The sequence below is a fragment of the Leopardus geoffroyi genome, chromosome C3 (genome assembly GCF_018350155.1).
Source record: "Leopardus geoffroyi isolate Oge1 chromosome C3, O.geoffroyi_Oge1_pat1.0, whole genome shotgun sequence".
NCBI classification, from domain to species: Eukaryota; Metazoa; Chordata; class Mammalia; order Carnivora; family Felidae; genus Leopardus; species Leopardus geoffroyi.
In genome coordinates, this window is record NC_059338.1 from 104,904,603 (window position 1) to 104,976,691 (window position 72,089).

General features: G+C 40.5%; 1 protein-coding gene and 1 pseudogene across 2 annotated transcripts; both read right to left on the minus strand.

Annotated features, from left to right (window-relative positions):
* Positions 1-3,604: 3,604 nt before the first annotated feature.
* FZD6 (frizzled class receptor 6) lies at positions 3,605-47,054 on the minus strand. 2 transcript variants are annotated; one of them, XM_045453994.1, is made up of 7 exons: positions 46,885-47,054; positions 45,546-45,851; positions 12,500-12,696; positions 8,728-9,745; positions 7,642-7,790; positions 6,074-6,502; positions 3,605-5,080 (listed from the first exon to the last, which is right to left on the minus strand). In XM_045453994.1, exons 2-7 carry the CDS (start codon positions 45,720-45,722, stop codon positions 4,912-4,914), a joined length of 2,139 nt encoding a protein of 712 aa, XP_045309950.1. In that variant the 5' UTR covers positions 45,723-45,851; positions 46,885-47,054; the 3' UTR covers positions 3,605-4,911. The 2 variants fall into 2 exon arrangements, with proteins under 2 accessions (XP_045309950.1, XP_045309951.1); XM_045453995.1 differs by having other exon boundaries at positions 46,896-47,011.
* Positions 47,055-53,973: 6,919 nt separating this feature from the next.
* On the minus strand, positions 53,974-54,780 carry LOC123586963 (annotated as a pseudogene).
* Between the last annotated feature and the right edge of the window lie 17,309 nt (positions 54,781-72,089).

Consider the following 72,089-nt stretch of genomic DNA (forward strand, 5'->3'; position numbering starts at 1 on the left):
CGTATAAAACGAATATCACTGCTTCTGAAGCCACAGGCTCTTTTTGCATCACAGACGGGTCTCATGAAAAAGAGAAACTGCTGTTTTCTTTTGAATTAGATGATGGTCTTGCAGTTGGCTGTTAGAAAAGAATGATTAAAACGTTTAAGCTTACCGATTACAAATAGGTTCATGGTTGGGAAGTCATTTAGAATGTAGGTAGGTACAGCTGTACATTTTTATCTTCAATCACTAGCGAATCAAATCTAGCCGTATATTAAATGCTGCACCATGATCCCTTTGGGTTATCCAAAGAATGAAATTATATTAGGAAATTTGTTTTACTACATTAGTTTTGTACCTGGAAACATTGCTGGCCAGGTACTGACTAAAGGTGTTTCTGCCGCCTCCCGGGCACACGCTTTTTAGACTGTCTTTCTCAGCCTCCCTTGCAGGTCGGTGTGCATCCGTGCCTGAGTTCTGGCAAATGGAATGCAGCTGGAAATGATACGTGCCGCTTTCCGCTCTGATCCATAACAATTTTCTTGTGCAACCAGTTACTCTCTCTTCCTCCACCTACTGGCTGGGTGCAGACAGTCCTGCAAAGCATCTGCAGCCCTAACCGATGGCTGTGTCACAAGATGGAAGTGGTCGGTCCTTGAACAATCAGTTGGAAGGCTACCTCAAGAGCATTTGCGCCTGTCACATGAATAACGGTTTAAAAAAGTTTTTTTAGCATTTATTTTTTGAAAGCGAGCGAGAGAGACAGAGCACAAGCAGGGGAGGGGCAGAGAGAGAGGGAGACGCAGGATCCGAAGCAGGCTCCAGGCTCTGAGCTGTCGGCACGGAGCCCGACATGGGGTTCGAGCCCACAAACTGTGAGATCATGACCTGAGCCGAAGTCGGACACTTAAGTGACTGAGCCACCCAGGCGCCCCTGAATAACAGTTTCTTAAGCTACTAAGATTTTGAAGATTGTTTGTTACAGCAGTTAGCCTACCTTGGCTAACACCAACAGCAAAAAGCATTCAATAAAATGCAGCACCTACTGCTGATTTGAAAAAATTGTCAGAATAGGATTCATTATTAACTCATTAAAAAAGATCTAACTTCTCTCAAATGCCAACATTGGTTTTTTAATTTTATTTATTTGGAGAGAGAGACAGCGGGGGAGGGGCAGAGAGAGAATGCCAAGCAGGCTCCATGCTGTCAAAGCAGAGTCTGACACGGGGCGCAGATTCCCAGATAGTGAGATTGTGACCTGAACCGAAACGAAGAGTCGGACACTTAACCGACTGAGCCACCCAGGTGCCCCAACCAACACTGTTCTTAATGATGAAATACTGCAGATATTTTCATTAAAATAAGACAAGGATGCCTGCTGCTACCACTATTAACAATAACAGGATTCCAGTTCAAGCTAATAGATGAGAAATAAAATTACCGTTGAGATGAAAAGATCATCTACATTGAAAACCCAGGAAAAATCAACTACAAAATTATTAGAGTGACTAAGATACTAATGGTCACCCATTACACAATCAATATTAAAAATTCATGTTTTTATATGATATTTAAAAATTAAATTCTCTATCTGCAAATATACACAAAAGAATCATAAAACAGGAAGATCCTATTTTAAAATAGTAGATAGGGGCACCTAGATGGCTCAGTAGGCTAAGCATCCAACTCTTGATTTCAGCCCAAGTCGTGATCTCATGGTTTGTGAGATCAAGCCCTGCATTGGGCTCTGTGCTGACAGCATGGAGCCTGCTTGGGATTCTCTCTCCCTCACTCTGCCTCTCTTTCCCTCTCTCTCTGCCCCTGTCTCTCTCTCTCTCTCACACACTTTCTCACACTCTCTCACTCTCTCACACACGCCCCCATACACGCCCCCACACACACTTAAAGAACATTTCACTGAATTGAATGTGTTAACTAAAGCCTGTGCTTTATTCAGATCCTCTTAGTTTTTATCTAAGATCCTTTTTCTTGGATATCACATTACATTCAGTCACCATATCTCCTTAGGCATCTCTTGACAGTGACAGTTTCTGACTTTGTTTTTGATGATAGCTTTGAGTGCTGGTCAGGTATTTTGTAAAATGTCCATCTGCTGGGACTTGTCTGCTCTTCTCACGAGACTGAAGTTACGGATTTAGGGGAGGAAGATCACAGAGGTCAGGAGCCATTTCCATCACGTTGTATGAAGGGTACCTACTCTCAACGTGCCCGACTACGGATGTTGACTTCTCTTACGTGGCTGAGGTGTTTTGTCAAGTTTCTCTGTGAAAGTTAGTCTTCCCCAGCCCCATTTCCTGCTGTGTTCTTTGGAAGGAAGTCACTACGTGCTGCCCAGGCTTAAGGAGGGGAGATTTATACTGCACCCCATGGATGGAGTATCTACATAAATCAGTTTGATAAGTACTTAGGAACATGATTCCCAGATCATGTGATAAGACCAGTTTGGCTGTGTGGAGAAACTGTTTTCCAACGTGGCTGTACCATTTTGCATTCCCAGTAGCAATGAATGAGAGTTCCTTGTCGCTTGTATCCTTACCAAAAGTTGATATTGTCAATTTTTTTCCAGCCATTCTAGTAGGTGTGTAATGGGGTCTTGTTCTTCCTTGCTGATACAATTTAGAGAGAAAGGGGGGAGGGGCAGAGAGAGAGAGAATCACAAGCAGGCCCTGTGCTGTCAGTGGGAACCATGAGATCATGACCTGAGCTGAAATCAAGAGTCAGACGCTCAGCTGACTGAGCCACCCAGGCTCCCCTCCTTACTGATATTTTTAAATTCTATGAGATTAACAAATCCATGCCTGGTAATTCTGGGGTACCTCTGGGTTTTCTTCTCTTGTCTGATGCCCATGCCAATTCTTATTCATGTGTTGTTGTTGTACGCCTACTTATGTTTGATGACACGATGAATATTGTATTTGAAAAAGTATTTGTAGAGCACATAGAATGACGTTTCTTCCTCCAGGCAAGATTTCTATTTGCTTCTGCCTGGTGCCTGAGGGGACTGCTAATCCGGAACTACTTATTCTAAACCCAGGGCAATCTAGTCCACCCAGGTAACTTGAAGCAGGGCTGTTTTCCTTCACACTTACTTCTAGGAAATAGCCCGCTGAAGTCACAATTCTAAATGCAGTGTGGTGTGCAGACACCCTTTCCCTTGGACCCCAGCGCGCTGGGGCTGGTAATAACCATCCAATCACTAAATGTTCCCTGGGTGAAAGAGGCTCCAATGGTTGGGGTTGGCAGTGTGAATCTCTTTCTTCTGCCACATCTTAGCCTGGCGACTCCTCACTTATTTTTTAAAATGTTTTAAGCATGATACTGTTTTATTCCCCACTGCCAGGAGTGAAAGCAGGGTCCTGGGTTCCCTTTGCTTTACCCCATCCTTCAGATCTCACACTGGCTTTAAAAGGTTATGGTAAATATGGCTGTATAATGTATATTCTGGAAAGAAACTGTAACAGATGAAAAATAGTCCTGTCTTCTCTTCCAGTTTAAAAAAAAAAAAGCTTCCAAGTTATTAATCATGGGGCCACTCATCTGAAAAATTCTACCACTTTCAGGGTCAGGATCACTAAAACTAATCACACAATACTCCATAATCTCTCACACAAAGAAAATTTTATTGCTGGAAAGACATACAATGTTTTTGTATACAAAGTTCAAAAATGTGGAAAAGTTAATATTTACATTTTCCATACAGTACATGATAATCTTTTTATGCTTCAATAGAATGCTAAATAGAAAAAACCCAGAAGCATCAGAAAACCTTAAGGTATAACATTTAATTGAAAACAAAAATTAGGAAAAATATTTAATATTTTAAAGTATGTAATATAAAATACATTTTGTTTATCAGGACTACATTTTTCCCCCGTTTGATTGGCACTAATATTGCTAAACACACTTTTAAATGTTCGGCAAAATCCTATGTAAGTGCAGAAATGACATCTACGTAATGTCTGAGAAAGATACTATATAAACTTTAGTATTCTAAAAGTTAAAAAAAAAGTTAAAAAAAAAAGTATAAGCAACTGTAAATGGTCATAAATATACAATCTTGAGTGGGCATAAAACTTTTTTTTTTTTAAAGAAAATCAATTGCACGTGGCTTAAATTCTAAAAGAGTAACATTTCATCTAATCCTTTAGAACATGTTGTTTAAAACTGTAGAAGGATCAGTGAGCAGCATAACATAATCAACGGTGGATGTCAAGCACCTTATTTTAGAGGCACAGCAGATCTATGAAATTCCTAGAGCAAGACTCTATAAAATTCACACAGGGAAGATAAGGTGGAATAAGCGGACTTTTAAAGGTGAATTCCCATGACAACACCTTCTGGTGTGTCAAATATTTTTTATACTGTAAAAGAATACTATTTTTCAATTTTCTTAGAAACTCAGTGTAAAGGCTACCAAAGCAATGTTAAAATATCGAATAACATAAAAATATTTGAATAGCTGTTCCAGGATTTCTAAGAAAAGTTCAAATACATATAAACTTATTTTCAAATATATAAAAAAGATACAAAGATAAGTTTTAAATACTTCAGCAAAGAAATATCTTGATTTCATACCATAAAAGTAAAATAGCATATAGCACATCTTAAAAAACTTTTAGCAAGAGGAGAATCTTCATAAATAGAAAAAGAAGATTCCTCTAACTCCCTCCTCCCACACAACTTAAAAAAATATTATTAACCTGCCCATTTCCGCTTTCTGGGTATATTGCCATCGTTAACCTCTGTGCGAAACAAATCCCCTAATTCTCGGAATCTGTCGTTTCCAGTGTAACAGTAGGCAAGGTAGCTGTCAGTGCAAGAGAACAGAAGAGTGGTGTTGATAAGACAGCGTGCTGTCCGCTCCAGTGTCACATGAATCCACTTCTCAGCGATGGGATCGCCTGTTTTTCAAGTATCAGAGTGACCGCCAGCGGCCTGCTCTTTTCCACCTCCCGAAGCTGAATGAACGAGCAGGGATATGGAGCCTTTCAGGCTGCCTGGCTCCGAAGAACCTGGGACCTGCAAGCCGCTGCTCTGCACCGGGCCGGTCTCAGGGACATCACTTTTTGGAGTCACCCTAGGTAAAAAGACGAAAGCTGACACACACACAGACCAGAGCACAACTGTGATGCCAGATGTCCTTACAGCTGCTACCCACTTTCCACGAGTTTTATTCGCAACCAGTATCCACCTTGATCAGAGGACAGTTAACTACAACTCTGTGTGTGTCCTCTAACACCTCAAAACACGTCTACTTCATTTTCAAATACAATTTTCGCCAACTTCAGAAACTGCATTAAGGACCACCCGGGCACGGGCCGGACATGGCGTATCGTGGGGAATACAACTCATAAGATAGGATCCTGCTCTCCGTTTAGCAATATTTTCCTCATTTCCCACCATGGGTGAGATGTTGTGTAATTCCAACACAAAGATGAACTGGACCTCAGCTCTGCCTTCAAGGAATTTACAAATCGAGTGGAGTTTTAAAGGCACATGTCTATTTCCAGCATGCAAAAGCTGTCACAGGAACACAAAGAAGGCACATTTGGTCTAGTTTCGGAGGGTGAGGTAAGAAACCTGGAGACCTAAAAGTACTTAGCTGTCAGCATTCTGGCTAATTCGATATTTACCTGTGTTTGGATCACCAGTGACCGTTTGGAAAAATTCATTAAAGATAATGTCAACGTGCTTTCATGTCCAGAAAATATAAACCTTTTATAATCATCTTCACATAAAATGACAAATGCCTTTTAGTACTATCATACAGTACTAATTAAAACTTAGCCTGTATTTCAGAAGGATGGTAAACATTTACCTACATATACATGCAATCCTTAACAATTTACCACAGAAATGAACATTCCTACTTGAACAACATTCACGAAGGCTCTTTTCAAAGCTGAGAATGAAAGTATCAAACAGCACGTTTATAGGCCGAACCCAAACTTCCTTGGATGAAGTGTATGGACGCACCATCTTCTTTCCAGATGTGCTATGCTTTAATAAAAACATATATAATGCAGTATTCAAAATAGTCCTGATTGAAGATCGCAAAATCAAAGCTCACCTTCCTTCACTCCGCGTACTTTCGGATACACTGATCTTATCATTCCCGTTGCCTGCCCGGCCTTTCCCGCCAACCTGTTCTCCACAGAGTTTGGAGCTGGATGCTGCTGGGGAGGCAGGATCCCCACAGTCCTGTTCTCTTGATCTGGGGGTGCTCGCTCCATCTGCTCTCACCTCCCTCACTGACGTTTCCGGGGAGGTTTGTATTTCTGTCAAAGTTTCTTGTCCTAAGTAATCGTGGTCCGTGATCGCTACTGCGGAAGTGCCGTGATTGGCCGTGGCACCTGTGCTCGTTCCCATGGATTTGGAAATGACCTTCAGCTTGTGTGAACTTGGTTTGTAGTGCTTCTTTTTGTGTTTAACTTTAGAATTGTGCTTTAAGAAGAACTCACACGACTCCTGTAGTACTCTTCGACTTTCACTGATTGGACTGAGAGAAACCAAGGAGAGGGTTGAGTTGGTAAGTGTTAAGTGTTACATAGTAGAAACCAAAAAGTGTATCCTATCTTGTGCCAAAAAACCTTAATCGGTCAAGTTAAGAATTCTAAATGATTTATACTCGTAAAATCTGGGATTATAAATACTAGGAGATAGAAGTAGATTGTCATGAAGTGAACTCTTTTGTGCATACATTGTTAGTTGCCTTTGTCAGCATAAATAGACTGGCAAGGAATTAGGCAAAATCAAAGGATGAGGGCCAGGAAACTTACAGCGGCATAAAGCAGGAGACTATCTGTGTATCACATATAAATACATCAAATATAAAAGTAAACCAGAGGAGAAAGGACGTAGAATATAATTAATGGTCATTGTTAAATTCAATGATTTGCTTTCTAACAATAAAGCTAGCAAGTTATAATGAAGTGAGTGTGAGTATATAAATACAGGATAGATGTGTCATAACAGTGCAAAAAAATTAAGTCCAGTTAAATGCAATTTTCAGACTTCAAAACTTAGAAAAGATCGATAGTTCTGAAAATTTTACCACAAAAAAAGTTTATTAAACCAATGGGGAACAGTTTAAAAAACTCTCTAGTACATTGTTGACAGGAGAGAGTGTACATTGTATATAACTAAAACGAACTCATAAATGTAAGTCTACTATCCTGTTATACTATGTAAGTTTCAAATTTTACCATCTTGAGGCAAATAAGTGACATTTTAAGGCAATACTGTGTATAATAAAATTTAAAAGTAGTAAATAATGATCATATATTTGAGTCATACTTTATAGATTTCCTTACATATATTTGATCCCACTTAGCCTTTTATCACTGATTTTAAAAAATTAAAATGCTGCACCCAAAATAATCCAGTGATAACAGTTATAATATTAAATATAAGCCAGGGAAAGAAAATGCACAGTTTACACATCTTTCATACTTCAACAGAATACTACAGGCCAAAGACTATTATAACGAGTGCCAAAATAAAGTAGAGCTCTCCACGAAAAAGATTTCCAAACTTGAAACAACAGTTGATATAATGAAACGCCAGTACGATGAGGACTTGAATAGTCCCTTGGTATTTGTTCTACTGAAAACATCAGATAATTCAATAGGTTCTTACTCTCTCTTGCGATTTCGTCTAAAAAACCCTGCCCACTCCGTGCATGTCTTTTTGCTTCCAACCCAGAAGACCGCAGAGATGCCAACAATTAATGTCATCAGATATTTTATCATAAATAAAGCCAATTCTGGTCGAGTTTCTGTTTTGGCCTACAAAAAAGTGAATAATAAAAATGTCAGTGATACATTCAGAGTGGAGAGCAGTCTATATAGACAATGTAAAACTTAGACAAAATATAAATCTTCAGTCTGTTTTAGTATAGGACATTTGACATAGCATAATATAATGAATAGTGCTACTTTAAGTATAATACATTCTTCACTGAAGTTCTGAATAGAGAACTTTCATCTGGGTATCAAAATATATAGCTAGAAAGGAAAAAAACACCTAAATATATTTAGGAAGAATATCCGAAATCTTGGTTTGATTTCCCAGCATTTTCCACCTCTAACTATAGCAGCCTCTTATAATTGCCAGAATATTTAGCTCTAAGTATTTATCTACTTTCTTTTATTATAGTCTACCAAAAAACTATACTTAAACCATTGGAACAACATACTATTATAGAGTATGCATTGTTGATGTTTGTTATAAAAATTTGGTTGGTTGGAGTGAAATAAGTATCCGTATAATACAGTAAAATAAGTTCTGTTTTTGTAAGCGTAAACTAAACAAAAAATGATACGATAATATGATCAAATTAAATATACCCAAATAAGGTTCCCACCACTGAAGAATGAAAAGCAACTCCCAAATCAGAAGTTATTTCTCCTTTTTTCCCTGTGGCAGACTCGTTCTTCTGTTTCTGTTCCTCATTATTATTAATCTGCCTTTGCAACCAAATTTACTTTTTAGAAGAGTAGCTAGAGGAGGCACTTTACTACTGTAAACAAAGCCTACACTTGAGGAAAGAACTCTTGAGACACTGACCCCAGTTTCAACTGATGCACAGGGAATCATCCCCTCTGTCTACTGGATTTTCTTATCTGAAATCTAATGTCATGTTCATGATTAGTTCGAGTGTATTTCCAGGGAACACTCTCTATGTTAAAATTAAACAGTGAACTAATACAAATGCTCTCTTACCTGATAAGGACACGGGATGTGGTACTGACGACAGTGGTCAGAGACCCAAGTTATCTCCCAGGTCATCCTGTTCACTTGCTCATAGACATAACATCCGAGAAGTGTCACTAATGGTACAAGATACAGGCCACTAAAGACTCCAATTCGAATCATAAATTTCTTTAGTTTCTCTTGGTTCCGGCCATCATGTTGTATAACTTGTCGAACATGATTTAAGGAAATAATGCCAGCTAAAAGAAGAGACAGCCCAACAAACACACAAAAGCACAATGGCAAGAGCACAAAGTAGCGAGAAGCATCCAGGTCATATAGGCCGACAAAGCAAACGCCACTAATGTTGTCTCCTTCAACTTTGTTCATAGCAAGAAGCATAACAGTCAGAAAACCTGGTATTCCCCACGCAACAGCATGAAACCACACCGCTTTTTGTTCAATGGCTTCACAACTCCATTTTCTTCCTGCAGCTAAGAACCAAGTAATGGTAAGTATCACCCACCACACGGTGCCAGCCATTGTGAAAAAATACAAAAACATAAAGAGAACAGTGCAAGCCTTATTCTGAGATCCTAGAACTACTGTGTCACCGAGTTCTAGCTTCTCATCTGCCTTATTGCAAGCTGTGCGATTGCCTAGCAAGAATCCTATAAAGTACATCAGAGAGACAATGCTGTAACAGACAGAGTAATATATAATTGGTCTCTCTGGGTATCTGAATCTTTTAACATCAATTAAGAAAGTAAGGAATGTGAACAGGGTTGCACAAAGACAAAATATTGAAACTATTCCAATAAAACTTTTTGCGAACTCTAGCTCATCACTTTTAAAATACATGTTAGGGCACGGAGGTGCACACTGGTCAATTCCCAGAAACTTATAGCCTTGTCCCCCAGAAGTCTTAAGATGCCTGGGACACCAAAATCCAATGTCTCTTTGGACTTGCTCTGTTTTCTTCTGAGGACCAAGAAACTGTGTGTGTGGATCAAAAGTTACAGGAACAGTCTCATCACAGTATTGCAATCTGTAAAAATTATAAAAATTAAATATATAGAGTCAACATTTTGACCGATTCACTATTTTAATGTATGCTTTCCAACTATAAAATATTTCCTCATGCATTCATAATTGATGGGAAGACACACAACCTGAACAGATCATAGGTTAGGGCTTTGAAGTTAACTAAAAACTTGTGGTTGTTAGTGAGGCCCCCAGTGCACTCACATATACTTAATACAAGGCATGTGAACATTAAAATTCCCTTACTCAAAAAACAGTTTTTATTTTTTAAACTTTATTTTAAAGGAAGCTCTACACCCAAGGTTGGGCGTGAACTCACAACCTGAGATCAAGAGCTGCATACTCCACCAACTGAGCCAGGCAGGTGCCTCTAACTAGTAATTTTTAAGTAATTTCTGCTTCTAAGACTAAATATTTAAGAAAGCATTTATCCTAAAAACAAGGAATTTATCTTAATTAGCAGCCTCAAGACAGAAAAGTGCTGGGGCAGCTGGGTAGCTCAGTCGGTTAAGTGTCCAACTCCGGATGTTGGCTCAGGACATGATCTGACGATTTGTGAGTTTGAGCCCATGTTAGGTTCTGCAATGACAGCATGGAGCCTGCTTGGGGTTCTCTCTCCCCCTCTCTTTCCGCCCCTTTCCTGCTTGTGCGTACTCTCTTCTCAAATAACCTTAAAAAAAAAAAAAGTGCTGGCTTGTCTGTGTATGGCATTTGGAGTATAAGTCTTGGGGAAAGTCACTTTTTTTTAGTGCCTACAGGTAAAGTAGATCAGCCATAGAACTAAGGGGATAGCAGCTAAAACTGGCTGAAACGAGCTCCTTCTGTTTCCAGGACTGACAGGGTAGAGTTCTCTCACATCACCGTTTTGTTTCAGTTTGGCTGTTTTTGTTTTTGTTTTTTTAATGTTTGTTTATTTTTGAGGGAGAGAGTGCAAGTGGGGTACGGGCAGAGACACAGAGGGAGACACAGAATCTGAAGCAGGCTCTAGGCTCTGAGCTGTCAGCACATAGCCTGATGTGGGGCTTGCTTAACCAGCTGAGCCACCCAGGCACCCGGCTGTTTTTTGTTTTTTTTTTTTTTAATTGAAGTATAGCTGACATACAATATTATGAGTTGCAGATGTATATCCCAGTGATTCGACATTTGTATACATTGAGAAATGGTCACCACAATAAGTCTAGTTACCATCTGTCACCTTATAAAGTTAACACAATGTTACTATATTCCCCATGCTGTACATTCTATCCCCATGACATGTTTATTTTCTAACTGGATGTTTGTACTCCTTGCCTCCCTTGTTTATGGGCAGACCAGAGTGATACACAGGTATATTTCTATTTTGTGTAACACTTTATCACTCAGTAGAGTATCTACACACCAGTATTAATTGGGAGGATCTATATGGTTTAAAAATGAGTGGGAGTTTTTAACAAGGAAACAATTTATGTATTTTATTTTACTTTACTTTTTAAAAGATTTTAAGTAATCTCTATACCCAACGTGGGGCTTGAATTCACAACCCCAAGATCAAGAGTTGCGCACTCCACTGGCTGAGCCAGTGTTAAACAAGAAAACACTTAAAATACTCTTTAGATAAAAGTAGAAAATAATAATATGTATGCCCACAAAAAGAACACATATATCTACCAGCATTTCAAAACTTATTATGTCAATTTTGCTTTATATCTTTTAAAATAAAACAATATAACATTAGAGATCGGGTGGGACCCCTTTCTGGTCCTATTCTTTCTTCCCAGAAATACTCATCACCACAAGTTCAGTTTTCATTCTCTTTTTATGAATTAAAAAAATTTTTTTACTATGTTATTTTCTAACCATAATGTTACATGGTATTATTTGGCAGGTTTGAATTTTATATAAATGATATCATGCTGTATATATCCTACCTTAGCATCCTTTTTTTTACTGAACACTGTAATTTTTGGATTTATCTGTGTTTACAGATATGGATCAACCATTAATTTTGTCAACTGTATCATAGTTTAATGTGTACGTATGCCACAGTTTACATTTATTACACATTCTTCTACAATGGACTTTCATTTTTTCCATTTTTTAAAAAATTAGGAATAATGTGGTAATCAATATTCTTGTGTATGATTCCTTGTTTCTGTAAACGTTTCTATAGAAGGGGACCACCTACAGTGTAAGGTATGAACATCCTCAACTTTGTATTATCAAGTGTTCTTAAAAACAATTATGCATCTACTGGAAGTATATGACTTCCACAAAGGTTCTATACTTTATTCTACAGATAAAGAAACAAAAATGTAGACACAGCTTCCTCCCCAGCTTTATAATGCCAAGTCTCATTGTATCCATAGAATATTTCAAATTAATGATCCCCCAGATCAGAATTAGAGAAAAAGAGACCAAAGTAATTAATGAAGGTCAATGAGTAAAAAGGTCACTGAATTGATAATAAGTTCATTCCCTCCCAGTTTGGGTCAAAGGCACCATTACATGTTCTCATACAACTGTGTACTTCTCTATTGTATCTAGCATGGTTATAATTTTATACTTATTACTGTAATTATTTGATTATCTGTTCCTTCCACCCCAAAGTTCCCACTGTAAGTCTGTTTTTGCTCACCATTGTGTCCAAAACACTTATCACCCATTAAGTGTGCAATATACATTTTTGAAATAAATAATGAAAGCCTGTCACAAACATTCTGGAAAACTAACACCAACATTAAAATATCATTGGAAGCTTTCAGTTGAAAACATGACTTACCTGTCACATTCAAGTTCTTCAGGCCATCGGATACCAAAAGTGTCAATTAACTTTTTGCAATCAGAATATACTTTCTCACAAGATTTACGACAAGGTGGAACCACACGAATTTGTTCTGTACAGGTTGGTACAAAAGCTTTGCAAAGGAAAGTTTCAACATTTGGTGAACATTCCAAATTTGCAAGAGGAAGAAAAAGCTATTAAGGAAAACAACAAGATAAGGTTAGAAAACATTTTAAGAGCCAGTGAATGGAATTCATTTACTAAAGTATATACCTTTTCACTTATACTCCAAAAGAATCTTTGCCTCACTCTCAATACAGTACAACTTTTTTCACTTTTATTTATTTATTTAATCTTTGTGCCCAATATGGGGTTCAAATTCACGACCCGAGATAAAGAGTGAACCAACTGAACTAGCCAGGCACCCCTCAATATAATCAAATTTTAAGGAGATAATTTCAAGTTAGTCTGTTAGACTTATGAATCCCTCATATACAATGGAATATTACTTTATTCAATTATACATTTTTCAGGAAGACATGCTAAGTCAAAACAAATCAAAAGCATGAGTTGATTGCTACGTGAAATAAACTACAATATTCAATTTATAAGCATATGCTGAATACCCGAACACTGTACTGAGCACTCTAGAAAATGAAGGAATGTTTGGGGCGGAGCATGAAAAAGGCATGAGGATCACTAGAGTGTGTACATGCAGTGTGTACAAGAAGCTCAGTGTGGCTAGAACATAAGGTCAAAACAGTGGCATTAAGTGTAGAGAGTGAGGTTGGAGAGGTACACTGGGCCTGATCCTGGAAAGCACAAATAGCCTGCTAAATTGCCTGGATTTTCAAATCCAGGAATGAAATCCTATCAGAGAGTTTTAAGCAGGGAGTATCTCTAGAGTCTGATAGCTGAGTTGGAATGCTAGTTCCTCACTTACTGGCTGTGTAACTTTGTCAAATTATGTAACTTTTCTGTGTCTTAGTTTCTTCACCTGTAAAATGGCAATAATAATAGTACCTGTCACGTAAGATTGTTATGAGTACTGAGTTAATAAATATAAAGCACTTCAAACAGTGTCTGGCATATAGTGAGCACTCAATAAACATTAGTTACTGTGAAGATTACACTTTATAAGAATGCAGATGGGTTCTGGATAAACCTGCACATTAACCACATTATGTTTGCCTCCTTTCTCTCCTCATGGTTCCTCACCAAAATTATAATGAAGAATAAAAGGTTCTAACCCATTAGTACATGAACAGGAGAGACTACACTAGCAGATCTGACTTTTCCAAAGAATAAAAGCAAAACAAAAAAGAAAGCCCCAACCTTCCAAGACAGAAAGCTATTACAGGAGTGAAAAGTGATTTAATGGGATTCGGGGTGGACTACAAAATAGGAGTGGAGGGATTCAGATGACAATGAGTGGATGTGCCCTAAAGATTCTGAGAGTCTCAGTTCTTTGAAGTAGCAAGTAGCACAAAAGGCCAATATTGTAGGACTGTTTACTAATCAATTTCTCTCCATGCCATCCCAACTCCAACCCCTAACCCAGAAGCCAGATGACTACTGCATTCCACCAGGAGAAATGGAGCTAGAGATGTTCTAACTTGGGGTTTCAGTCACAAAGCGGGGCAGGGATATGGCACAAGGTGAAAAGAGGGGGACTGAATAACTATCTACAGAAACACGGAGGCCTCATCTTGTTCCTGTTCTGTTCAGGCACATACCCATCATCCCCATTCTTTGAAAAAACTCAACAATTTTGAAGAGCTCTACATAATGACAAAAAGCCAGTCAACTTTGAGCTCACCCTACTATGAAGCCCACCATTCATGCACACGGACCTTTTTAGTGTCCCACACACGTACAACTGGGCAGCCAAGGGTCATCAGGCATTTGAAGAAAGCCTCCCATATCAAAAACAGACCAAAACAAGCAAGCAGATCACTGAATATTTGGAGGAAAGGGAGATTATGCAGGGAACAAGGGAAAATAAATTACAAAACAAAAACCTAAGTATCTTAAGTGAGAAGTTATTGCATCCATTTAAAAAGAATAGCATGCTATGGAAAATTAAAATAAGACAGCTCAAATAAAAAAACTCCACAGAAGGACTAGAAGTTAAGCTGAGGGAAGAGATGGACAATCGGAGAGAAAATCCTCCCAATCAGAGGATCGGTCCAAGTGTCCAACACATTACCACAGGAGTTCTAGAAAGAACAACAGGGAAAGGGGGAGTGTAGATGATAATCAAATGAAGAATATAAGACCATTTCTCAGAACAGAAGGGTACTAGCTCCCAAACTGAAAAAGCTGGCATCACACTGCAATCTCACTACTAAAACATTTCTGGACCAAAACTTCAGTCAATTAACTTTCTTTTACAGAGATCTCTCTCACATTCTCCTCTCTTTCAACATCCCAATTCCAAACCTATGCTTCAGTGATTATCCCATCACACAAACTTGTTCTATTATCTCCCACCATAAACACAACACAACAAAACAATATCTTTCCTTGACTCCACATCCCAATCCCCATCCACTCATTATTCCATTTTTCTGTTCTCCTTTATAGAAAAACTCCTCAAAATAGTTGTCTTTACTTTCTCCAATTCTGCTCTTCCCATTCCCTCTTGAGCCCTCTCTCCAACCATCCTCATGCTTCAGCGAAACTGCTTGTCATGGCCACCAATAAACTCCATGTTGTCAAATCCAATAGTCAATTCTGAGTCCTCATCCTACTCAGCAATCAAGAGAGTTTTACATAGTGGATCCTGCCCTCCTCCTGAGATACTTTTCTCAGGTGGCTTCTAGAATACGAATTCTCCTGGATTCCTACCTATTTATTGCTGTTCTTTTTCTGATCTTCCATTTCCCAATTCTAAATACTGAAGTGCTCCAGAGCTCAATCCTCAGACCTCTATCTTATCTATACTCACTCCTCAGGGGAAACTCATCCTGAACCATGGTGTTCATTACCAACTATGCATGAAGGACTGCCACGGTTATCTCCAGAGCCATCTCTCCTGTGAACCCTTGAGTTGATGGCCATCTGCCTCCTGGAGAATTTCACTCAGCTGTCAATCCGCATCTCAAACCCACCATGTCCAAAACATAACTCAACCCTAAACAATCCCTCACCTCAGTCTTCCCTGCCTCAGTAAGGTGGTGCCACCATTCACCAAGTTGCTCTGGCCAAGGATCTAAAGATTCATCCTTTACTCCTCTCTTTCTCTCACTCCATATGCAATCCAGCAGCAAATCCTATTGGTTCTCCCTACAAGATCTATTTCAAATCTGACCATTTCTCACTATTACTAAGTTACTATGTCTAAACCACTATATCTTGCACCTAAGCTACTGAAATATTTTCCTAATAGTCTCACTACTTAACATTCTTACAAATCTCACAGTTAATTTCCATTCAGATCCACACTCCAACCAATGTGATTTTTTAAAATGTAAGTTTGTCCTTGTTCAAAAGACTCTATCAGAATAAATTCGAGAGTCTTTATCAAGTCCTGTGAGGCCTTAAATTTCACGGGACACTGGAGGAAGAGTCTTCTAGGTGAAGAGAAGAGCAAATATAAATTTGTAGCCTGACTCCTGGCTACAAATCCACCTTCCTACCATTCTTTACCTCATTTCCTACCACTCTTTCTCTTATTCACTCCATTGTCACCAAATTGGCCTTTTGCTTCTCATCATTCCATGTATACTTATGCTTAAGAATCTTTATATTTGCTGTTCCCCTCACATAGAGCACTCTTCCTCCACAAAGTCCCATGACTCGTGTCCTCATTTGATTTTCTGCATAACTGTCACCTCAGAGCACCATTCTCTGCCCACCCTTTGTAAAAAATGATCCTGCCATTCTCTGTTCCATTATTGTTTTGTATTTCTTTATAGTCCTTATCACTACCTGACATTTCATTAAATATTAGTTTATTTCTTAATTTCTGCCTTCACCACTAGAATGTAAATTTCATGAAGGGAAGGGATTTTGTCTTTTTTTTCACGGCTATATCCCTCATGCTTAGAACAATGTGTGTGTGTGTGTGTGTGTGTGTGTGTGTGTGTGTGTGTAATTATTTCTCTATCAATATTTGTTAAATAAGCCAATCAGAGCAATGAATGAACAAGGCATGTCAATAAAAAATTTCAGAGCATCAAGATAAAGCAATCATAAAAGCTTCCAGATAGAAAAGAACAGGCCACATAAAAAAGAATTTAATTCTGAGTATCTAATAATTCAGATACTAGGAGACAGTTCAAAAATAATTTTAATATTCTGAAACAATATTATTTAACCTAGAATTCTATACCCAATGGAACATTTAGGTGAGAGTAAAATAATGACCTTTTTGGCCCTGTAAGAAATAAAAAAATGTTAACTTTCAAGTGTCCCCTTTTAGGAAACAACTAGAGGATGTACTATTCCTAAAACCAACGGATGGAATATAAACCAGAAAGGAAAATGACATAGGACTCAAGAATTAGTTGATCCAACATTGGAGAATGGCAAGAGGAAGCCTTAGCATGATAGCTATGATTCTAGTTCAGAAAGCAGTCGGGGCATATTGATGGACAGCCAGCTGAAGGAGGAATGTCTCCAAAGGAATAGGAATGGGGTACTGGAAATGACGGGTTATGTGATATACTGAGCATCTGAAAAAAATTGCTGTTAGATGTCTAAAAGTCTGTTGGGACATCTGAAAAAAATTAGCTATAGGTACATAGAAAACAAAGCAAATGGGGAAAAATGCATTTGCTGCATTAACCAAGAGGGAAGATATTAAAGAAATAGATGCAATCAAAGCATCTGACTCAGTAATGTACAATATTTAATGTTCCTAGTAATGCTAGAACTGATGATTGATTTAACCAAAAATTGTATTATAGAAGGTAGGGAGGATAAGTAAAAATGGGAGAGTAAGAGAAATATATTACCAACTACCATATAGGAAAGAATAAACAGATACTGCCTGAAGTTCTAAATGGATGAATCAATAAGTAACAGACGAAGAGGGGCACATGCGCGGCTCAGTCAGTTGAACATCCGACTCTTGATTTCAGCTCAGGTCATGATCTCCCTATTTGTGAGATCAAGCCCCACATCTGTCAGCACAGAGCCTGCATGGGATTCTCCCTCTCTCTCTGCCCCTCCCCCACACATTCTCGCACATTCTCTCTCAAAATAAATAAACTTTAAAAAATAACAGACTAAGCATATTAGAACATGGCTTGTGTATAAGAAAAGTTTCTGAAAGACCTCAAATTAGCTGTCTTTGGGGAGGAGGATTGTGATGAGGATAGAAAAGAGTGGGCAGGAACCGCAGTTTTTCTGTTAAAAAGCCTTCAACACTGAGGGTTTTCTTCTAGCTTTATTTAGGTATATTGATATATGATAAATTGAACATGTATAAAGTGTGTGCTTTGACAGGTTTTGAAAGCATTATCACAATCAAGGAAATATCCATCACCACAAAAAGTTTCCTCTTGCCTCTTTGTAACCCCTCTCCCCTCTCCTATCTCCCCTCTCACCCCCTACCCCCACACTAAGCCAATAACATCCCCTAGCAACCACTGATAATGCTTTCTGTCATTATAAAGTGGCATTTTCTAGAATTTTTTACAAATAGAATCATACAGCATATATTTTTTTTTTGTCTGGCTTCTTTCACTTGGCATCATTATTTTGAGATTCATCCATGTTGTTCCGTGTACCAATAGTTCATTCTTTTTAATTGCTAAGTAGTATTCCATTGTGTAGGTACATCATGATTTGTTTATCCATTCATTTGCATGGACAGTTTGAAGTGCCCATGGGACATGTGAGTGTGGATATCTACTAGTAGGCAGTTAAATAAATAGAGCTTGCAGGTAAGAGACTTTAGGTAAAGGATGTAGATTTGAAGTCATCATTATAAAAATGGTAATTGAAATATGTGAATGAAATTACCCAAAGAGAACATGTAGAGTAAGAGAAGATGAAAATTTGGATTTAAGAGAAATGCACTGAACTTATATAATAATATTCTTCTCCAAATGCCATTTAAATGGGAAAAAAGGGTTAAGGACAAAACAGAAAATCTATAACTTAACTGTACAAAAAAAGCAGGGAAAGGTCTATCAATGAACTATAGACATTTGGAGACATTCCTGAAAGATAGAAAGGAATGGAGGTGGAGTATCTGGGAAGATGGTGGAGCAGGAGCACCCTAAGCTCACCTCGGCCCACAGATAATGCTCATATCAGTGTAAATGACCCAGAAAACAACCCAAAGACTGGCACAACAGAACTCCACAATGAAAGGAAGAGAAGAGGCCACACTGAAGAGGGTAGGACAGGCAGAGACATGGTCAGAGCTAACCAAACCCTGGTGGTCCCTGGGAAGGAGGGAGCCATGGGCATGGAGAGGGGAGAGAGACTAGCACACAGGGGAACCTGCATGGGGAATATGAATCCCCGTAACATTTAGCTTTGAAAACTAGAGGTGCTGAATTTCACGAGTTCTCACAACCCGTGGGACTTAAAGTCTGGAATTTAAAAAATCAGCAGGCTGGGTTCTGGAAGAGCCAGCTGAGTCCCCACCCTTAAAAAGACAGCACTACAAATAGTCTGTGGAGATACAACATAGATGCAGCAGCCTGCAGCACACAGGAGGGCTATTTACTGATTTCAAAGTGTGTCCCCAAGGGGTAGAGATCACTGGGAGACTCCCCCAAGAACAAAGGAGCTGGAAAACACCATTTCCCTTTCCTGCCCCCCAGCATAAACACGTGGCCACCTTCAGGAACCAGCCCGATGCCTGATACACACTACCTAACTTGCTTGCACCGCCACCTGCCTGCTTAGGGGATCTGCCTCTTCCAGCCGCACCTGCCTCAGTCCCAGCACTGGAGGCCCCCTCCCCCAGAAGACTGGTGGCACTTTGCCAACACCTATCTCCCAACCCCACACTTTGTAAAGCTTTGATCTGCCGGTGGTGGTGGGCCCCACCAAAGAGCAGAACAAAACCGTGGGCCCTACCCCAGTGGTCACACCAGCTGCACCCTGCGTTGGCAGGAGGTACCCTCTGCCGGCATAAACCCTGTAAACAACGTGGGCCCTGCCCCCTCCAATAGCTCTTTTTTGCAGCCTATTCAAACTGGAGCCACAAGCCTGGCAGTGTGTAAGCACCACTCCAAAGTGACTCCTGCCCTTGGGTGAGGGCAAGATAACCAAACACACCAGGCAGAAAGTCCCAAGAGTGGGCTGGAGGCAGACAGTTGGTCTGACTGCAGTCCCCACCAACCAATAAAAGCTTCTCTGGGGACAACACAGGGAAAGCATCCTTCAGTTTGGTGCTACTGCATCTTGGACAAACACCTGGTCTGACTAAACTCAAGCTCACGGTGGCCCCAGACTGGCCCACTAACAACACAGGGACCAAACACTGCCCACAACAGGCAAAGAGAGCCACCGCAGAAGACTGGACTAAAGGCAAAAGTGCCCAACATACAACAGTAGGGTGCACACAACACACCTAGAAGATACCCCTGAAGCACCAGATTCCGGTGAACGGGGGACACTGCACTGCAGGGCACCATAGGACCTCTTCTTCATAAGGCCGTTACTTTCAAGACCAGAAGAGGTAGCTGACTTTCCTAACACACAGAAACAGACACAGAAAGTTAGACAGAATGAAGAGAGAGGAATACGTACCAAATAAAAGAAGAGAACAAAACCACAGCAAGAGACCTAGATGTGACAGAGATGAGTAATATGTCTGCTAGAGAATTTAAAGTAATGATCATAAAGACACTCACTGGATTTGAGTAAAGAGTGGAGGACATCAGTGAGACTCTTAACAAAGAGATAAAAAAAAAAAAAAAAACCAAAGATGAAGAGCACAGTAAATAAAATTAAAAATACACTAGATGGAATAAATAGCAGGCTAGAAGAAGCAGAAAAATGAATTAGCAACATGTTGGACAGATTAATGAAAGGTAACCAAGCTGAGCAGGTGAGAGGGAAAAAAATCATACAAAATGATAACACATTTAGGGAACTCAGCAACTTCATCAAGCATATTAACATTCTCATTATAGGGATCCCAGAAAAGAAGAGAAAAAAAGGGGGCAGAAAATTTATTTGAAGAAATAACAGCTGAAAACTTCCCTAATCTGGGCGAAAAAAACAGATATCCAGATCCAGGAAGCACAGAGATTTCACAATGAAGCTACTCTAGGAGCTCCACACCAAAACACATAGTAATTAAAATGGCAAAAAGTAGTGGTAAAGAGAAAAGAACACAGTTACATACAAGGGGAAACCCCATAAGGTTATCAGCAGACTTTTCAGTGGAAACTTTGCAGGGCAGAAGACAGTGACATGATATATTCAAAGTACTAAAAGAAAAAAAAAAATCTGTAACCAAGAATAATCTATCCAGCAAGTCTATCATTCAGAATAGAAGGAGAGATAGTTTCCCAGACAACAAAAGTGAAGGGAGTTCATGACCACTACACAATAAGAAATAGTAAAGGGGACTCTTTGAGTGGAAAAGAAAGGCCATATGTAAGAGTAAGAAAAGTAAGGAGCACCTGGGTGGCTCAGTCGGGTGAGTGTCCAACTTTGGCTCAGGTCATGATCTCACAGTCTGTGAGTTCAAGCCCTGCGTTGGGCTCTGCGCTGACAGCTCAGAGCGTGGAGTCTGCTTCATATTCTCTGTCTCCCCCCCCCCCACCCTTCCCCTGCTCGCTCACTCGCTCTCTCAAAAATAAATAAAAACATTAAAAAAAATTTCTTAAGAAAAGTAGGAAGCACGAAAGCAGTAAAATTATATATATCTGTAAAAATCAGTCAAATCACAAACTGAAAGAATGTAAAGTATGATACCATATACCTAAAACACAGTTGGGAAGAGTTGTAAAGAATGGGTTCAAACTTAAGTGACCAGCAATTTAATATAAACTGATATCTCCAGGTGTTATATACATACCTAATGGTAACCATAAGTCAAAAACCAGTTACAGATATACAAAAAATAAAGGAAAGGAATCCAAGTATATTTCTAAAGAAAGCCAGCAAACATGACAGAAGAGAGCAAGAAAAGGAACTGAGAAGAACTATAAAAACAACCACAAGTAACAAAATAGCAATAAAAACGTATCTATCAATAATTACTTTGAATATAAATGGACTAAACGCTCCAATTAAAAGACACAGAGTACGGGCACCTGGGTGGCTCAGTCGGTTAAGCATCTGACTTCGGCTCAGGTCATGATCTCACAGTCCATGAGTTTCAGCCCTGCATCGGGCTCCATGCTGACAGCTCAAAGCCTGGAGCCTGCTTCAGATTCTGTGTCTCCTTCTCTCTCTGCCCCTCCCCTGCTCATGCTGTCTCTGTCTCTCTCTCTCTCTCTCTCTCTCTCTCTCTCAAAAATAAATAGACATTAAAAAAAAATTGAAAAGAAACAGAGTAATGGTATGGATAAAAAAAACCAAGACCCATCTATATGCTGCCTATAAGAGACTCGTTTCTGACCTAAAGACACAGGCAGATTGAAAGTAAAGGAATGGAAAAGCATTGACCATGCAAATGGATGTGAAAAGAAAGCTGGGGTATAACAACACTTATATTGGACAAAATAGACTTTAAAACAAAGACTGTTACAAGAGACAAAGAAGGACACTTTATCATCATAAGGGGGACAATCCAACAAGAAGATGTAATAACTGTTAAGTATTTATGCACCCAACATGGAAGCATTCAAATACATAAAACAGTTAATAACAAACACAAAGGAACTAATTGATAGCAATACAATAATGGTAGGGAACTTTAACATCCCACTTGTATCAATGGACAGATCACCCAAACAGAAAAATCAATAAGGACAGTGGTTTTGAATGACACACTGTTTCAGATGGACTTACCAGATATATTCAGAACATTCCTTCCTAAAATAGCAGAATACACATTCTTTTCAAGTGCACATGGAACATTCTCCAGAATAGATCATATGTTAGGCATCAAAACAAATTTCAACAAATTCAAAAAGATCAAAGTCATAAGATGTGTCTTTTCTGACCACAATGCTATGAACTAGAAATCAACCACAAGAAAAACTCTGGAGAGAACACACACACATTGATGTTAAATAATATGCTACTAAACAATGAATGGGTCAACCGAGAAATCAAAGAAGAAATAAAAAATTACATGGACAGAAGTGAAAATGAAAACACAATGGCCCAAAATCTTTGAGATGCTGCAAAAGAGGTTCTGGTGGTGGTGGTGGTAGGGGGTGGGGGTGGGGGTTAGTTTATAGTAATACAGGCCTACATCAAAAGCAAGAAAAATCTCAAATAAACAATTTAACCTTACATCTAAAGGAGCTAGAAAAAGAAGAACAAAACCCAAAAGCAGAAGGAAGATAATAATAAAGATTAAAGCAGAAACAGATAACTTAAAAAAAACCAACAGAATAGATTGATGGAATCAGGAGCTAGTTCTTTGAAAAGATCAACAAAACTCTAGCCAGACTCATAAAAAGACAGAGAGGGAGGACTCAAATAACCAAATCAGAAATGGGAGGAGAAATAACAACCAACACCACAGAAATACAAAGGACTGTAAGAAAATATTATGAAAAATTATATGCCAACAACCTGGACAACCTAGAAGAAATGGACCAATTCCTAGAAACATATAACCTCCCAAAACTGAATCGGGAAGAAATAGAAAATTTGAAAAAAAAAAAAAAGAAAATTTGAACAGACTAAGTACCAGCAATAAAACTGAATCAGTAATCAAAAAACTCCTAACAAACCAAAGTCCAGGACCAGACAGCTTCACAGGTAAATTCTACCAAACATTTAAAGAAGAGTTAATACCTATTTTTTCCCGAACTTTTCTAAAAAACAGAAAAGGAAGGAAAACCTTCAAATTCATTCTATGAGGCCAGAATTACCCTGATGCCAAAACCAGATAAAGACACCACAAAAAAAAAAAAAAAAAAAAAAGAGTTCATTTCTGATGAACATAAATGAAAAGTCCTCAACAAAATATTAGAAAACCAAATTCAACAATGCATTAAAAAGATCATTTATCATGATGCTGGGATTTATTCCTGGGATGCAAAGGTGGTTCAACATTTGCAGATCAATCAACATGATATATCACATCAATAAGATAAAGGATAAAAACTACATGATCATTTTAATAGATGCAGAAAAAGCACTTGACAAAGTACAACATCCATTCATGATAAAAACCCTCAACAAAGTAGGGTTAGAGGGAACATACCTCAACACAATAAAGGCCTTATATCAAAAACTCAAAGCTAACATCATATTCAAGGAGGAAAAACTGAGCACTTTTCCTCTAAGGTCAGGAATAAGACAAGGATGTCCACTCTCACCACTTCCATTCAACATAGAACTGCAAGTCCTAGCCACAGTAATCAGACAACACAAGGAAATAAAAGGCATTCAAATTGGTAAGGAAGAAGTAAAATTTTCACTATTTGCAGATGACATGATATTATATATAGAAAATCCTAAAGACTCCACTAAGAAACTACTAGAACTGATAAATGAATTCAGTAAAGTTGCAGGATACAAAATCAATGTACAGAAACCTGTTGTATTTCTATACACTATTAATGAAACAGCAGAAAGACAAATCAAGAAAACAATTCCATTTACAATTTCACCAAAAATAATAAATACATAGGAATAAACTTCACCAAAGAGGTCAAAGACCTGTACTCTGAAAACTGTAAAACACTGATGAAAGACACTGAAGATGACACAACAAAAAGACATTCCATGTTCATGGATTGGAAGAATAAATATTGTTAAAATATCTATACTACCTAAAGCAATCTATACATTTAATGCAATCTCTATCAAAATACCAACAGCATGTTTCACAGAACTAAAATAAACAATCCTAAAATTTGTATGGAACCACAGAAGACCCTGGAGAGCTAAAGCAATCTTGAAAAAAAACAAACAAAAACTAGAGGTATCACAATTCCAGACTTCAAGTTATATCACAAAAGTATAGTAATCAAAATACTATGGTACTGTCACAAAAACCGACACATAAGTCAATGGAACAAAACAGAAAGCCCAGAAAAAAAACCCCATAATTATAGTCAATTGATCTTTGAAAAAGGAGGCAAGAATATAAAATGGGGAAAAAGTCTCTTCAACAAACGGGTGTTGGGAAAACTGGACGGCTACATGCAAAAGAATAAAACTTGACCATTTTCTTACACCAAACATAAAAATAAACTCAAGTGGAGAGACACAGAAGCAGAAGCAGTGGGAAGATGGAGGCATTGGAGGATGCTGAGCTCACCGCATCCTGCGGATCACTTAGATTCCACCCACACCTGCCTAAATAACCCAGAAAATCGCAAGACTAGCAGAATGGATTCTCTGGAGCCAAGCGTAGACAAGAGGTCCACAGAAGAGGGTAGGAAGGGTGGAGAGGAGGTGCGCGCTACACGGACTGGCAGGAGGGAGCCGGGGCAGAGGGGCAGCCCGCTGGCAAAGCAGAGCCCCCGAGTCTGGCTTGCAAAAGCAGAGGGGCTGGAAGGAGTGTGTTCGGACAGCAAGCGGGACTTAAAATCTGGAAGGTTATAAGTTAACAGCTCTACTCAGAGAGCCAGGAGGGAGAGTTGTTGAGCCCCGGACAACAGAGCACAGCTTGGCAGGGAACAAGGTGCTCACCAGCGCCATCTCCCTGGCCCAACCCCCAGCCAAAATCCCAAAGGGAACCAGTTCCTGCCAGGGAACTTGCTTGCACCTCGAAAACACCCAAAAACCAACGCTATGCTTCTGCAGATCCATCCCTCCCCTCCTGGTGCCACAGGGACCCCCCTGAAGCGGACCTCCGAAGGAAAAGTGAGCTGAGCCTGCCCCTCAAGCCCCTGTGCACCATGCCGATCCACCCCAGCTAATACACCAGATCCCCAGCACCACAAGCCTGGCAGTGTACAAGTAGCCCAGATGGGCCACACCACCCCACAGTGAATCCCGCCCCTAGCAGAGGAGAAGAGAAGGCACACACCAGTCTGACTGTGGCCCCAGCAGTGGGCTGGGGGCAGACATCAGGTCTGACTGCGGCCCCGCCCACCAACACAAGTTATTCAAGACAGCACAGGGGAAGTGCCCTGCAGTTCCGCACCAATCCAGGGACTATCCAAAATGACTAAACGGAAGAATTCTCCTCAAAAAAAAACCTCCAAGAAATAACGACAGCTAACGAACTGATCAAAAATGATTTAAATATAACAGAAAGTGAATTTACAATAATAGTCATAAAATTAATCACTGGGCTTGAAAACAGTATAGAGGACAGCAGAGAATCTATTGCTGCAGAGATCAAGGGACTAAGGAACAGCCAGGAGGAGCTAAAAAATGCTATTAATGAGCTGCAAAATAAAATGGAGACAACCACAGCTCAGACTGAAGAGGCAGAGGAGAGAATAGGTGAACTAGAAGATAAAATTATGGAAAAAGAAGAAGCTGAGAAAAAGACAAAAAAATCCAGGAGTATGAGGGGAAAATTAGAGAACTAAGTGATGCACTAAAGAGAAATAATCTACGCATAATTGGTATTCCAGAGGAGGAAGAGAGAGGGAAAGGTGCTGAAGGTGTACTTGAAGAAATAATAGCTGAGAACTTCCCTGATCTGGGGAGGAAAAAGGCACTGAAATCCAAGAGGCACAGAGAACTCCCTTCAGACGTAACTTGAATCGATCTTCTGCATGACATATCATAGTCAAACTGGCAAAATACAAGGATAAAGAGAAAATTCTGAAAGCAGCTAGGGATAAACGTGCTCTAACATATAAAGAGAGACCTATAAGACTCGTGACCGATCTCTCTACTGAAACTTGGCAGGCCAGAAAGGAATGGCAGGAGATCTTCAATGTGATGAACAGAAAAATATGCAGCCGAGAATCCTTTATCCAGAAAGTCTGTCATTTAGAATAGGAGAGATAAAGGTCTTCCCAAACAAACAAAAACTGAAGCAATTTGTCACCACTAAACCAGCCCTACAAGAGATCCTAAGGGGGATCCTGTGAGACAAAGTACCAGAGACATCGCTACAAGCATGAAACCTATGGACATCACAATGACTCTAAACCCATATCTTTCTATAATAACACTGAATGTAAATGGACTAAATGCGCCAACCAAAAGACATAGGGTATCGGAATGGATAAAAAAACAAGACCCATCTATCTGCTGTCTACAAGAGACTCATTTTAGACCTGAGGACACCTTCAGATTGAAAGTGAGGGGATGAAGAACTATTTATCGTGCCACTGGAAGTCAAAAGAAAGCTGGAGTAGCCATGCTTATATCAGACAAACTAGACTTTAAATTAAAGGCTGTAACAAGAGATGAAGAAGGGCATTATATAATAATCACAGGGTCTATCCATCAGGAAGAGCTAACAATTATAAATGTCTATGCGCCGAATACAGGAGCCCCCAAATATATAAAACAATTACTCACAAACATAAGCAACCTTATTGACAAGAATGTGGTAATTGCAGGGGACTTTAACACCCCATTCACAGCAATGGATAGATCATCTAGACACACGGTCAATAAAGACACAAGGGCCCTGAATGATACATTGGATCAGATGGACTTGACAGATATATTTAGAACTCTGCATCCCAAAGCAACAGAATATACTTTCTTCTCAAGTGCACATGGAACATTCTCCAAGATAGATCACATACTGGGTCACAAAGCAGCCCTTCATAAGTGTACAAGAATTGAAATCATACCATGCATAATTTCAGACCACAATGCTATGAATCTTGAAATCAACCACAGGAAAAAGTCTGGAAAACCTCCAAAAGCATGAAGGTTAAAGAACACCCTACTGGGGCGCCTGGGTGGCGCAGTCGGTTAAGCGTCCGACTTCAGCCAGGTCACGATCTTGCGGTCCGTGAGTTCGAGCCCTGCGTCAGGCTCTGGGCTGATGGCTCAGAGCCTGGAGCCTGTTTCCGATTCTGTGTCTCCCTCTCTCTCTGCCCCTCCCCCGTTCATGCTCTGTCTCTCTCTGTCCCAAAAATAAATAAAAACGTTGAAAAAAAAATTAAAAAAAAAAAAAAAAAAACACCCTACTAAAGAATGAGTGGGTCAACCAGGCAATTAGAGAAGAAATGAAAAAATATATGGAAACAAACGAAAATGAAAATACAACAATCCAAACGCTTTGGGATGCAGCGAAGGCAGTCCTGAGAGGAAAATACATTGCAATCCAGGCCTATCTCAAGAAACAAGAAAAATCCCAAATACAAAATCTAACAGCACACCTAAAGGAAATAGAAGCAGAACAGCAAAGATAGCATAAACCCAGCAGAAGAGAAATAATAAAGATCAGAGCAGAAATAAACAATATAGAATCTAAAAAAATGTAGAGCAGATCAACAAAACCAAGAGTTGGTTTTTTGAAAAAATAAACAAAATTGATAAACCTCTAGCCAGGCTTCTCAAAAAGAAAAGGGAGAGGACCCAAATAGATAAAATCATGAATGAAAATGGAATTATTACAACCAATCCCTCAGAGATACAAGCAATTATCAGGGAATACTATGAAAAATTATATGTCAACAAACTGGACATTCCTAAACACCCACACGCTTCCAAAACTCAATCAGGAGGAAATAGAAAGCTTGAACAGACCCATAACCAGTGAAGACACTGAATCAGTCATCAAAAATCTCCCAACAAATAAGAGCCCAGGACCAGATGGCTTCCCAGGGGAGTTCTACCAGACGTTTAAAGCAGAGATAATACCTATCCTTCTCAAGCTATTTCAAACAATAGAAAGGGAAGGAAAACTTCCAGACTCATTCTATGAAGCCAGTATTACTTTGATGCCTAAACCAGACAGAGACCCAGTAAAAAAAGAGAACTACAGGCCAATATCCCTGATGAATATGGATGCAAAAATTATCAATAAGATACTAGCAAATCGAATTCAACAGCTTATAAAAAGAATTATTCACCATGATCAAGTGGGATTCATTCCTGGGATGCAGGGCTGGTTCAATATTCGCAAATCAATCAACGTGATACATCACATTAATAAAAGAAAAGAACCATATGATCCTGTCAATCGATGCAGAAAAGGCATTTGACAAAATTCGGCATCCTTTCTTAATAAAAACCCTCGAGAAAGTCGGGGTAGAAGGAACATACGTAAACATCATAAAAGCCATTTATGAAAAGCCCACAGCTAACATCATCCTCAATGGGGAAAAACTGAGAGCTTTTTCCCTGAGATCAGGAACAGGACAGGGATGTCCACTCTCACCACTGTTGTTTAACATAGTGTTGGAAGTTCTAGCATCAGCAATCAGACAACAAAAGGAAATCAAAGGCATCAAAATGGGCAAAGATGAAGTCAAGCTTTCATTTTTTGCAGATGACATGATATTATACGTGGAAAATCCGACAGACTCCACCAAAAGTCTGCTAGAACTGATACATGAATTTAGCAAAGTCCAGGATACAAAATCAATGTACAGAAATCAGTTGCATTCTTATACACTAACAATGAAGCAACAGAAAGACAAATAAAGAAACTGATCCCATTCACAATTGCACCAAGAAGCATAAAATACCTAGGAATAAATCTAACCAAAGATGTAAAAGATCTGTACGCTGAAAACTATAGAAAGCTTATGAAGGAAATTGAAGAAGATATAAAGAAATGGAAAAACCTTCCGTGCTCATGGGTTGGAAGAATAAATATTGTCAAAATGTCAATACTACCCAAAGCTATCTACACATTCGATGCAATCCCAATCAAAATGGCACCAGCATTCTTCTCAAAGCTACAACAAGCAATCCTAAAATTCATATGGAACCACAAAAGGCCCCGAATGGCCAAAGTAATTTTGAAGAAGAAGACCAAAGCAGGAGGCATCACAATCGCAGACTTTAGCCTCTACTACAAAGCTGTCATCATCAAGACAGCATGGTATTGGCACAAAAACAGACACAGAGACCAATGGAATAGAATAGAAACCCCAGAACTAGACCCACAAACGTATGGCCAGCTAATCTTTGACAAAACAGGAAAGGATATCCAATGAAAAAAAGACAGTCCCTTTAACAAATGGTGCTGGGAGAACTGGACAGCAACATGCAGAAGATTGAAACTAGACCACTTTCTTACACCTTGCACAAAAATTAACTCAAAATGGATAAAGGACCTGAATGTGAGACAGGAAACCATCAAAACACTAGAGGAGAAAGCAGGAAAAGACCTCTCTGACCTCATCACAGCAATTTCTGACTTGACACATCCCCAAAGGCAAGGGAATTAAAAGCAAAAATGAACTACTGGGACCTCATGAAGATAAAGAGCTTCTGCACAGCAAAGGAAACAATCAACAAAACTAAAAGGCAACCAACGGAATGGGAAAAGATATTTGCAAATGACATATCGGACAAAGGGCTAGTATCCAAAATCTATAAAGGGCTCACCAAACTCCACACCCGAAAAACAAATAACCCAGTGAAGAAATGGGCAGAAAACATGAATAGACACTTCTCTAAAGAAGACATCTGGATGGCCAACAGGCACATGAAAAGATGCTCAATGTCGCTCTTCATCAGGGAAATACAAATCAAAACCACACTCAGATATCACTTCACGCCAGTCAGAGTGGCCAAAATGAACAAATCAGGAGACTATAGATGCTGGAGAGGATGTGGAGAAACGGGAACCCTCTTGCACTGTTGGTGGGAATGCAAACTGGTGCAGCCACTCTGGAAAACAGTGTGGAGGTTCCTCAGAAAATTAAAAATAGACCTACCCTATGACCCAGCAATAGCACTGCTAGGAATTTACTCAAGGGATACAGGAGTACTGATGCATAGGGACACTTGCACCCCAATGTTTATAGCAGCACTCTCAACAATAGCCAAATCGTGGAAAAAGGCTAAATGTCCATCAACTGATGAATGGATAAAGAAATTGTGGTTTATATACACAATGGAGTACTACGTAGCAATGAGAAAGAATGAAATATGGCCCCTTGTAGCAATGTGGATGGAACTGGAGAGTGTTATGCTAAGTGAAATAAGCCATACAGAGAAAGACAGATACCATATGTTTTCACTCTTCTGTGGATCCTGAGAAACTTAACAGAAACCCATGGGGGAGAGGAAGGAAAAAAAAGAAAAAAAAGAGGTTAGAGTGGGAGAGAGAGCCAAAGCATAAGAGACTCTTAAAAACAGAAAAAACTGAGGTTTGGGGGGGGGGGGGGAGGGAGGGAGGGGAGGGGAGGTGATGGGCATTGAAGAGGGCATCTTTTGGGATGAGCACTGGGTGTTGTATGGAAACTAATTTGACAATAAATTTCATACAATAATTAATAAATAAATAAATAAACTCAAGTGGATTAAAGCCCTAAATGTGAGACCTGAAACCATAAAAATCCTAAAAGAGAGCACAAGCAGTAATTTCTCTGACATCAGCCATAACAACATCTTTCTAGCTATATCTCCTAAGGTAAAAGAAATAAAAACAAAAATAAACTATTGGGAGTACGTCAAAATAAAAAACGAGGCACCTGGGTGGCTCAGTCAGTTAAGCATCTGACTTCGGCTCAGGTCATGTTCTCACTGTTCATGAGTTTGAGCCCCGCATTGGGCTCTCTGCCGTCAGGAGCCTGCTTCAAATCCTCTGTCACCCCCTCTCTCTCTGCACCTCCCCCACTTGTGCTCTCTTTCTCTATCAAAAATAAACATTAAAAAAACATATGTTCCTAGAAAGAAAGAAAGAAAGAAAGAAAGAAAGAAAGAAAGAAAGCAAGCTTCTACACAGCAAAGGAAACTATCAAAACTAAAAGACAACTTACTGAATTGGAGTGTATATTTGCAAATGATATATCCAATAAAGGATTAGTATCAAAAATATATAAAAGAACCAATATAACTCAACACAAAAAAAAACACATATAATCCAAGTGAAAAATGGGCAGAAGACATGAACAGACATTCCTCCAAAGAAGACATACAGATGGCCAACAGACACATAAAAAGTTGCTCAACATCATTCATCGTCAGGGAAATACAAATCAAAACCATAATGATATCTGTTAGAATGGCTAAAATAAAAAAAACTCCAGGAAAAACAACTGTTGGTGAAGATGTGGGGAAAGGGGAACCCTTTTGCACTGTTGGTGGGAATGCAAGCTGGTACAGCCACTATGGAAGACAGTATGGAAAAAAAATAAATAACAGAACTAGATCCAGAAATTGCACCAGTAGGTATTTACCCAAGGAATACAAAAACACTAATTTGAAGGGATATTTGTACCCCTTTGTTTACTACAGCAATATTTACAATAGCCAAATTATGGAAGGAGCCTGAGTGTCCATCAGTAGATGGACGGATAACGAAGATGTGGTATGTATGTATGTATGTATGTATGTATGTATGTATGTATGTGTGTGTGGTGGAATATTATTCAGCCATAAAAATAAATGAAATCTTGCTATTTACAACACTGTGGATGGCTCTAGAGAGTATAATGCTAAATGAAATAAGCCAGTCATAAACCACAAATATGGTTTCACTCATATATGGTATTTAAGAAACAAAACAAAGGAACAAAGGAAAAAAGAAGAGACAAACCAAAAAAACACACTCTTAACTACAGAGAACAGCAGATAGTTACTAGAAGGAGGTCAGTTGGGGGGATGGGTGAAACAGGTGATGGGGATTCAGGAGTATACTTATTTTGATAAGCACAGAGTAATATACTGAATTGCTGAATCGCTATATTGTACACAGGAATATGGCACTGTATGATAACTACACTGGAATTAAAATTAACCAAATAATATAAAAATGTGACATGATACTAAGCAACTGAGGGAATGTAAGAAATGAAAAAAAAAGGACAATGAGGACTTCTACTTTCTGGCAGTGTGACCAACTGAATATCTCCTGCCACAAAACATTCAGATTCTGGATAAAATGCAACAAATACACTTTACAATATATTGCTGAGCACTGTACACACGTAATAAAATAGCACAAAATATGTAAAGTGAAAAGCAACAAAACTACAAGGATAAATGGAGAATTCCATGATCTTAATGAGAAATTTCAATGCATATTTCTTAGTAAGTGAAAGGACATACAAAAAATTAATAAATAAATATGAGATGTGATTACAACACTACAATTAACACGTCTGATTTAAAGGGCACATATAGAACCCTCACCCAACAATTAGGGAACAAGAGCTTTAAAGGACGTTGGACCAGTGGGGAGTCCACCCTGTCCTGATGGGGCAAAGTGACTGGGCAAAGACAGGGCCACCACAGGTGGTGTTCCACATCTCCCTTGTATGAATGATGCTGAGATTGACCCTTTGCTGCCTAGGAGGAAGTTGTTAGAGAACAGCAGAGGACTTTTCTCAAGTTTCTGTATCCCAAGAGGGAGAATGCCCAGACTGTGTTGAGTATCCATTCTGGGACAGAGTTGGAAGAAGAAGCATGGGCAACTGGTAACACTTACTTCCTTATTTACTCCCAAATTGCCTGGTTCCTAAAATTTTTGAGTGTCTGTTAATCAGACCCTATACTGGAAAGAATTAAAATATACTATGTTTAATTCTCCTAACTCAGGAGTCATGCTGCAACAGCCAGGATAAATTGATGGTCAGCACTTAAGAACTACTTATTATCATGTTTAAGGGCAGGCAGAATAAAAGTGACACATGTACTTTTGCTGTATTAAAATAATTTCCTCACAGGGCAAGTCATTTCCTTACAAGTCGCATCCTTTGTTTAATTCTTCTAGAATGTCAACACTGATTAATCCAATAATACTAGTTTGTGTGTATGCAATGTGCAGAGAATAAATCAGACACTGAAAACTCAAATACCTGCAGGGGCTAGGCAGGTAAATTCGGAGGGGCAGAAGATAGCAGGAGTAGTTGGTAGCAGCTGCCATTCAACTCTAACAGACTGTTATTTGAAAATGGGGACACAGAATTGTCAGATATATCAATTTTTCATAAGAGAGCTAGAATCTAGATTTTTATGTTAAAATCTCCAAATTTTAAATTTTCTCACTTTAATATAAATATTTAAAATACCATACAGGACAAAATAAGACACTTTGGGTCGGATCCAGCTTGGACCACTTTCAAGTTGTTGCAAACTAATAGACATAAAGAATTTAAACTTGGAAGGGACTTTAGTGGACTTTTAAGTCTATTATTTTCAAAAAGTGTGTGTGTGCGTGTGTATTTTGCCAAGTAAGATTTTCTTTAAATAAGAGATTACAAAGAAGCCCAATATATTAAATAAATAAAGCGCAGCTGCTCTGGCAGAAAAGGAAGCCCTCCCTCTGAGATACCTCTCACTGCTCCCCTTCCCTGCCAGTGACCTCAAAGCACTTCCAGAGATCACAGTCTAAAAACCAGTAACCTGATCCAGACCCTCAGATTATATGTGAGAAAACAGAATCCAACTGCTTATTGAAGGTATTGTTGAAATCCCCAAATCTAGCCTGAATTAGAATTTAAGTGCCCATATTCTTATCTAATGCTACTTTTACCAATTCTGTAGGTACTGATAGTAAATTAGAATTTTGATTTATTCAGCACTTGCCATTAACTGGGCACTGTGCTTTTCCTACCCCAATTCTTTTTACAACAATCCTATGAGAGAGATGTTCTTATCTCTACCTTGCAGATGATGAAACAGCCTCTAAGAACAATTTTCATCAAGTGTCCTAAGTAGCAACCAGGATGTGAGCCTGGGTCCGTAAGACTCCAGAGTGCATCCTCTTTGAACTCTGACACTACACTACTACCCAGCTCTAACTGAAAACTACCCCTCACAAGATGGGCAAGAAGACCAATGAAGACGAAGGGTAAACAAAAGATACCAGAAGAGGACAGGTCATCTTCTATATGAAACGAAAGTCTTCAGTTTGAAAAAAATAAGTGTTCCCAGGACAAATAATCAAAGAGTATAAAACCTCGAACTACATTTATCACATTATAGATGGTGCAAGTACCTCCTGATGCAGGTAATTTTTTTAAACAAATCATTATGGAACAAATAAGAGCACTTCAAATAATGGGTAGTCGGCCTATTATTGCACTCATCCCAATCAACTGAAAACAGAATAAGTGGAACGAGTGTATTTCCCTGATCCTTTGAACTAAAAAAAAAACTCAATAGGAATCATTTACGGTTTTCCACAAAATGTCCTGGGCTTCTCAGAAACCAAACCCCCAGAGATGGAAAAACTACTAACTTGACTATGACATTTCTTTTTTTTTTTTTTTTTTTAATTTTCTAATGTTTATTTATTTTTGAGAGACAGCATGAGCATAAGCAGCAAGAGAGCAGAGAGAGAGAGAGAGAGAGAGAGAGAGAGAGAGAGAGAGAGAATCCAAAACAGGCTCCAGGCTCTGAACTCTCAGCACAGAGCCTGACGTGGGGATCAAAATCACAGACCATGAGATCATGACCTGAGCCAAAGTTGGACGCTTAACCAAGCCACCCAGGTGCCCCTTGACTATGACATTTCTTATGTCCATAATCTTATAATCAGAATTCCATCATATTATTAAACTGGTATTTATATATAGCAGGACAAGAGCTATTTAAATATGTGAACTGAGCAAAGATTTAAATTTCCTAGTCTGATCGGTCTGCTCTTCCTTCCCCCCTTAGTGACACACCTCCTTCAAATCTCTCAGTAGGTAACTCAGGGCCTTCATGGTCTCACTCATGAATTTCTCTTTTTCATATTTCATTTTCAAAGGCTCAGAAATTCATCGAGTGACTAACCACAACATAAAATATCAATTCAATAATAACTATTGAATAGTAACTCAAATAGTCCAGTTGATTATAGTTTTAACATTCAGAGAAATAAAAGGTAGGCTCCTTTAAGGAAATGGTCTTTGGCAGAAATCCTGTGGTAGATACTATTAGTACTAACAGAGATGAGGAAGAAGAGGGCAATTAAGAAGGCAACTGATGCCTCCATTCTGAAATATAACCAGTCTAACTATGATAAATAGACAATAAGAACCAAAATACGCAAAGTAGTTTATATAATCCTTTGCCTGGTATAATGCCAGCATCCTAATTCTGGTTCCAGCTTTGCCATTAACTACTAGTGCCACCTTCAGCAGATCATTTTCTGTGTTCAGTCTCAGACCATCCATCAGTAAGATGAGAGTGATGAACTGATGGATGATCTCTAAGGACATTTCATGACTCAAAAAGTTTATGAAGAAGGTAACAAAGTCTTGGGTAGCAGAGCTGGACATAAATTTCAAAACAACTGTAGGTACTACAATGACCTTTTCTCCTTGATCAGTAATACTGTCTTGCACTGAGCTCTCGGGTGAATGCTTATCATTTCCATCTGCGCAGCAGCCCTATTTTGGGGAGTCCCAAAGTAGGTGAGATGCTACAGAAACTGAAGAAGGGATGCAGGGGTGCAATCTTCTAATAAACACATAGGCACATAATCTAAACGTGGCCATTTGGATATTCCAGGTATTGTGATTCGTGGGGAGAGTGCTGTACAAAAGAACTGATAGGTTATCTGAGGCAACTGCAGAGGGTTTAATAATGCCCACAGTGCCGAAATAAGTATCCAGGGGCAATGGCTCAGGAAGTGTCCAATGGCATTGGCATTGGTGACAGATTAAGATCATATGGCATGATCTTAGCTGTGTCCTGGTTCCCTTTGCTCCTCTCTATATTCTGAACCTGGTTCTCCAGTCTCCTCTGTGATTGAAGAAGCTATCTAATACCCATCCATTTTCTGCTTAAGTTAGTCAAAGCTGGTTTCTATTGTCTGCAACCAAAAAGACTGACTGGTACAGCAATTACGTAAGGAATGGGATGTAAGTGACCTCAGTGAAATGGGAGGAATTCTAGAACTGGTTTTCTGACCTAATTGGGGCCAAAAGCAGTGAACCATTCTACCAGCATTTGGAAATGGAAGTCTGGCAACCCAGGGTATATGGCAGAAAACCAGCTAGTTGCATTATCCTTGTAATCACTTAGATTCCCAGAATGTCTTAGAATGATATGCCCAGTAAAGGTTAAGGCTGAGTGGCTACTGCCAGAGAGGCAGAAAATAGTATGAAAAGCATGAAGTATTCAAGGATGGTGGGCTGAGGTGAGTGCCTCTAGTGCCCCTAGTGCCTCTAATGGCAGTGTTTAGCTTATGAAAAGGGTGACAAACTGACATCCCTAAATTCTTGGCTGGAGGTGTGGAGTAAAATACAAGGATTAAAAAGACTTAAGGTTTAAGACGTTGAAAACCAAATGCACAGTTTGATCCTGCATGTTGCCAAATTACATTAGTTAAATTTGCTACCCTTTCACACAAGAAATCAAGAGTTATTGTGATCTGAAAGCCGTGGGAGCCCCCGATCTGAAGTGGGGATACAAGACAAGGTTCAGAGATTCACACGATGCTCTAAACCTGAAGACCTCAAAGCAGACCCTCATCCCCGGTCTGTCGAGGCAGATACTCCTCACCTGAAAGATTTACTTTGTAAGAGGAAAATAAATAGCTTCATACCACATCCCTACTGTTCTTCAATGTCTCAGCCCATAAGCAGAGTTCTACCCTAGCATGCCCTGGGAGGGTCAAGTCAAAAGCAAATCTGGAAAACAGGAGCATACATTACTTGTAAGACATTGTTCACTTACATTGGTTTCTGAGTGTGCTGGATTAAGGAGGAAAGAACATAATTTCAGACAGTGCTAAGACACACTGATATGGCTGTATTCATTCTAGACTCAATGTGCTAGTTTCATAAACTAGGCTTCTGAAGGTCAGATGACAAATGGGCTTATGACAGAAGCTTAGTGGGAGCCCAAACCCAACCCATTGTAATTTCCCAAGTCCACGCATGTATACTTCAAATTGCTATATTTAGCAATAGCACAATCACAAAATTGGCTTCTTGGATAAACATTATTATGGTAGAAGAGGTCAAATGAGAGGTCTCCCTCTACCATGAGAGAAAATCGAAAGCAGTAATGCAAGCCAGAGAGGGTTTCCAGAGACTAGTAACATCATCAAAAACATATTTAGGGATGTAATTCTTAGCACCTGTCCATTGTAACTTTCCAGTACAACTGAATATATTATTAATAGATTGTCTTAAACCTTAATCAAAGGGCTCAGATGCTTTTCCAGATGTGGTCTCTTTACTGCAGCAAATCAGTACCACCTTGGCACTTCATATGCAGGCCAATGCTAACCTGGCCAATGCTTTTTTCCTCCAAAAGCCATTTACTTTTATCTAGGAAGGATGACAACACATCTTTACCAACTTGCCTTAGAGCAGTGGTTCTAGAAGAGTGGTCCCTGAAAAAACAGCAGCAGCATCCCAAAGGCATTTGTTAGAAATGCAAATTCTCAGGGCACCTGGGTGGCTCAGTGGGTTAAGCGGCCGACTATGGCTCAGGTCATGATCTCACAGTTCATCGGTTCGAGCCCTGCGTCAGGCTCTGCACTGACAGCTCAAAGCCTGGAGCTTGCTTTGGGTTTTGTGTCTCCCTTTCTCTGCCCTTCCCCTGCTCATGCTCTGTCTCTGTCTCTCAAGGTTAAATAAATGTCAAAAAAAATTTAAAAAAAAAAAAAAAAAAAAAGAAATGCACATTCTCCACCCCACCAAGGACCTACAGTTTCAGGAAGGGGGTGGGAGCAACAATCTGTGTTTTACCAAGCCCTTCAGATGATTCTCATGCACACCAAAGTTTTAGAAGCACCACCTTAGAATAACATCAGCTCTTCAGCTCTGTGCTTCAATTTCATTGTCAGAGACTCTAACCATACTGCTATTTCCTAGGACATCACACTGGCCCATCATATTTAGGACATAAGCTGATAAGGCCATAGATATACATCCAATGAGGATTCCAATATTAGCCCTAACTAAATAAAAGGACCTTCCACCTTGGTTCTGCTAATAGTTCCTGATAGAAACTGGACGTGACTATGGGACATCTAGAGATAACATGCCTAGTTACCTCTTATACATTGGGTACTATCTAACTCACCTACTCATGACATCAGGTATACCCAACAGCATTCCATCTTCAAGTGGCCTGGGCAGAGCAGATATTAAAGACATGGGAAAGCAGCATGAACATACTGCTTACGCTCTCACAATGCCTGCTTCTGCCATGCTACCATCTTTTCCTTGAAACACACCAGCTAGCTCCCCATGCTATGACATGGCAATGGAAGGAATCACAAGCCTGGAGTTGGTGGCATTCTAACCCAAAGAGAAAGTTTGGGTTAGCATTCTACTAGAGAGGGATCAAAAGAAGAAAAACATTTTTATTTTTAAAAAATATATAAGCAGGGGCGCCTGGGTGGCTCAGTCAGTTAAGTGACCGACTTCGGCTCAGGTCATGGTCTCACAATTTGTGAGTTCGAGCCCCACGTAGGGCTCTGTGCTGACAGCTCAGAGCCCGGAGCCGCTTCCGATTCTGTGTCTCCCTCTGTCTCGCTGCCCCTCCCCCACTCATGCTCTGTCTCTGTCTCAGAAAGCAACATTAAAAAAATTAAAAAAAAAAAAAAAAATATATATATATATATATACATACATATATATATAAGCAGACTGCTCCTGTGGCAGTATCTTAGCTATGCCTTGACTCCCTTAGTACTAAAGACAGAGATACATAAACATTTGTCTCTTTGCTGGAACATGAATCCCACATGGAAGCAAGCAAGCAAGCCACTTTACTACTAAATGAGACCAGGCACCGCAAGGCATCTGATTCTCAGCTCAGGATCCGTGCTTTCTACCCACAGTGACTTACACAAGTAATTCTCAAGGAGTGATAAATGTCTTATTTATTCCTTATTTATTTATTTTTATTTTATGAGTATATTTGTTCATTTTAAAATATTATTTATTCCTTTATTCCTTACTTGAAAAGGCATCAAAACAAAGCCAACTTCTAGTAATGGTAATGAAAATTGAGGGAAAGTGAAGAAATCTAAAAAACAACTAAAGAAAGTGATAGGCCTTGGCTAGACAACAGAGTCACTAAAGATCTACAGAGGTCCTTAAATTAAGTTTACATTTCAGAGAGTACTGTTAAAGTGGTTACAGAGATCTCAAGTAAATTCTTTGAGAATGTCAATGGACTACTATATAATAAAGTGATGCAAACTTTTTCAATTATTTTCATGAATGTGACCAATGCCAGGAAAGTGAGCTTCTTTAAAAAAATACAAAGTGGAGCCTGGAATACAAGAATTAAAAGCAGGAATTTGCATTATTTCCATAATGGGAATACTTGTTATTTTCATGGCAGTTCTTAGCAGGCAGCAGTATAAATTTTAAATTATTTCTCCAAAAGAGTGTTTGTTTTGGAAATTAGACAAATATACATAGTAACTGATTGGCACTACAAAAGAATCTGTCCAATAAAGAGTCAATTTTTTAATTTAAAACTTGTAACTTGGAAAAACTCTAATTCCAGGGAAACTACGCATTCAGGTACACATTCAACAAATATTAATGAATGAATACATGACAAATACACAAACTAGAGTAATAAAGCTTCATTATCTACATGCCACATTCTCAAGGAAAGGAAATAACCACAACATAACAGTCTTCCCAGAGTCTGAAAGAACCATGTTCCTATATGGATAGGCTCTCCCGAAGGCGTAACCAGTAATATCCTAGACTGTGGGATAGCAAGGAACGGCCCTGCAGGAACCTGGTGCCTATCAGCAGAGCCTCCCGGGAGAACTACTGTTCTCTGGTTACCTACAGGTCTAATCCTGATTCCGCAAACTTGGAAACAGTCATAACACTTTCTACTACTGCAACACAACATCACAAAGGAAGTTAAGCTTGGTTAAGCTTGCGACTTCTACATTTAAAACACAACAGTAGCCACTATACACACACCTGACTTGCGACACTTTTCAATATCTATTTCATTTTGAATGACTCAACAACTCACTTTCAGAATCGTCACAGCTATTTTCAGAAAGTCTTCCCTGAAAACAAAAGTTAGTCACACTAAACATTTTCTTTCCTTGTGTATGGGGATAGAAGAGTAGAGAATAAAGAGGAAACGAAGGGGTCCACTAGACTCTAAAAGCAGGAAAGTGAAAATGTTTAAAAACCACTGCCCAACAGAAATAGTTTTTTTTTTTCCTTAGAAGTCTGTTTATACAGGTTTTCTTCATCCCTTTATTTTTAATTGAATAGAGACATTTTAGGAGTGCATATTAACAGGTGGAAAGGAAAGAGGTTTTTTTGGCTCACTTCCCTTTAGACCTTTCAAAAGTGGACCGACCACATGCTGTTCCAAACACAATACATGACTTTGCTTTTGCTTAGAGCTCAATGAAGGCAATTCAAAAAGAAAAATACAATATTCCTGTTTCCATTTTCCCTAGATCAGTCTCAGCTCTTTCTGGATGAAATCAGTCTCTCAAGGGACATCAACCTCACAATTTGGGAAACAATGCTCTAGATATGAAACAAAAAGGAACACAATGGAAAATCAGCAGCCATTTGTTTTTCTACTTGGGAGAGTTAGGCCGTACAACATCCTTTTCATTACCAAGCCAAGTTACTATTCAGAATTGTAAATTAACTCTTTGCAACACAAATGACTTCAGCTTCAGATAACAAAATAAGGGAAAAAAAACTTAAGTCCCTTATTTCCAGCAATCTCTGAAACAAAACCAAAGAACCAGAATATCCCAGTCAGTGGTCTGTGATAAATTTGGCCTAAGAAAAATTTATGCGGAAAGTAAATTACATATAGCTCAGGTAACATATTAACAAGAATGCATAATAATGTTTACTTAGTACATGCTCTGTGTTTATAATCCTTAAGAACACTTTCAAATACCTTAAACCAGGTTCAGCAAACTACAGGCTGTGGGCCAAAACCAGTCCACTGCCTGTTTTTGTAAATAGTTTCACTGAAGCACATCCACATTCATTTGTTTACATATTGTTTATGGCTGCTTGTTTTTTCCCTGCAATTGCAGAGTTGAATAGCTGTGACAGAGTCTGTATCGTTTGCAAAGCCAAAAATATTTATTATTTTACAAGTTTGCACTCCTTGCTCTAAACCAATGGGTCTCAAATTTTAACATGCATAAGAAACACAGTTTCCTGGGCTCCATCTTCACAGATCATGGTTCACTGGGTGAGATGGGGTCCATGAACTGCATTTCTAACAAGCTCACAAGCTGCTGGTCTATGAAGTGAACTTTGAGAACCACTGCTCTAAACCCATCTCATATAATCACAGATGAGCACTGATAGCAGATACTACGAATTCTATAAAACAGGACAGCCCTCATACAAAATGAAAACTAAGAGAAGATAGATCATTTGACATAAGGAATTCTTGGTGGCTAAGAAGATACAACTGGTTGCCATAATCAGCTGATAATTCTTCAGCCCCTCATCCTAACATTAATTCATATGGAACACAGGAAATTCAACAGGGACCAGCAATAATCGAAGACAGTTGTGTTGGAGGTATAAAACCCAATCTGTTCTTCAAAGAAGCTGTAAAATGCCTTTTTTTTAGTAAAAGCTGAGCTATATGCAGTTATAATTTAGTATTTGACTGAATTGTAATACAGTGCTTTTGTTTTGTTTACAGTGCAATGTTTGAAAAAAAATCTGTTACATATGATTTATAATACAGTGGGCCAATCAAAAGATGAATTCTTGCACTCCATACAAATAAATATAAATGGTTAAAAATAAAATTCTTTAAATAAATCCTAAGAAACATGTGTCATGCTAAAATGGGAAATATTAGAGGAAACAGAGGACGTCAACTGATACATTTTATCAGAACTAGGCTCAGGTAGAACCAAAGTGGGTGATATGAAACCACCTAAAAATATCAGAATTTCTTTCACCTGGACACTGCAGACGACAGAGGTGGAAGGTAAAAATTTGTAGGTAAAACTCTCTTTGTTGATTTTTTAGAGCAGGAAACACCACCTTTTTACTTACTCAGCTTTTACTGTGTATCTATCATGCTCTGAGGCACTGTACTAGGCATTAGGGGAAAAAAATGAATAAATACCATCCCTACTCTCAACACTTGCAACCTAGTGAGAACCACACATATAACTACAATACAGCGTAGTTAAGTATTTAAGAACCATTGTATATCAAGTACTATCAGAGTGTAGAAAGTAAGCAGATTACATATGCTTGGGAGAAAGACGAAAGAAGACTTCACTGAGCACAGAGTTACTGCTTTAACTGAGACCTGCAGAAACTGAGCAGGTGAAGGATAGGTAGAGAGCCTGGGAAGCAACCAATACAATGTGTGCAAAGGTAGAGAAGTGAGAGGGAGTAATGTGGATGTGAGTTCTACAAACAGGTCGGTTTGGCCGATGGAGATCATGTAATACGCGAAGGGACAAGACAGGAAGCTGGACAGGAGAGCAGGGTCACATATGAAGAGCCTTGCATACTACGCTAGAGTCAGGTCTTTATTCTTCCAGCTTTAAGGAAGTGGTGAAGAATTTTAACCCCAAAGTGGACTATGGATATACGTTTTATCTTATTTTTAAGTTTATTTATTTATTTTGAGAGACAGAGAGTGAGCAGGACAGAGGCAGAGACAGAAGGAGACAGAGAGAATCCCAAACAGGCTCCACACTGTCAGCGCAGAGCCCCAGGCAGGGCTCAAACTCACAAACTGTGAGATCACAACCAGAGCCAAAGTCCAACGTTCAACTTGACTGAGCCACATGGATATGTGTTTTATAATAAAATCACTTTGATGACACCAGTGGGGAGAGACTGGTGAAAACTGAGACTTTGTATTCATGGCACAGATAGGAAGGAGAAAGGGAGGTAGGTCTGGTCTGAATAGCAGTTTAAGAAAAACACCAAAATTCCCAGTTTAATTTTTATAGAAATTAAGTTTGCGAAGCAGCAGCAAAGACTAATATTAATACATCACATTCTGAATGTTAGGGTATATTGTCTTTTTTTATCCAATAAGGTCAAAGGCTAAAAAAACATCTAAAGATGACATTACGGCTCAGAGCCTGGAGACTGCTTCCAATTCTGGGTCTCCCTCTCTCTCTGCCCCTCCCCCACTCATGCTCGCTCGCTCTCTCTCTCTTTCTGTCAAAAATAAATAAACATTAAAGATGACATTACGGGAGTGGCTGGGTGGCTCAGTCTGTTGAGCATCCAACTTCAGCTCAGGTTATGATCTCAGAGTTGGTGGGTTCGAGCCCCACGTTGGGCTCTGTGCTGACAGCTCCGAGCCTGGAGCCTGCTTCAGATTCTGTGTCTCCCTCTCTCTCTGCCCTTCCCCTGCTCACACTCTGTCAATCTCTCAAAATTAAATAAACATTAAAAAAAAGATGACATTATGGTCCATGTTGACAGAGAAGACTGTCAGATTATAGGCTTAGACTTTGGACAAATCCTAACTTCTCTGAGCTTCAGTTTCTTCAACCTATATGATGCAGGGTTCAGGGGTTCTTAACCATAATTGGTTTCTTTTGTAATGTTACTCATTTTATTTATATATATTTCTTAATTTTTTGTGGGGGCACCTGGGTGGCTTAGTCAATTGAGCGGCCAATGACTTTGGCTCAGGTCATGATCTTGTGGTTCCTGAGCTGGAGCCCAGCATTGGGCTCTGAGCTAACAGCTCAGAGCCTGGAGCCTGATTGGGATTCTGTGTCTGTCTGTCTATCTCTCTCTCTGCCCCTCCCCCGCTTATGCTCTCTCTCAAAAATAAATAAATATTTTAAAAATATTTAAGAACTTGGTAAGGCATGAGCTATAAAACATATCAGAGAAAACATGAATGAATTATATAATTACTCTTTGAAGGTACTCCTACTACATACTTTATTTTAATCAGATTAAACTATCAAAATGGTTCTGATTAATCAATGAAACGATCACTGCATCATTTGTTCAGTGTTCAAAAGGATATTCTGCGTTGGTTTGAAAAACCACTGAAAGATTACCATAAGGTAATTTGTAAATCCTTTTAAAGTACATCTACTTAGCTTTAAAAGCTCTGTTATTTTAGATCTGAATCTACAATGAGGTAGTCAAAACCCTATTCAACGAAGCAACAATGGAAGACTTGAATGTGCAAAAACAAAACTAATCAATTTTATAGTGTCTATATTAAAACTGTAAGGGTTTCATTTCTTAGCAACACTCTAAAGGGATGTTCTTTCAGGAGACTTATCAACCTAACAGATCTGTATGGGAGGGCAGGTTCCTGTCTCTACAGGTAACTCTCTTCCCACACTTCCCTAGCAATCTGCATATCTCTAAACCAGGGGCAGGTAACTAAGGCACCTAAGGCAATCTTAAGTGTCACTTGCCTCTCCCCAGACTTGTGGTTTCTTTTAACTGGTATCTTACAAAGAATACTTAAGTGTTCTGCTGGAAAAAAAAAAAAAAAAAAGGTCACTTTTCAGCAAAACACTATCTACAGTCCCCAAATCTTCCAGCAACTGATTTACCACAGAAAAACTGTGCCAAGTGAACATTAACAACTACTTACGACAAGGTATGTATGTAGTTCAGGCACTTTTAGTCCAGGCAATATAGATTATATGTTCAATTAATTAGGAAAAACTCAGAATTCACATTTCTAGAGGAACTACCATAATTGACTCAGGAAAGCAAAATATTTGCCAGGTGCAAGGTACTTCAAAATCATAACTACATTTCATGTAAAAGAAACCATATCTTAAGCAAATCCACTATCAAAGGCCACAAATCTACACAAAATTTAAGTTAGCAGGAGGAATTAATTTTCAAAAGGATGTATTCAAAATATGACTTGTGCACAATTTGAAGAAATCCCTTACGGTGTTTAAAAAAAAAAAAAAAGTCAACATTTATAGTTTATTCCAGAGCAGAGCATAAACTATTTCTCTATAAATATATGAAGAAATACTCACCTCCATTTTCACAGCAGCTGTACTCTGGTCATAATGACCCATTAAATTAGGGAAAAATGTCATGTTGTAGGCCATTTTCATACATCTGGGAACAGTAATTGGTTCACAGGTGAAAAGACTGTGTCCTCGTATGAAGGGTAGAAAAATACACGTCCACAAAAATGGAAGCATTTCCATTTTCTTCAAATTCCTGGTTTTACCACATGGCTCGGATTAATCTTTCTTTTCATTCTCTGATTTCCATCCGAAAATAAAATGTTCAAATTCCTCTTTCGTTATTTTACCATTTTGAAGGAAGTTCTTTTCCTGAAAATGAGTTCTGGGTCAATTACTGTAAAAACAACCGAGGGAGTGTATCTGCAACATTTGTCACAAACTCAAATAGGGACATTAAAGTGCAGAGTTAAGATTTTGACCCTGGATAACTAACACTGGAAAAATGACGGAAAATTCGGTCCTTTGGAGACACCTTCCACCTGCTTTGGCACAGAATATGTAATTTGTTGAGCAAGTCTCATCTCTAGGGAACTGATGATAGAACATTTACGCTGTCTAGAACACCAGGTAAAGGGGGGGGGGGGCAGAGGATGAGTGAGATGGAGGGAAAAAAAAGTCATGCTGGGGTTGGGAATAAGTTAAACGTACTAATAAAATCGTGAAATCTAAGGCCCCTGTTGGATATCTTACTACGCACAGGAAAATTCTGTCCCAGGGTAATTTCTTAAGATCTAATGAATTCTTAAACTTCTTTAAGGACTCCAAAGAGCCAGTTTTTATGGCGGTCTCTGGGGGAATATACTTTTCTGTTTTTCAAAAGGCCAACGACGGGGAGACGTCTAGGATTCCTCCCGGAGGAGCGAAATTCGTTCTCCCGGGCAGGGGTGAGCGAAAGGGAAAAGGAGCCAAGCTGGACCGGGAGGGCCACGGAGTGTCTGGGCCCTGAATCGCGAATAACCGCACGCCCGGCCCAACACCCCCGCCCGCCCCCTCCCCGGGTGCCCAGGCTTCCAGCGCGGGGCAGACTAACTCGCCCCACACCCCTGCACCTGCCCCAGGCCTAGAGCCGGGCAGCAGCGTCCCGGCCCCGCTCGGTAGCGCGGGGACCGGCGGCGCCCTTCAGGAACTGGCCCCAACTCGTACGGAAACTCTGGCCCGAGCGGCCTGTCCCGCCGCCGCCTGCCCCGCACCTGTGGCTCCCAGCCCGCCGCGCGCGCCCCCGAGGCCCGCCTCGCTCTCCCCGGGACCCACTCGGCCCCGGCCCCCCGTCCGGACGGCCCGAGGAGCCTCAGCTCGGCCGGCGGTCGGAGGCAACCCTCCCTCCAGTCCTCGTCCAGCCTACCGTCCGCGCACCGCGACCTGAGACGGCTCCGGGAAGCGTCCGGAACTCCAGCTGCCTCCGGAGCGGCACCGGGAGCGAGAGCTGAGCGATCCCGCGAGACTGCGCAGTCAGGTCGGGCGGGCAGGTCTGGGCTCGCGGTGGTGGTGGCGGCGGCGGCGGCCGCTGCGGCGGACCTGGCCCTCCGCCCGACCCCGCCTGCCCTGCGGGCCCGGCAGGCGCCCCAGTGACCGGTGTCGGGCTGCGGGTCCCGCTGTGCAGCCGGCAAGTCCCCTCCACCTTGTCCCCTGTTCCGGTACCCGCAGCACACGACTATTCCTCGGGTCCAGAGGGGTTCAGCCTAGAAGGGTTTTTTGAAGCTCTTGGTGATCCCCTAAATAAAGCTTCCTTTACGAGAACCCACTGCATTAAGGGTTTCAGGACACAAGATTTCTCAAAGGGGGCTGATGTGCTCTGTAAAAGGCGAAAGATGTATACGATCTGAAGAGAAACCAGAGTATACTGATGTGCTCTGTAAGGTCAATTGTCCAAGGGACCTTAGCTGGAAAGTGGGTAACTTCCTGGATAACTGTCCTTAAAAAAAAAAAAAAAAAAAAAAAAAAAAAAAAAAAAAAAAAAATATATATATATATATATATATATATATATATATATATATATATTTTATTCATTCTGAGGTACAGGTGGCAATGGGATTTCAGCCTTGGCAGGTGCCACAGTTGTATTGACGCAAAACCGTAATAGAAAGTTGAACCACTTTAAAAGTCAGCCTAGGGGCACCTGGGTGGCTCAGTCGGTTGAGCGGCCAACTTCGGCTCAGGTCATGATCTCACGGTCGGTGAGTTCAAGCCCCGCGTCGGGCTCTGTGCTGACAGCTCAGAGCCTGGAGCCTGTTTCGGATTCTGTGTCTCCCTCTCTCTCTGCCCCTCCCCTGTTCATGCTCTGTCTCTCTCTGTCTCAAAAATAAATAAATGTTAAAAATTTAAAAAAAAAAAAAGTCAGCCTAGTTTTTAGTACCAACTATGCCACACTCATGTGCTTCACCTCTTCATCTCTCCTTTCTTCCAAAGACCTAACAAGCTGGGTTTTTGGTTGTTTTTTTTTTGTTTGTCTTTTTTTTTTTTTTTTTTTTTTTTTTACCATCTCCACAGTTGTGTCTTTTCTAGAGTGGCATGTAGTTGGAATTGTACAATATGTAGCCTTTTCAAATTGGCCTCTTTCACTTAGTAAGATTCTTCAACTCTTCTCACGGCTTGATAGCTCATTTCTTACTAGTGCTGAGTAAATTTGCCATTGTCTGGACGTACCACGATTCGCCTACTGGAAGGAGGTCTTGGTGGATTCCAAGTTTTGGCAATTGTGAATAAAGATGCTATAAACCCCAGTTGTATTCAGGTTTTTGTGTCAATGTTAAGTTTTTAACTCTTGTGGGAAAATACCAAGGAGCCCAACTGCTGAATCATAAGGTAAGAGTATGTTGAGTTTTATAAGAAACTGCCAAACTGTCTTCCAGAGTGTCTATTCCATCTTGCATCACCCCTAGCGAAGTTTGACAGTTCCTGTTGCTCCATATCCTCCACAGCATTTGGTGTTGTCAGTGTTCCAGATCTTGGCCATTCTAACAGGATCAGAGTGGTATCTCATTGTTGTCTTGATCTGCACTTCCCTGATGACATATGATGTGAACATCTTTTCATGCACTTGTTTGTCGTCTGTGTATCTTCTTTGATGAGGTTTCTGTTCAGGTCTTTGTCCTGTTTTTTTTTTAATTGAGTTGTCTGTTTTCTTATGGTTGGCTTTTAAGAGTCCTTTGTATATTTTGGATAACAATCCTTCATCAGATACATCTTCTGCAAATATTTTCTCCCAGTCTGTGGCTTATCTTCCAATTCTGTAGACACCGCCTTTTGCAGAGCAGAAGGTTTTGATTTTAATGAAGTCCAACTTATCAATTATTTCATTCATGGATCGTGCCTTTGGTGTACAGAAAAAGTCATCACCAAACCCATGGGCTTCCAGATTTTCTCCTATGTTATCTTCTAGGAGCTCTATAGCTTTGTGTTGTACGTTTAGGTCTATATCCATTTGGCGTTAATTTTTGTGAAGATTTTGTGTAAGATTTGTGACCAGATTCATTGTTTCCCAGGTGGATGTCCAGTTGCCCCCGCACTGTTCATTGAAAAGATGATCTTTGACTCTTAAAAACTGAGAACAAACTGAGGGTTGATGGGGGGTGGGAGGGAGGGGAGGGTGGGTGATGGGTATTGAGGAGGGCACCTTTTGGGATGAGCACTGGGTGTTGTATGGAAACCAATCTGACCATAAACTTCATATACTGAAAAAAAAAAAGAAAAGAAAGAAAAGGTGATCTTTGCCAGCACCTGGGTGGCTCAGCTGGTTAAGCATCCAACTTTTGGTTTTGGTTCAGGTCATGATCTCACAGTTCATAAGATTGAGCCCTGCATCAGGCTTCACGCTGACAGCTTGGAGCCTGCTTGTGATTGTCTCTCCCCATCTCTCTCTGCCCCTCCCCTGCTCATGCTCTCTTTCTCTCTCTCTCAAAATAAATAAATAAAACGTAAAAAAATAAAAGATGATCTTTCCTCCAGGTGTTGTCTTTGCTCCTTTGTCAAAAATGAGTTGCTATTTCTGGACTCTCTATTTCTGTTCATAACGAACAAAGCTGGACCAGGAGGGTAACAGAATGTCTAGAGGAGAAAGGCTGTGGGCCCGGAATCACAAATAACTGTACCCTCCAACACACACACACACACACACACACACACACACACACTCTATCCAGGCTTCCAGCACTGGCCAGGGTAACTCACCCCACACCCCAGCACCTGTCCTTGTGTTGAGCATGTCTATTGGTACCATTCTTCCAACAGCATTTGCTCACTTCATGTCTCTGTGTCATATTTCGGTAATTCTTGAACTCTTTCAAAGTTTTTCATTATTATTATAATATTTGTTACAGTGAAATGTGATCAGTGATTATGATTCACTGAAAGTTCAGACCATGGTTAGCATTTTTTAGCAGTATTTTTTAATCAGGGTATGTACAGCATTGTTTCCTCAGACCATGCTATTGCACACTTACTAGACTACAGCATAGTATAAACGTGACTTTTATATGCACGAGGAAGCCAAAAAAATTGATTTGACTTGCATTAGTGCAACATATGCCTAATTGCAGTGGTCTGAAACCAAACCCATAATATCTCTGAGGTATGCTGGTATCTGCTTACATTACCAATCTGGTTTTGCATGCTATCTACTTATTCCTTTAGAGCCCTTAGCATATTAATCATACTTACTTTAAATTCCTAGTCTGACAATTCCATCATTTCTGTATATCTGAGTCTGGTTCTGGGGCTTGCTGTTTCTTCGGACTAAGTTTTGGGTTTTTTTTGCATTATAGTATGCCCTGTAACTTTTTGTGGAAAGCCAGACATGATGTACTAGAAAAAAGGAACTGCAGTAAATAAGGCTTTAGTGATGTGCTATAAGGTAGAGGTGAAGTGGGGAAGCATTGTATAGACCTATGATCACGTCTCAGTCTTTTAGGGGACCTGTGAACTTTACAATTGCTTATCAGATTATATATACTCCCCTCAGGTGGGACAACATTGCCAGAGTGGGCTGAGTGTGGTTGGGTGTTTTTCTTCCCCCAGGTCAGTTAGGCTCTGATAAAATCCCAATAAGTTGGGTGTTGGCAAAATAATTTCTCAAGAGGTTAGATCCTATTAAGATGAACAGGATGTTCAGGCAAATTTCAATATGGTTTCTTTCCTCCTTCCCCTGCCAGACAAGAGGGGATTTTTCTCCAATAGTCATTGTCAGAACCTGGTAGAGCTTCAGGAAGTGAAACTGACAAGTGTGGGGTCCCCCAAAGACTGGGCCCCAGTGGCACGTTTAACTCTCAGACTTGTCCACACTCAGTCTCCAACAATTCATCAATTATAGTTCGGGTTTTCCTATCCCCTGTTACCCTGGAAAGGTACAAAAACCCTGGAAGGTTTTTGCTCACAGGTGTCTACTCTGGCAAGTTATTATTCTCTGTATCTGCCTGTCTTCTAATTTGGGGAGCAGCTGTTTGCTTTATGTCCTCAATTCTCGGACAGATCTAAGAAGAGTTGTTGATTTTCAGTTTATTCAGCTTTTTATTTGTTAGGATGGAGTGATGGTTTCTAAGTTATTTACATGCCAGACCAGAAACTCCCAATTCTTCATTTTCTGAAATAAGTATTGTTTTAAGAATTTGATCAATATTTCAGTTGCTACTGCTTTAGCAGAACAAAATTCCTCTGAAGTAAAATTAAGTTCAAAAGTTCCAAGAGCTATGTGCCTGGGTGGCTCAGTCGGTTAAGCATCTGACTTCAACTCAGGTCATGATCTTGTGGTTCATGGGTTCGAGTCCCATGTCAGGCTCTCAGAGACTGGAGTCTGCTTCGGATTCTGTGTTTCCCTCTTTCTCTCTGCCCCTCTCCTGCTTGTGCCCTGTCTCTCTCTCTCTGTCTCTCAAAAATAAATAAATGTTAAAAAGTTCCAAGAGCTACAGTAACTCAAGAAAGTTATGTAATTCAGCATTATTGTTAACAAAACACTGATTGTAAATACAATACAATACAATACAATAAAATCTTGATTATAATAACAAAATTAAGTGATTCCGCTAAGATGAAAAGAAGAAAATAAATTTTATGGAGTAAATATATCATTTGTAAACTGTGTTAAGTGTTTATTTTATTGCTTATCTAAACATCTTCGGCCCATCACCAGGCTAAGCATAGGCACACAGTTAAATTTCTTCATTCTGGTAATTTGCCTATACTCATTAAAACATAGCTGTATGCATTAAAAAAAAAATTATTTTATGATAAAGATAGGGGGCAGAATATATTTTATTTACCAGTTTATTAGCTTGATTTATGGCTTTTAAGTATGTAGACATATAATAGGGTGTCCTCCTTGGTACTTTTGCCTGGAGCAGGCCAGGTAATGTGGGTAGACCTGCTCGTGACCTTTGACCTGATGCCCTGGCCTTAGGAGCTGAGGGAGCAAACAGCAGGAGGAGGACCCCAGCTGGAGGAGTCTGGGTGAGCAGGGGCAGACAGAGAAGGCAACACAGGGAAAGAGGAACTTGGGCTCCAAAGGCTCCTTCCCTCCAGAAGTTGCCTCCTAAAGTCTTGTTTGCCCAACCCTGGAAAGCTCTGCCCATGGCTGCAATCCCTCCAAGTGACATGTGTGAATCTGACGGCTTACTGACTTCATTTAGGGGGGGTCTACGAACACCAAGTAGAGGAGAGCCTTTATTTAAAAACTTTCGCTTGGAGCCCACGGCGCTCCCTGCTCCAACAGCTAATGGCCGCAGTGTTTGCAGCATCGCCATTCACCTTCTGCGGTGGTTGTATCCATTATGGTTGGCCAGAAATAATACACCTTCTAATTACCACCTCCAGTATTACCGGGAAATAAAACTTTCAGCAGTAACATGATGCTGCAGGAAAGAGCCGCATATTCGAATGACAGTTTGATGTATAAGATTGTGTCTGGCATTGTCATTTACAAATAAAAAGAGTCATAATGCTCAAGCAAAACAGCTTCACCTCCACTAATGCTTTGGGTTACACTCTGAGCCTGTGAGTTTACCGTTCGGTTGATTTCGGTGGCTTCCATCCGGTCATCTTTAATATTTAATATCTTACTTTTTTTCTAGCAAAGCAGTCGTATTAAGTCAAATATTAGAAATGCTTACTTTCCTCTAAAGCTGTTAGCATATAGGAAAGGGCCTCTGCCTCAAACTTAGTGATACAGATAATAACTAAATTCATTTCCTTTGATACGCAAAAACAACTTCACACCCAATTGTGCATCACGGGCTGCTAATGACTATATGTATTTGTTTAATTGCTTTAAAAACCAATGGGATAAGTGTGTGGTACACGGTGACAGATGAGGGAAGATACAGAATTAAATTTTAGAGAAAGGGGAATTAGAACAATATTACTATTTTTGCAGTTCAATAGAAAACTTCCGTAGAGGAAGTGGGCTTTGAGGAACAACCTGACTGCAAAATTATGAAAAGATTTTGCGTTCCAAACATGGCACATGGCTGGGGAGACAGTGGCAACAGGATCATTTAATACAATAGATGTGTGTTTTCGTTTGAAGGCAGAGGCAGAGATGTGCCATGAAGCTACCGAAGCTTAAGCTTTAGGGACCTTTCTAAAGCTCTCATTCTGTACTTGAAATCTTATGTTCTTTTTGAAAAAAAAAGAGTCCCTAAAATTGTGTAAGCTTCAAGAACCTCACAATCAGACTTTATTCCTCCTGAAAGGAGGAAAATAGTACAATGGAGAGCAGGGAAATGGAATGACTCAGGTAGAGTTTGAGGCAGTTACTAACAATTACAAGACTTGATTTCCACTAAGAAAGGGGGGGATGGTGAAAGGGGACGCTGCTGACTTATGTTCTTACCAATAATACATTTGTAGAACTAGTTAATTTTGGTTTGCATAACTTTAACAAAACTTAATACATTTATGTATGTATGTGTGCATGCGTGTAGGTGTGTATTTAAGGGAAAACTGAACTCTGGGCAGTATGTGTGCAGGCAAGGTCCTTCTTGCAGACATCTTTAAGCCAAAGTAAGCCCTTCCACTCTTTGTCCCTCCACCCTTCTCCCACCTGGAGGCTCTTCCTGCCAAAGAGAGAGGGGAAATGGGACTAGGGAGTTCCCGGGAAGAGGAAATGCTTCTCCCACATTGCTTGGTCTGGTCCTTTACCTTCTCCATCAATGATGAGGAATTTCTTTCATCAAGGAGTTTTCTTCATTATCTTCTCCCCTGTGCTGGATTTTTTTCTCACTCTGCTGTATCTACAAAGCAGAATCTACGTTTAAGATGGACTCAACCTCCAAATGAACCTGCTAATGGACAACTAAAGCCACAATTATAACATCGTACACCCCAAACTCATATAATGTTATATACCACTTTAACCTCAAAACAAAAAATTTGGGTCAATTTTGGTCTTTTTGTAAATATAATTTTTTTTACCTTTATTCGCATTTACATTATGCAGAATTTACTCCCGGACCAGAAGTTTTTGTTTCTTTTTCTTCTTCTTTTGTTGTCTTTTCCTTCTGTGCAACCTCCTCTTCTGGTTTAGGAATAATCTGTTCTTGTTCATCAAGGATCATCTCAGTGTGGCAGGGAGAGCTCGTGTGTGGGTTAATCTGACCATAAGCCCTGTAAGTTGTTGTTGTTGTTGTTGTTGTTGAAGTTTATTTATTTATTTTGAGAGAGAGACAGCACAAGTTGGGGGGGAGGCAGAGAGGGAGGGAGACAGAGCATCTCAAGCAGGATCTGCACTGTCAGCACAGAGCCCGACTTGAGGCTCGAACCCACAAAACCGTGAGATCATGACCTGAGCTGAAACCAAGAGGCGGAGACACCTAACTGACTGAGCCACACAGGCGCCCGAGCCCTGGAAGTTCTATGCTGTATCCTGGGGGCTTTGTTCACCTGAATGTGCTTGATGACAGGAGAATCTACATCTAAACCCTTAAGTTCAATATTAGTCTCTGCATTTTTAAGCATGTGCAGTAAAAATTCAGCACTCTTTTTGGGACACCGACCTTGTGTCCAGCCCTACTCTTTGGCCTGTGCACACCTACCAACTCTAACACTGTAGCAACAGAAAGGCACACATGGCTTCTGCAATGTGACATCTTCAGACACTTGCTTGCTTTTCAGATATGCAGACGCTTGGTGGCCTGGGCAGTTTCACGTGTGTTCTTAAAGTGAACACAACGATTTGAACCTCTTGATTTGCGTGATTTTGTCGGGTTTTCTGGATCAAGTGAATAGCGAACCATTTTCAGAGATCACCTCAGGCTGCTTAGGGGAAGAGGAAGAGGCTGTAAACATAATTTTGGATGGTCACTTACATTTTAATTTCAAGACATATCTTTTACTTAAATGGCTCTACTTTTGCTCGAATTGAATGGATTATAACCTTAAGGATACTATTTTATTAAAAAGAGAGGATGATTTACACAGGAACTTCGTGAATAGAACATTTTCATTTTAGTAAAAACTCCAGGTAAAATAAATCTTGCATTTTAATTTGATTAGCAAATCCCTTATACCCTAAATGACGCCATATGGGCGGTTGAACAACCAGAGACACCTGCGATTATAAAAGCAGTTCTCTGGGCTTATTATAGTTATAAGACAAATATGAAAGGTATAGAATGTTTTCCTAAATAAATTTCAATTAGCTAAAAACAAAGACCCAATTGGCAGGTCTACACTTGAGTTGGGTGAAACCAACATACGGGGTAGAGGTGGGGGGTCAAGGATGGAGAGGAGAGATATAAAAGATAGATTTCCAAGGAGGTATCAGAAACTATTAGCATCAGGTCCATGTGACTGGTTGGGATAAGCAGTCTAAGGCAGAGACTGATGCACAAAGGGCGCTCTTATTGAGTATATAGTACTCTTACGAAAACATATTAAAGGGAAAATTCACAAAAATACGTACAACAGCAAAAGACAAAAATTAAATAAAAACACAATGGTAAAAACCACGATTTACCACCAGACACCTATTAGAAAGGCCAAAATCCACAATACTTGCTACCAAAGTTGGGTTCATAGGCTGGACAAGGATAGAGATGACGCTGGACCCAAAAATCAAAGGCACAGGCAAGGCTTTATCAGGGCTACAGTTTAAGATGAAGGGAGACACAGCACTAACAAAGACTAGTTAGGCTGGCTTCCACCAACACTGGGGAGGCCCTGCCTATATAGCGAAAGTTGCCTCTCAGGCTCTTACTGAGGTCCAATAGGCTAATAAGAGGAAGGGAAAAAATGCCTCATTCTGATTGGCTGGAAGGGCCTTGTCCTGATTGGCCAGTGTTGGCAGGGAATTCAGGCAGCTCATTGGTAGTTTTTGGATCCTGGGTCCTCTGTTTTGGGCCACATCCTGGATCTGCTCTGTAAGAGAAGGGGCTTAAAAATAACAGCCAACAGAAAGTGCCCCAGTTACATAATGTTTTTCACTTGGTGCTTGTTCCCATGGTCCCTGTCTTACACTGGCAACACCGAATTCTAGCAAGGACATGGAATAATGGGAACATTCATTCATTGCTGGTGGGAATGCAAAATGGTACAATGACTGTGGAAGGCAATGTGACAATTTCTTACAAAACGAAACATACTCTTACCATATTACCATATGATCTAGTGATCATACTCCTTGGTATTTATTCAAATGAGTTGAAAACCTATGTCCGTGAAGAAACTTGCTCACTGATGTTTATGGCAACTTTATATAATGGTCAAAACCTAGAAGCAACCAAGATATCCTTCAGTAGGTGTTAGGGACTGAACGTTTACGCTCCCAAATTAGTATGTTGAAACCCCAACCACTCATATGTTGGTTTTAGGAGTTGGGGGTCTTTGGGAGGTAATTAGGTTTTGATGAGGTCATGAGGTTTGAGTCCCCATAATGGAAGTAGTATCCTTAGAAGGGGAAGAGACACCAGAGCTTTCTTTTTCCATCATGTGAGGACACAGCCAGAAAATGGGCATCTGCAAGCCAAGAAGGAGGCCCTCACAAAGTTCAAAGAACCAATCTGCTGATGGCTTAATTTTAGACTTCTCAGCCTCCAGCCTGTGAGCGGTAAATGTTTTTTGCTTAAGGCCCCCAATCTATGGTATTTTGTTGTAGCACCACAAGCTGACCGAGACAGTAGGTGAATGGATAAATAAACTATGGTACATCTAGACAATGGAATATTTATTATTCAGCACTAAAAAGAAATGAGCTATCAAGCCATGAAAAGACATGAAGAAACCCAAAAAGCATTTTACTAACTAAAGAAGCCAGTGGGAAGAAGCTGAGTATTATAGTATGAGTCTTACTATATGATACTTAGGAAAAGGCAAAACTGTGGAGACAATAAAAAAGATCAGTGGTTTCCAGGGATTGAGGGGAGAGGGGGATGAATAGGCAGAGCATAGAGGATGTTTAGAACAGTGAAACTGTTCTGTATGATACTATAATTGTGGACACATGCCATTTTGCATCAGTCAAAACGCATAGAATATACAACTCCAAGAGTGAACCCTAACAACAAGTATCGACTCTGGGTGAAAATGATGTGTCAATGTAGATTCATCAGTTGGAACAAATGCACCACTCTGATGTGGGATGCTGATAATGAGGGAGGCTGTGTGTTTGTGAGGAACCTGGGGTATATGGGAGCTCTCTGTACCTCCCACTCAATTTTGCTGTGAACCTAAAACTGTTCTGAAATACAAAGTTCATTAAAAAAGAAAAAGAAAGGAGTCCATGAAAACTTCCCAGAACAAGACTGGCATCTTGGGTTTGAGAGCCTGGTGGTTAATTTCAAGAGATAGGAGAAGTTAAGGGTCCGTTTAAGGGCCTTAAAAAGCTACAGGCAAGGGGCACCTGGGTGGCTCAGTCAATGAAGAGTCTGACTTTTGATTTTGGCTCTGCTCATGATCTCAGGGTTCATAGAATTGAACCCCGTGTCAGCACAGAGCCTCTTGGAATTCTCTCTTTCTCTCTCTCTGTCTCTCTCTCTCTCTGGCCCTCCCCCCACCCTCAAAATATATAAATAAATATTTTTTGAAAAGCTCCAAGCAAGAAGGAGATGAGATGACAGGAATGCTTTAAAATAATTAGACAAGCAGGGGCGCCTGGGTGGCTCAGTTGGTTAAGCGTCTGACTTCGGCTCAGGTCATGATCTCGTGGTCTGTGAGTTCAAGCCCCGCGTTGGGCTCTGTGCTGACTGCTCAGAGCCTGGAGCCTGTTTCAGATTCTGTGTCTCCCTCTCTCTCTGACCCTCCCCCGTTCATGTTCTGTCACTCTCTGTCTCAAAAATAAACATTAAAAAAAATTAAAAAAAAATAATTAGACAAGCGGGTGAATTAAAAAGAAGGTCTATAAGTAGATAGACAGGCATTTATACTACCCTGCTAGAGGCAGCAGTCAAATCCCTAGCAGTGGGATGGGGGGGAGGGGTGATAGGGGGTTCCCACTGTCTCACATCAAGAATTACCTGTGTGTATCTGTGGAATGGGGCCTAAAAGGTGTCAGAAAAAAAAATACTGGTAGGGAAATGCGTGATACTGCCTGCTCTAAGGGAGAAATTAGATACAGTAAAGGAAATTTCTAGAAAAGTATATAGGTCTTGGTCCTGTTTCATCCAGTTTGGCACCTGGAATTCTCATTTAAGAGACCTTACAGCAGAGAGCTATATACTACCAAACTGCAGAAAATGTTGGAATGGATACATTCCTTGGCTTTTTTCCTGCTGAACTAGTTTAACTATGGTTGAAGTGTTGGCAGTGGGTTGCAGTCAACAAGAAAAAGAGTGAGTTGAGACATTTTGTAACTGACATGAGATGCAGGGCAACTATATCAGGGCGAAAAAAAACTGGACACATCTTGGACATCAGGCATGATTATTAGATCTGCTTTTACCATTTTATTTAGCATTTGATTCCCTGCTGAAGCCTTTTGCATAAGCCCATCTTATATACTCTTCTAAACCGAATTTATGCACATTTCCATTTCTGGGCAGGATGGAAAGTCTCCTGCTGGAAAACTGATTCTGTTTGGGGAAAGGAGTGTTTTTTCTAATTGCTCCCATACTTTTGGTAATAAGCCCTTTTAACCGTTTCTCCTGATCACAGTTCTAAGCTTCAAGTGTAACACTGAAATTCCTTAGGAACAGGAAGAAAGAAAAAAAGACTTTGAGGTGGGAGAAGCCTGGGAAATGAATGAGGTATTAAGTGACATCCAGTGCTTTGTAAAGAGAGCCTGGTGAAAGGCCTTGGGGGAAAGCTTATAACCACCAGGTTTCTTGAAGGTAAGTATAGTCCCCGCTCTACATTGGATAGCAAGCTGCTAATAGTGCAAGGGCTTTAGCTTTAGACTTCCTGGGTTGGAAACTTACTAACTAACTCTGTATCCTGGATACACTTACTAACTCTGTGTCCTGGATAAGTTTCTTCAGTTCTCTGTCATGGCTTCTATATCTGTCAAATCAGTTCAACAATAATAATATATTTCTCGTTGGTGGTTGTGAGACTTAACAATTAATTTACGTAAGTCATTAAAACTATTTCCTGGCCAATAGTAAGATATCCAATTAACATTGGCTACTAAATCTATTGACAAGAGTACCTGCAGGCCTCTGGAATACAGGCAGGTGATGGTGGCGTGACCTATTCTGATCAGGACATCAGGCATCCCCTATCTCTTCCCATCTCAGGAGCTGCTTTCGAGAACCACACAGCAGCCATTTACTATCACCCGTGAATTTACAGGTTAGCTAGGTGGGTCTTCTGTCTGGCCTCCACTAAGCTTCTTCATGCATCTGTGGTCAGCAAGGTGGTTATGCTTCCAGAGGTTGGCTGGCTATTGGCTGTACCACCTCTCTTTGGCACGTCGCCCTGAGTTCTCCAGGAGGCTTGCCTAGCTAGGGTTTGCTCGTAGGGTTCTCAGATTTCGAGGAGAGGGAAATTATGCAAGGCCTTTTGAGACCTAGACTCAGAACTGGCAGAATATTGCTTCTGTTGCATTCCCTATGGTAAAGCGAGTCGCAAGGCGAGCCCAGATTCAAGGGGTCAGGTGGAATGCTACCTCTCTGTGGGAGGAGCTGCAACATCATCTTGCAATGGGGGAATGGGTAAAGGGAAGGGAGTAAGTGTAGCTACCTTTGCAAACTATCTTCTGCCTCACCCAATTTAATAATTTCCTCTACAGCTTTTCCAGCAGGTAGTCCTATAGATGGAACACCTTGAAAGATGGGCAGATCACTGTTTTACAACGCAGCTCTGTGTTAGAAAGTTCATTATCATGCCTCTATAAAGACACTGACTCTCACAGAATCTTTGAGTCATAGAATTGAAGATCATCCAGGCAATGAACATGTTGAAGCCAGATTCCTGTATGGGAAGCCACAGGAAGTCTGCAATTTCCACTGATCTGTCCCAATTCTACCTTTTGGAGCAAAACAAAGCATTATGTGTTTGTTACTAATTTGTTTTTAAGAGATTCTTACCAAGGCCTACTTGGGCATTACATAACAGGTTCATATTCCATTCCAGTCCCCATTCATTCATTTTTTCTTTTCACTCATTTACTCATGCCATGCATTCGATATCTATTAAACAGATTCCATGGCCAGGCACTCATTTTAAAATAAGTAGGAGAATGACATTTCAAATCACTGAGATTCACCTAGAAGGCTCATCTTACCACTTGACAACAGTGTGACTTGGGAAAGCTATTTAATTTCTCTAATTCTCAGTTTCCTCATCTGAAAAATGGGTATATAATTATCTCTGCCTCACAGGATGGTTGTGGTAATTAAATTAAATAACAAATACAAAGTGCCTGGCCTTTAGTAGGCACTCAGTTAAAGGTAGCTCTCACTATTATTATTATTATTATTATTATTATTATTAATAAAGAATGATCCCTACCCTGGATGTTTCCTGGGATCTCACTGTCTCCTGGGGTCTCCAATTACTCTCCATGTGTTGGCAATGCTTCCTTCTTTAGAATAAGTTGCATTTTATATAGACAACATAGTTGTAGCATAGCAGTTTGAATAAATGGCCTTTGCAGTCAGACACATCTGGGTTTGAATCCTGGCTCAGCCATTTAGGAGTCTGCGACTTAGACTCTCAAAGCTTTAGTTTATGAATCTGAAAAATAAGAATAATAATTCATAGATTTGGTCTGAGGATTATGTGAGAGAATGTACATAAAACCCTCAGCACGACGCCTGACAGGAAGTCCCTCCACTGCCCACTCTCCACTAATGGAAGCTGTGAATTTTATTTGATGTATTTTCACGATGTGAACATGGTGTTATGGAAAGAATCAGAAGAAAACTGGAGTTGAGTTAAGGGGATGGATTCTGCATTCCCCAGGACAGCTTGCAGCTCCGATAGCCCTTGATTCACTTCTTCCAGGTTCTTTTATTCCTTTTATCAGAAGCAGAATTATGGAGGAGTGTTAGGGTGACTGTAGAGAGGACAAGAAAGTGGAAATTCAAAGCCCTTCCCAGATTAAGTAATCCCATACGGTGAAAGTCTCTGCTTCCCAACAATATGACAGGCCACCCGATTGTTGATAATCAAGTATCATAGTCTGGAATGCCCAAGTTAGGGAGAAACTGCCCTCTTTTGTCCAGGCATTATGCCAGGAGTTTAATAAGGTGCAAAATCAAATACAGGGTGTCATAGCAGCTGAAATTGAGGGGACAGCAACTACATAGAGGCTATTCTGGAAAGCAGAAATAGCACTGTCAAATGCTACAGGTAAATGCTTAATAAGCTTTAGTGTTTTTCTTACATTTCCCTCTCTGTGTCCTCTAAAGTATAGGAAAACAACTGTTTGCCTTTTCTTCTGCATCTTCTCATGTGCTTTTTAGTGATTTTCTTTGAGTGACAGTCTCATATACATAACAAGTGTGGAAGTAACTTGAAATTGAAAGACAGCACTAACTGATGACCAGGGACTAGTTTCCTGTCATTGGCTTAACTGTTCCGAGTGAGAAAGGAAGATTGTAGCGAATTATTTACTTCCATGTTCTAGTGCCTTAGAATTCTTTTTTTTTTAAATGTTTATTTTTGAGAGAGAGAGAGAGAGAGAGAGAGAGAGAGAGAGAGAGAGCGCATGACCATGGGGAAGAGGAAAAGAGAGGGGACAGAAGATCCGAAGCAGGCTCCATGCGGATAGCAGAGAGCCTGATGCAGAGAGCCTGATGTGGGACTCAAACTCATGAACCGTGAGATCACGACCTGAGCTGAAGTCGGATACTTAACCAACTGAGCCACCCAAGTGCCCCGTGGTGCCTTAGAATTCTTGGAGAAAAAAAAATTTGATCCAAGTCTTAACAAATGATGCCCTTAAGGATAAGTCTCCCAGGCGTGAGGACTGGATCTAATAGGAGAGAGAGAAATTTGCAGAACAACTGTGGGTCGTGTGATTTTTTTTCTTAATGTAAAGAGCTCCCACTAGTGTTAAAAGCATATCCTCAGGAAATGTTGAGAGCAATCCACGACTGTGGCCGGCTTACGTGAAAGGTCTGATGTGCCTGTGCTCAAGTCATCATGTGGTGCCAATAGCAACTTGTGTAGGCTAATCTTGTTATTATTGGCTTAGGCTCCATTTAGGGCTCAACATTTCCTTTCGTGCTTACCCTTTCCTCAGAAGGCTGCCTTGTAAGTTATCTAGGAAATGTACCATAATTAACAATGCAGCTGAGCAGTGAAAAGAAATACATTTCTTACCATCATGATGGAATGTTCCACTCCCAGGTGTGCCTGTTGCTGACTTGAACTGAGATGCTCCTTCAACAGCGCTGCGAGGACAGTCAGGTCTTGTGAAATTTCTGTCGATTTCAACTAGAATATGGTTCTCTAAGCAGCCAACAATATATAGGTATATCTATGTAATTTGTATAAAAAAATAAGTATCCAGATGCTAGTCTGCTCTCTTAAACCATCAAAAGAGAAGAGATTGTGGCAGACAGGGCCAGTTTGGGCACAAAATCATAGATTTTGTAATAAATCAAGCCCCACAATGTATCAGAGTTCCTATATAACATTTACAAACACAAATCTTTCTTGTCATTAAGAATATAATAAGGAAGGGGCACCTGGGTGGTTCGCTTGGTTAAGGGACTCTTGATTTCGGCTCAGGTTATGATCTCACAGTTCGTGAATTCAAGCTCCGTATCGGGCTTCGCATTGTGGAAACTGCTTGGGATTCTCTCTCTGCCCCTCCCCTGCTAGGGCTCTCTCTTTCAAAATAAATAAATAAACTTAAAAAAAAGGCTTTTTTTTTTTTTTTTTTACACAAAGAATATAATAAGGAAAAGTCAGTCAGACATAAACTTACCATGCACTGTGTTATGGACAAAGCCTCACAGTATGTCATAGCAGTGTCAGAAAAATCACCCCTGGGAACAAAACTGTAATTAGCAAGAAAACTCCTATCACTGTGGCAGTGATTATTCTGGCATAATTGCACACTTCTATAGCGTATGATAATTAAGTCAGTTATCCATTATAGAATGGCTTTAATACTATGATCATTAAGTCAGTCAAGTAAAAAACAAAACAAACCAGTCCATACTATAAGAAGAACGGAAGGACTGAAATCACTAGACAAAGAGACAAAGAATAACATGGAAGAGAAAGAAACTCTTCCGCAAACACATCCACAGAATTACAGCCATAAGAAGTGTTGGGAGACAATTGGGACTGCCGTGGCTCCATAGTCATCCTGCATCTTGCCCCGCCCCCTCATGATAAAGTTTTGGAACTATTTTAGAGGATAATTATAATGAAAATGTATTGGGTACTTACCATGAGTCAGACATTGTGCCGAATGGTTGCCTCACCTTGTTTGGTTCTTTGCCTGTTGCTCTGAGCTCCAATTCAGCCCTTCCATGACCCACTGTGCATCATCCACCGTCAGTATTGCTCTATTCAATACGGGAACCACTAGCTACACATGGCACCTCAAATTAAGCTAATATTAAATAAAATTTAAATTTCAGGAGCCACGTTTCAAGCATTCAATAGTCCCCATGTGGCTGGTGGCTATCGTACTGGACAGCACAGATTAGAGGACATTTTCATCTCTGCAGGAAGTTCTGCTGGATGGCCCTGAATTCTAGGTGCAGAAAACTACATTTCTTTTCGGTGGATTCCCAGGGCCAACGGGAGGCTCCGAAGGGAGGTGGGAGAAGGGGAGACCCGTGCTGTGGGCCACAGAAGCTGCTGGATAGGGGACAGCAGCTGTGGAGCCCCATGGTGTGTCAGTGCTTCTGGTGACAGTAAGCCTTGGCGGTGACAGTGATGAATGCCTGATGGGCCTGGCAATAGCATTTTTTCTTTTCTATTTCTCCTTCCCCTCCCCCCACCTCCAGCCTTGGGGTGGGAGCAGATGCCTGCAATTACCAATCTCTCAGTTATCTCACTGTCCCCTTTGGCTCCTTCACCCTTCCATCATTTTTCAACGATTCCTCCTATTAAATCCCCTATTTGAAATACCTAGAGTGTTTTTGAGTGACCTCCGACTCTGAATCTAAGTTCTTAACCATTAAGCTATGGTGGAAAGGAAACGAAGAGCATTGGGATTTAACCAAAAGTAGAGTGATAATGGTCTACAGCCAAACCAGAGCGATGATTAACTAGAGTGAGAGCCTAAACAATCAAAATAATTTTGGGAGAAAAGAAAGATACAGCTCTTTTTTCTATGATAAGCATCATTACTTATATAACTCAAAAAACTTCAAAAAACATTTTCTGAAGCTATACATCTGCCCTTGAACTTCATTCCCATACTATATTTTTACCTACCAACCTGAAACCAGTTTTCTTGGAAATGTTAAAACAATTAACTAGGCTAATTCCTAATTGAGAAGTTATTAAGAGAGGCGCCTGGGTAGCTCAGTCAGTTGAGCGTCCAACTTTGGCTCTGGTCACCATCTCGCAGTCTGAGTTCCAGCCCCACATCGGGCTCTGTGCTGACAGCTCAGAGCCTGGAGCCTGCTTCAGATTCTGTGTCTCCCTCTCTCTCTGCCCCTCCCCCGCTCATGCTCTGTCTCTCTCTCTCTGTCAAAAATAAATACACATTAAAAAAAAAGTTATTAAGAAGGTGAGCCACTCCACAACAATGACGACTTACACCTGCCATACTTGATGTATTCATCGGGGCGCCTGGGTGGCGCAGTCGGTTGAGCGTCCGACTTCAGCCAGGTCACGATCTCGCGGTCCGTGGGTTCGAGCCCCGCGTCGGGCTCTGGGCTGATGGCTCAGAGCCTGGAGCCTGTTTCCGATTCTGTGTCTCCCTCTCTCTCTGCCCCTCCCCCGTTCATGCTCTGTCTCTCTCTGTCCCAAAAATAAATAAACGTTGAAAAAAAAAAAAAAAACAAACAAAGTTAGTGCTATTCACTGATGGTTACAGATGTTGGGTATACAGAGGATGGGAAGATCCTAGAATGTGAACTCTCCTATTATTTGTTCAAGAGAATCTTTCCACAAAAGGAAGACAATTGATCATTGGCTACCTACTGACCCACGCTCCTCTCACAGACTATTGATCAGGGACAAAACAAGAAGGATGAGATATGATCTTCAAAATGAAGGGATAAAGAGGTCAGGGGACACTTTGCCCAGCAAAACAGTAATAGGATTCGTGGTTTCAATCTCTATTGCTCGCAGAAATAACCTGATTAGTAATGTACCTGATTAGCTAAACTTTTAAAACATGTTTATTTATTTAAGAGAAAGGGGGGTGGGAGGGGAGGGGCAGAGAAGGAGACAGAGAATCCCAAGTAGGTTCTGCATTGTCAGTACAGAGCCCCATATGGAGCTTGAGCTCATGAACCGTGAGATCATGACCTGAGCTGAAATCAAGAGTCAGATGTTAACCAATGGAGCCACCCAGGCACCCTGCTAATTTTGAAATAATATGGAAAATGGTCAAAATAGAATACCAGAAGAAAAAAAAATCAGAAACAAAATTGTATATCTCAAATTATTTCAATTACATGTACATATGTGCACATACATATCAAAAGAGATGTGGAGGAAAGATATCAGATGTTTATGATGTTTATTTCTGGGTTTGAGATTTTAAGTGATGTAGATTTTTTCTAGTAATATTAATTCTATTTTTCAACGTGCCCTGCATTACTTTTCAAATAAATCATAAGTGATTTTTAAATGCTTAGAAAACTGATGAATACTTTGCCTTTTTTTTTTTGCATTCCACTTTTACAGAATTTATTTTACACCTATTATATCAAACAGCATTTTTTAAAGTTCATTCATTTGTTTACCTATTATTGAGAGGGAGAGAGTGCACATGCAGTGGGGAGGGGCAGAGCGAGAGGAGAGGCATCCTAAACAGGCTCCGCACTGTTAGCACAGAACCCGACGCGGGGCTCGAGCTCACAAACCATGAGATCCTGACCTGAACCGAAATCAAGAGTCAGTCCCTCAACCGAATGAGATACCCAGAAGCCCCTAAGTCAAACAGCATTTTAAACACTGAGCACATAAACTCTCTAATATGAAAGACAGAAGTGTTTATCTTATTAGAAATAAGAAACACCATCACGTATAGTCTTCAAACATCACTGCACTCTTAACTTTCATAAGTTGATAGGGCGTTCATGGGACAATCTGCAGATAACTAGTTTAACAGACAAATTAAAGAACTCCTAGAAGCAGACATGACCTAAATTGTTTATTACCTAAGACTTTTACAAACATTACTCACACTAGCAGTAACGGGGAGCTGGGGAGTGTTGCCTCTTCTCCAAGCTGCACAGGAAGACCAATAATGTGGTGGAACTTGGGGCCCCGTCCAAAGCCCATGGAAGGCTTTTGCATGGCTCTTGCAGCCTGCACGTGTCAGCCCTGGCATCCCCCTGTGCTCGTGGACTAGTTTGGTGATCCTCTAGGTGTCAGGATTTCTTCTGATGCTTTATGGAATGGATCAAAGAAGATAACCTCAAAGAGTTTGTATGTAGAAACTTCACCCACCCAGTAAGAAGATTCCAGGGTTCTCAGCGCCCCATACGGGCATCCAACTCACTCCTCAGCAGCAGACTGAAGGCTTCCGGCAAACTTCAGCTGGTGGTGGACACCGTGATGGACAGGCTTGCCCTTGGTTGCACCCTTAGGAATGGGGAGTTTACAGCCACCACCATGCACACAAATCCGATAGGTGACATAACCTTGCTCTATCCCGGTTTGTGCTCTTTATCAGCTGGGCTGGGGGGGGGGGGAGGAGCTATGGAGTGCAGAGGGCTGGGGGAGGGCGCCCTGAGAAGAAGACACCCACGGACTGCTTCTTCCACCACAGTTCCTGGATGTACTTGTAAGCACCCATCTTGGCTGACCTTTGAGCTGATGGCTGCCCTGGGACAGAAAGGCTGCCTTTCTTTCTTTTAAATTTATGCTATTAAAGTCTACAGCAGCGGTTCCCAAAGAGCTGTCCCTGCCGCAGCAGCAGCATCACCTGGCAACTTGTCAGAAATGCAAATCATCAGGCCTTGCCCAGGACCTCCAGAAGGAGAAACTCTGTAGTTTAAGAAGCCCTCCCTCCAGGTGATTGCGATGCACCCTGAAGTTTGAGGACCACTGGTGTAAAGCTGATGTTCATTACTCAAGCCTGTAAATCCTCCTAAGGTTCTGCAAGTGGGGGCCAAAACTTTCAGCTGTGTAAAATGTGGGGTTGTGTTATTGTGGGATTAATGGATGGATTGAGGTGAGCCTGCTGGAGAGCAGGAAGGTTCATGCTGTGTCTGAATTCACTGTAGGGCGAGTTATGCTGGGGTTTGATGATAAATATATTAGTCTGGGGAATGCAGACTGTCTATATTGAAATCCACGGTGCATTTCATTGACGAAAGGCTACATTCATTTAAATTGAGCTCATTGTTCACGGAGACCACGTGACCTGTTTCACGGGGTTGGAGGAAGATTTTTTTTTTTAATTCCTACCTCTACTTGCCTGATAGCTTCGCTTTCTCAAGTTTGATTTTTCTTCTGTAATTCTTCCTTCTCTCCTCCATCCCTGCAAAGATGGTCGATTTCAAAATTTTGGGGAAAAGACCGACACTTCCTGGATTGGGAAGGTCCCCTTCTCAGTTTCCCCCGTGGGGTCGTTGCTTACCCCATTGTGTCACACTTGGTTGTTCACGGATCAGGCATCTCCCCCCTAAATGGAGAACCCTGACCGCTTGCAAGCAGGCACAGCTCCTTACATCTCCTTGCATCCCTAATTCTTACTACAGGGCCGGCAGACCCCAAGAGCTCAAAATCTAGTGGTGGAATGAATGAAAATTACAATTTCTGAAACATATTCCTTTATTCAGCATCAACATGTTCTACATAGATGATTTTAATACACGAAATGCATGCCAGAAACTGTACCTATATTAATTTTAATACGTGAGGGATACAGGTACTTAAAATACCATGTCCTGTGCTGTTTACTGTTCGCTTCACCTTAACCTCATCAAGTTTTCAGGAACTTCCAGCAGATGGCACCAATAAATATTGTCATAGGAGCCAATTGGAAATTGGTTGATATTTTTCGACGTGGACTTAAAAAAAAAAAAAAAAAAAAAAGCAAGATGAATAAAACTTACCTAGCTCAGATGATAAAAATACCTGGCATTTGTTTAGCATTTTTTCAGGTAACAAAATACTTTTATATCCCTGTCTCAGTTCTGTCTCAGATTCTGTCAATGGACTGAGAAAATTCTATTATGCATTTTAGAATTTGTTGACATGTCCTTTAGTCACAGGTAGCAGGACAATGTATGACTCTTAGTGACCGTGTCATTAGTTTGTATTTGTGACGCATCATTCTTTCAAAGACCAAAACTTTCCATAGAAAATTTTGGCACGATCCTACGCATGAGAACTGAACAATAGTAACTCAGACACTAATAATTTAGCAAGCTACTCTTCTGGTTCATTGAACAGTAATGATTCCTTTCATTTAGAGGGTGTACTATGGATGCAAAGCACTTGCATAGACACAGCATTCTTTGATGCTTGCAGGAGCCCTATAATGTGGGGGAAGACAGTGGCTCTCCTCCTGTCCGTTCCCATTCCTCATGCCTCCTCTTGGGCCCCATGAGGAGCCCTTCCCAGCTTGACCAGTTCAGGCTTAATATGTCATAAATCTTAGCAAAATTCCAGTGATGCATGAATGGTGATTAATATTGGTTTCACTTAGAAAATTACAAGGAAGTACTTAGGTTAAAAGTCATTTCTAAGCACACAGAATTATCTGAGACTAGGGTCCCAGACAGGAATATCTACCTTTCCTCTCCCCTCCCAGCTAGACACAGTCAAGTTTGCTCCTGACATCTTCTAGAAAGCACTAATACACTTTAAACAGTACAACGTGCTGTACTGTTCTATCTCTATGAACATGCCCATTCTGAACAGTTTCTATAAATGGGATCATTCAATGTGTGTATTTTGGGGCTAATATTGTCTTAGCACAGTATTTTTAAGATTCATTCATGTCTGTCAGGTCCGGTTGGTTTATTGTGTTGTTCAATTCTATTCCCTTATTGTTTTACTGCCTGGTTGTTCAATTTTTTTTTTAACGTTTATTCATTTTGGAGAGACAGAGAGAGACAGAGTGTGAGATGGGGAGGGGCAGAAAGAGAGGGAGACACAGAATCCGAGGCAGGCTCCAGCTCTGAGCTGTCAGCACAGAGCCTAGTGCGGGGCTCGAACTCATGAACCGTGAGATCATAACCTGAACCGAAGTCAGATGCTTAACCGACTGAGCCACCCAGGTGCCCCTATTTATTTCTTTTAAATATTTATTTTTGAGAGAGAAAGACTGCATGGGGGAGGGGCAGAGAGAGAGAGAGAGGGACAGAGGATCCGAAGCAGGCTTGGATAACACAGAGCCTGATGTGGGACACCCTGAAGCTCACGACCACGAGATCATGACCTCAGCTGACGTCGGACCCTTAACCAACTGAGCCACCCAGGGGCCCCTATTTTATACTGTTTAAAAAGCCCAATGGTTAAAAAGCTTCTATTGACATAAGAAGTCAAATGTTGAGAGGGTAAAAAAGAGGACTGTGTCGATTCTTTTGCCTTGTAAGAATGGGACCTTGCTGAATAGTAACCAAGTTTACACAAAAGTGTCTGTTGCAAAATGTCTTTTGCAAGTCAGAAAAGGATTTTTACAATGAGTCAAAGATGGCAGGGGTGCCTGGGTGGCGCAGTCAGTTAAGCGTCCGACTTCAGCCAGGTCACGATCTCGCGGTCCGGGAGTTCGAGCCCCGCATCAGGCTCTGGGCTGATGGCTCAGAGCCTGGAGCCTGTTTCCAATTCTGTGTCTCCCTCTCTCTCTGCCCCTCCCCCGTTCATGCTCTGTCTCTCTCTGTCCCAAAAATAAATAAACGTTGAAAAAAAAAATTAAAAAAAAAAAAAAAAGATGGCAGTGTAAGGTGCCTGCAAAGGCATCGGAGAATCAGGCTGATGCAACGTGCCGCACTTTCAGACTCTAACACACAGCATGGTGATCATAGTGGCCGGTACTGTACTATATGCTTGAAATTTGCTCAAAGAGTAGATCTTAAGTTCTTAAATGTTCTCATCACATGCACACACACACACACACACACACACGGTAATTACGTGAGGTGATGGAGGTGTTAACTAACCTTATTGAGGTAATCACTTTGCAATATACACGTGTATCAAATCACCAGGTTGCACGCCTTAAATTTACACAATTTTATGTACTGACTGTATCTCAAGAAAGCCGGAAAATAAAACAGAAAAAAAATGTACAGTACTTCCCTACGTATGTCAATGTCACTGCTGCTGGACAGGCTACCAATGCACGTAGACCAACTCACCGAGACTTGGCAGCATGCTGCTTCATCAGGGGAAATATTAATCTTTTTGTTTTAAGAGAGAGTGAGTGAGTGGGAGAGGGAGAATCTTAAGCAGGCTCCACACTCAGCGTGGAGCCTGACGTGGGGCTTGATCTCGTGACCTTGGGATCATGACCTGAGCTGAAATCAAGAGTGGGATGCTCAACTGACTGAGCGACCCAGGCACCCCGAAATATTAATGTTAATATCTAATGCTGAGTCCTTACACATACATAACCCAATTTCAAGAATTTAATGGCATGTTTGAGTTTATGTTAAGGACTGTCTACATTGAGATTTCATAATTTACTTTATCCCCCACCATGCTTGATACAACAGATTAGTGACCTTGTAGTTGAGAGTATGTCTGTCATTTCTTTTTTCCTTTCTACCTTACATGATGAGTGAAGTTCTAAGGCTTAAATAAAAAATCAAAAGGAATGGCTATGAGGTTGACTTCCTGGGAGAGGTTTGAGGTTTTGGGGACCCCTTTCTTCTAGATTGTGCTTACCCCTCTTAGCAAGGCAGGACCTGGGTTCAGGCGATTTTACTGTGCCCAGTTGGGTTCAGATTTGTAATCTTCTAGGGTAAGATTCTGTACTGGGAGAGGCTGGTTAGACAACAGAAGGATCACCATGACCTTCAAGCCTGTTCACTGCCATCTGCTAGACAAACAGATTTTTGCTTTTGTTGTCTATGGGGTTAGAGTAGGCTTATTGTTCTGACTGAGAGGAGGCATGATGTCACTTCTTTGCTGACTGCAGTCATTGTTTGGGAATGTATTGATATGGTTTTCTATAGCTGGCTTTGTAAGTGTTTTGCTTGTAGATGGCCGGGGTGTGCAGACGCAGCTTTGTCTCGACAAGCTTTGGCACTCACAGGAAATCTCTGCGTTTCCTTCTTCCCGCGTCCCTGAAATGGACACCAATTCCTTTCCCCTTTCCTTTACTGCTTCTCAAACTGTGTTCCATGATTTATCAGTCAGGAGTCAGTCATAGATAACAGAACACTCTTCTGCTGGTTTTAGGAGAAAATGATTTAAAATAAAAACAATTATGGAGGGGGTGTGGGAGGCGGGATGGGCTAAATGGGTAAGGGGGCACTAAGGAATCCACTCCTGAAATCATTGTTGCGCTATATGCTAACTAATTTGGATGTAAATTTAAAAAATAAAAATAAAAAAATAAAAAATTAAATTAAATTTAAAAAATTAGGTGCTTATAGAACTTCTAGAGGGGCTGGAGGGAGAGACAGGTTCTAGGCTAAGCCCCCAGCAATGAGCTCTAACGCAGCCCCAAGGGGCAGGCCTGGCGAGGGAATTGCTATAAAAGAAGAGAAGAGAAACTGAAAGATCTTGGTCAAAGTTTTTGCCACAAGTGTGTCATTCATTAAATATTTAGATCCACATCACTGCTTTATTATGGGAAAAAACTGACCTGTCTCTTAGGCCCGTACAACATGGTCCACAGACCTGCAGGATCAAATCCCCCCGGAGCTTGTGAGCAAATGCACAGTCTTGGGCTTCCACCCCCCACCCCTGCTGAATTAGAAGCTCTGAGGGTAGGGCTTCGGGATCTGTGCGGAAGCCCCGAGCTGTGACACCGCAAGGGTGACCGACCGTCCTGGTTTGCCAGAACCGTTGAAGAGATTCCTGGGGCACAGCACTTCCGTTCTAAAACCTGAAAAGCCCTGACAAGGACGG

Excerpts from the sequence above, each read along its gene's own strand:
- FZD6 (XM_045453994.1), bottom strand. The coding sequence starts at position 45,722 with ATGGAAATGCTTCCATTTTTGTGGACGTGTATTTTTCTACCCTTCATA. Across the intron at positions 12,697-45,545 it reads CAGCTGCTGTGAAAATGGAG|CTTTTTCTTCCTCTTGCAAA; the intron begins GTGAGTATTTCT and ends TTTCCTTAATAG. Across the intron at positions 7,791-8,727 it reads ACATCCCGTGTCCTTATCAG|GCCAAAACAGAAACTCGACC; the intron begins GTAAGAGAGCAT and ends ACTTTTTTGTAG.